Source organism: Pleurodeles waltl, chromosome 7, assembly GCF_031143425.1.
Source record: "Pleurodeles waltl isolate 20211129_DDA chromosome 7, aPleWal1.hap1.20221129, whole genome shotgun sequence".
In the NCBI taxonomy this organism is placed as follows: domain Eukaryota; kingdom Metazoa; phylum Chordata; class Amphibia; order Caudata; family Salamandridae; genus Pleurodeles; species Pleurodeles waltl.
Window position 1 is genome coordinate 669956672 of NC_090446.1, and position 72089 is coordinate 670028760.

A 72089-nucleotide genomic window follows, 5' to 3' on the forward strand; every position below is an offset into this window, starting at 1 on the left:
CCCTAAGGTAGGCCCTAGGTAGCCCCAAGGGCAGGATGCAGTGTATGGTTAAGGTAGGACATATAGTAATGTGTTTTATATGTCTTAACATTGAAATATTACTAAATTCGTTTTTCACTGTTGTAAGGCCTGGCCCTCTCATAGGTTAACATGGGGGCTACCTTTAAATATGATTAAAGTGTAGATTCCCTTTGGGAGTGGATGAACATGTGGAGTTTAGGGTCTCCGAGCTCACAATTTAAAAATACATCTTTTAGTAAAGTTGATTTTGAGATTGTGTGTTTGAAAATGCCACTTTTAGAAAGTGAGCATTTTCTTGCCGATAGCATTTCTGTGACTCTACCTGTTTGTGGATTCCCTCTCTGGGTCAGTTTGACATTTGGGCTGGTTGCACCTCACACTAGACAGTTACACAAAGGGAGCTGGGGTGTAGTCTGCATTTCCTGATGAGCCATCTGTGCTAGGAGGGAGGTGAGGAGTGTTCACTTACACCTGAAAGGACTGTGCCTGTCCTCACACAATGCAGTCTCCAAACCCCTGGTGAGTGTCTGGGGCCTGCCTGGGCAAGGCAGAATCTCACATTCAAGAGAGACTTTGCTTTGAAGTAGGCCTACTTCAAAAGAGAAATTGGGTATAAGAAGGGCACCCAAAACCACAGACTTTAGCACACTTCTGGAACCCAAGAGGAATCCCTGCCTGGAGAAGAGCTGAAGAAGAAGAGCTGCCCTGCCTGTGACTGTGCTTTGTGGAGCTGTCCTGCAATTGCTCCTTCTGCCAGAGTAAGAGGAAAAAGACTGGGTTTGTGTTGCCTTCTTGTGAAGATCTCCAAGGGCTTGATTTTGTTAGCGCGCCTGATCCTTAGTAAGTAAACTTACAAGGGGACGCGTATAGGTTGATGAACCTTTTGAATCGCATGGAGTATCCTAGTCATGCAGTGATACTAATCCAATAATCAACATTAATGAATCAATGTCAATATTCAAATAACCAAGAATGGAAATCCTAATTAACAAAAATAACCATCACTCACTGGAAAAGGTTAATAGTTTTTTATTCCCCATTGATTTCAATTCTAGTCAAAATATTTATTTGCCTTTTTATTAATCAAAGCTTTATTAATCATCACAAAGACATTATTCACCAAAAGAATCACAAGCAATCAAAGCAAATAATAAGTCAGCAATTATCAACATTAATGGAGTAATTCAGCAATGTGAATTTGTCAGTCAATTGTCACCGTCAACGTCTCCCCTGTCAGCCTACCTAACCACGATTGGCATCAGCATGTGGGTCTTCATGCGAAAACAATTTGGATAAAACATTAATTTGGAAAATCTATCTAAGAGACAAAAATCTATTCAGAAACAGCACAGTTGGCACCTAGAAGAAAAGGACCAAAATGTTGTCAGTCACATTTTCATAGCTACCTACCCAGGTTGGATCAGCAACGAGTCAAGCTTCGTCCCCAGGTCATCAATAGTGAGCAACGTATCAGGCTGACAGAGTGCAAGCCCAATTATCAGCACTTCGGACAGCGTCTCCTGACGTCATCGACTTTCTTCTCTCTGCTCTAATTTCACTCTCCTTGTCATGACTTTTTATTAGGGTCTCTCAGTCCGTCCCACTAATTGCTAATTGGTTGATCTTATCAGAAGTTATGACTCTAACCTATAGTTTTTGTTTACCGAATCTAAATTTCTGCTTAGGATTCAAGTTCCATTAATTTGATTGGTCCTTCTGGTGATGAGAACATCATCCGGCTCTTCAGGTAACAAAATTGTTGGATACAAGTATTTAGTCAATGCTTCTATTGTTCAAGTCCTGGGAAAGTACATTTAGCCTACACTACACATACTTGTATCAAATTGTCTTCATCATCTCCTGTCCGCTGGTACACTTGCAGAATGTTCTAGCAGAGCCATCTGAACTCTGCACAGTTCAAGTTCCTTTACTCCGGTTACCAGTCCTCGCAAGCCTCGTTGAGTCTTCACGTTATAAGCAGGCAAGGCCCAGTGAAACCAGGCCTTTGGTTTAGCTAAGTTAAGAATGCGAATTAACACAAAACATAGGTTATTCATCCAGTTATGATATATTAATACATTTTACAAGAATGTTCTCATTATTTAGCATCTTGTTAATACACATGGTGACCACTCCCCCTGGGCACATTTTGCTTACACACGTTGTTTACTAATATCAGTTTCTCTATGAAATTTCTCATTAATAAACACTCATTAGTCATTAGAAATTTCTCAAATTAACATATCTGCTCCATCAATTTAGAGCTTGCCTCCTGTTGTTTGAAGTCTCAGGGACAGCAAAGACTTCTCTCTGCCAGCACCTGGAGTCTCTTTACACTTTACACCTAGCACCCTGACGTTAAGCCAACTGCTCATGCCAAGCTACCAAGGGGGTAAGCAGGGGTTAGCTGAGGCTGATTCTCTTTTACCCTGACTAGAGTGAGGGTCCTTGCTTAGACAGGGGGTAACCTGACTGCCAACCAAAGACCCAGTTTCTAACAGTGAGTCAGTAGTTTGTGTGTGTGTGTGTGTGTGTGTGTGTAGACTGGCTAGTTGAGGTAGAGGGAGCTGGAGTGGGTGGTGTGGTTGTGCAGTGCCAGTATGTGTCATGTGAGAATGATGATGTATATGTTGTGTTGCCCTGTGACACATTCAGGTGAATGCTGTTGTAGTATGTCGGACATTGTCATGATGTGTGTAGTTGTGCTTGTGTGTGAGTGGGTTTGTGTAGCAGAGTTGTGTTGGTTGTTGTGGTTGTGTCCTGTGTGTCTTGTGTGGGTGCAGTGTCAATGGTGTGTGTGTGTGTTGTGTCATGGATGTATGTCAATGTGTGTTTTCAGCATGTACGAGTTGTGTTGTGATTATAATGGATGATGGTGTGAATGTAGTGCATTGTGTAGTGTGCAGCGCAGGTGGGCACATATGGCTAAGGTACAGTGTGTGTGTGTCACTTACCTCTATTCCATAGCTGCTTCCATTGTACAAAGTCCATTGGGTCCCGCCGCCGTGCCCTTCTGTCAGCAATCCGTCGCCAGCCCTTTCCTTGCACAGCTGTAACATCGAATACCCGTATGTGGGCAGAATACCGTCAACTTAACGGTCTTTTCGAGTCCGCCACTTACACATCGTGGCAGTAACACCACCAAGATCTAAACCAGGCCCTTATTTCGACGGTCAAGGGCTTGAATCTTGATGTTTCAAAGAATATGTGTCTGGTCACTTAAAATGAGTTCCAATATTTATCTAAGATAGAGAAAGTTGATTTGTTTCTTACTGATGAGCAAATATTTTTACTTTTCACTTTGTCTGAAAACGCTCCTTTTTAAGACTATCATGCGCTAAAGCCAAAAAAAGTCACCCACTCTCTCTCCTTCCATCCCATTCTGAAAATAAGGAAGCCATTAGTGTACATTCATCAATTACGCCACATTATCTTGTGTTCTTGGATCGAATGTCACAGTTTTGTTTTGAACCAACATAGTAAGAAGGCATCTATGGACTACTGTTTAAGGTTTTAAGCTCTCAATCTAAAGGTTAAGAGTTAGAGTCCTGGTGTGTCAATTGTCATGTGTCTGGTCATTTGCAAAGAGTTCAAATGTTACCAAATACAGGGGTGGAGTGTTTGTTCTGTTCTGATTAGCAAATATTTTTACTTTTTGTGTTGCCTGATACTCTTTCTTTTTAAGAATATGATGCGCCAAATTTTAAAACAACGTCCTTCTCTCTCTCCCTCTCCTTCCAACAAATTCTGTACTCATTGAAGCTGTCAGTGAACATTAAACTATTGCACCTGATTATCTTGGATTAAATGTCACAGTTATGTTTTGACCAACCATAGTAAAGACTCACTTGTGGCCTAATTCTTAAGGTCTTAAATTACACACTTGAGGTTATGTGCTGCAGTCATGGTGTATCAATGCTCATATGGGTGGTGTGTTGCAAAAAATTCCAATGGTTATCAAAAATAGGGAAACATTATTTATTTTCTTACAAATCGAGAAAATAAATTAATTTCCACTTTGGCTGAAAATCGTTCTTTTTAAACAAATGTTGCCACAAAGCTAAATACAATTTCTCATCTCTCATCCTTTCTGTCTACAGCTTCGGGGGACAATTCTTCGACAATTCTTGGAGCAGCTATATCTATTCTTCGGCATGCAGGCACCAGGTGACAGGCGAGTGTGACGACTATGCTCAGCCACTGCTAAGGGTGTGCCCCTGTGTAAAGAAATGGCTCCCTGTTGCAGTTACCCCCCCACTTTTTGCCTGATACTGATGCTGACTTGACTGAGAAGTGTGCTGGGACCCTGCTAACCAGGCCCCAGCACCAGTGTTCTTTCACCTAAAATGTACCATTGTCTCCACAATTGGCACAACCCTGGCACCCAGGTAAGTCCCTTGTAACTGGTACCCCTGGTACCAAGGGCCCTGATGCCAGGGAAGGTCTCTAAGGGCTGCAGCATGACTTATGCCACCCTAGGGACCCCTCACTCAGCACAGACACTGCTTGCCAGCTTGTGGGGAGAAAATGACTAAGTCGACATGGCACTCCCCTCAGGGTGCCATGCCAACCTCACACTGCCTGTGGCGTAGGTAAGTCATCCCTCTAGCAGGCTTTACAGCCCTAAAGCAGGGTGCACTAAACCACAGGTGAGGGCATATGTGCATGAGCACTATGTCCCTACAGTGTCTAAGCAAAACCTTAGACATTGTAAGTGCAGGGTAGCCATAAGAGTATATGGTCTGGGAGTCTGTCCAAAAACGAACTCCACAGCTCCATAATGGCTACACTGAATACTGGGAAGTTTAGTATCAAACTTCTCAGAATAATAAACCCACACTGATGCCAGTGTTGGATTTATTAAAAAATGCACACAGAGGGCATCTTAGAGATGCCCCCTGTATTTTACCCAATTGTTCAGTGCAGGACTGACTGGTCTCTGCCAGCCTGCTGCTGAGAGACGAGTTTCTGACCCCATGCGGTGAGAGCCTTTGTGCTCTCTGAGGACAGAAACAAAGCCTGCTCTGGGTGGAGGTGCTTCACACCTCCCCCCTGCAGGAACTGTAACACCTAGCAGTGAGCTTCAAAGGCTCAAGCTTCGTGTTACAATGCCCCAGGGCACTCCAGCTAGTGGAGATGCCCGCCCCCTGGACACAGCCCCCACTTTTGGCGGCAAGTCCAGGAGAGATAATGAGAAAAACAAGGAGGAGTCACTGGCCAGTCAGGACAGCCCCTAAGGTGTCCTGAGCTGAGGTGACTCTGACTTTTAGAAATCCTGCATCTTGCAGATGGAGGACTCCTCCAATAGGATTAGGGATGTGCCCCCCTCCCCTCAGGGAGGAGGCACAAAGAGGGTGTACCCACCCTCAGGGCTAGTAGCCATTGGCTACTAACCCCCCAGACCTAAACACGCCCTTAAATTTAGTATTTAAGGGCTTCCCTGACCCTAAGAATTCAGATTCCTGCAACTTACGAAGAAGAGGACTGCTGAGCTGAAAAACCCCTGCAGAGAAGAAGAGGACACCAACTGCTTTGGCCCCAGCCCTACCGGCCTGTCTCCCTCCTTCTGAAGAAAACTGCTCCAGCAACGCTTTCCCAAGGACCAGCGACCTCTGAATCTTCAGAGCACTGCCCTGCTTCCAAAAGACCCAGAAACTCCCGAGGACAGCGGCCCTGTTCAACAAAGACTGCAACTTTGTTTCCAGAGGAGCAGATTTAAAGACCCCTGCAATCCCCGCAAGAAGCGTGAGACTTGCAACACTGCACCCGTCGACCCCGACTCGACTGGTGGAGAAACAACGCTACAGGGAGGACCCCCAGGCGACTCCAAGACTGTGAGTAACCAAAGTTGTCCCCCCTGAGCCCCCACAGCGACGCCTGCAGAGGGAATCCCGAGGCTCCCCCTGACCGCGACTGCCTGACTCTAAAATCCCGACGGCTGGAAAAGACCCTGCACCCGCAGCCCCCAGCACCTGAAGGATCGGAACTTCAGTGCAGGAGTGACCCTCAGGAGGCCCTCTCCCTTGCCCAGGTGGTGGCTACCCCGAGGAGCCCCCCCCTTGCCTGCCTGCACCGCTGAAGAGACCCCTTGGCTCCCATTGATTTACATTGCGAACCCGACGCTTGTTTGCACACTGCACCCGGCCGTCCCCGAGCTGCTGAGGGTGTACTTTTTCTGTGGACTTGTGTCCCCCCCGGTGCCCTACAAAACCCCCCTGGTCTGCCCTCCGAAGACGCGGGTACTTACCTGCTGGCAGACTGGAACCGGGACACCCCCTTCTCTCCCTTGAAGCCTATGCGTTTTGGGCACCACTTTGAACTCTGCACCTGACTGGCCCTGAGCTGCTGGTGTGGTGACTTTGGGGTTGCTCTGAACCCCCAACGGTGGGCTACATTGGACCCCAATTTGAACTCTGTAGGTGGTTTACTTACCTGCAAGAACTAACAATACTTTACCTCCCCCAGGAACTGTTGAAAATTGCAGTGTGTCCATTTTTAAAATAGCTATATGTGTTTTATGTAAAAAGTATATATGCTATTCTGATTATTCCAAGTTCCTAAAGTGCTTACCTGCAATACCTTTCAAATGAGATATTACATGTAGAATTTGAACCTGTGGTTCTTAAAAATAAACTAAGAAAAGATATTTTTCTATAACAAAACCTATTGGCCTGGATTTGTCTCTGAGTGTGTGTTCCTCATTTATTGCCTGTGTGTATGTACAACAAATGCTTAACACTACTCCTTTGATAAGCCTACTGCTCGACCACACTGCCACAAAATAGAGCATTAGTATTATCTCTTTTTGCCACTATCTTACCTCTAAGGGGAACCCTTGGACTCTGTGCATACTGTTCCTTACTTTGAAATAGTGCATACAGAGCCAACTTCCTACATTGGTGGATCAGCGGTGGGGTACAAGACTTTGCATTTGCTGGACTACTCAGCCAATACCTGATCACACGACAAATTCCAAAAATTGTCATTAGAAATTGATTTTTGCAATTTTAACTATTTTTCTAAATTCTTAAAAGACCTGCTAGGGCCTTGTGTTAGATCCTGTTTAGCATTTCTTTTAGAGTTTAAAAGTTTTGTGAAAGTTTGAATTAGAACCTAGAACTAGTTTTAGATTCTTAAAAAGTATTCCAACTTTTAGAAGCATAATGTCTAGTGCAGAGATGAATGTGGAGGAACTCGACCTCACACCTTACCTCCACCTTAAGATGAGGGAGCTAAGGTCACTCTGCAAAATAAAGAAAATTACAATGGGCTCCAGACCTTCCAAACTACAGCTCCAGGAGCTTTTGGCAGAGTTTGAAAGAGCCAACCCCTCTGAGGATGGCAACACAGAGGATGAAGATAGTGACTTGGAGGAAAATTCCCACCTACCAGTCCTAACTAGGGAGAACAGGGCCACTCAAGCCCTGTCTCCAAATAAAATAGTCAGAGATGCTGCTTCCCTCACAGGAGGGACCAACATCTCTGAAATCACTGAGGATAACCTCAGTGAAGAGGACATCCAGTTAGCCAGGATGGCCAAAAGATTGGCTTTGGAAAGACAGCTCCTAGCCATAGAAAGGGAAAGACAAGAGATGGGCCTAGGACCCATCAATGGTGGCAGCAACATAAATAGGGTCAGAGATTCTCCTGACATGTTGAAAATCCCTAAAGGGATTGTAACTAAATATGAAGATGGTGATGACATCACCAAATGGTTCACAGCTTTTGAGAAGGCTTGTGCAACCAGAAAAGTAAACAGATCTCACTGGGGTGCTCTCCTTCGGGAAATGTTTACTGGAAAGTGTAGGGATAGACTCCTCACACTCTCTGGAAAAGATGCAGAATCTTATGACCTCATGAAGGGTACCCTGATTGACGGCTTTGGATTCTCCACTGAGGAGTACAGGATTAGGTTCAGGGGGGCTCAAAAATCCTCGAGCCAGACCTAGGTTGATTTTGTAGACTACTCAGTGAAAACACTGGATGGTTGGGTAACTGGAAATGAAGTGTATGACTATGTTGGGCTTTATAATTTGTTTATGAAAGAACACATTTTAAGTAACTGCTTCAATGAAAAGTTGCATCAGTATCTGGTAGACCTAGGTCCAATTTCTCCCCAAGAATTGGGAAAGAAGGCAGACCACTGGGTCAAGACTAGGGTAACCAAAACTTCCACTGGGGGTGACCAAAAGAAAGGGGTTACAAAGCCTCTCCATGAGAAAGTGGGTGACACTAGAAATAAAGAAAAAGAGTCCTCTGTAGGGCCCCAAAAACCAGACCAGGTGGGTGGGCCCCGAGACACAACCCAAAACAAAGGTGGGTACCAGGGTAAGAACTGGGATGCCACTAAGGCATGGTGCCAAAACTGTAGACAGACAGGGCACCACACCAAGGACACTTCTTGTCCCAAAAACAAAACCCCTAGCAAAATCCCAGGGGTGACCAGTGTAGCCATTGGGGATGACTCCTCAGATGAGGAGGTCTTCATAGCCTTCAACTGGAAAAAGGGCTCAACAGGTGAGTTGGTGATTCCAGAGGGAAGTAGACACTTCCACCACCTACTGGTTAATGGAATCCCAGCCACTGCCCTGAGAGACACTTGTGCCAGTCACACTATTGTGCATGACAGGATGGTGTTCTCAAACCAGTACATCCCAGGTGAGATGGCCAGAGTAAGAGTTAGCCCAGACAGGGTCACTGATAGGCCTGTGGCTTTTGTGCCCATAGAAGTGGGTGGGACTTTTAGCTGGAGAAGGGTGGTAGTCAGTACAGACCTCCCCCTTGATTGTCTCCTTGGAAATGACTACCCAGAGGTTAGTTAGAGCCCAAGAGAGGAACTGGTCCAGTGCCAGTCCTCTCCCAAGGATTCTGAAGGTGCTACCCCTGCAGTAACTGCAAGTAGGCCCCAGAAGAAAAAGAAAAGAAAACAGAGTAGGAAAGGTGGACAACCTTTAGCCAAGGTTCCAGCAAGCCAAGGAGATTCTGCTCCAGTAGGGGAGAACTCCACCAGTGGCACTGATAAAGTCCAACCTGACCCTCAAGAAGTCCTGGCTAGTCAGGCAACTGTTAAGCCTGAGTGGGTGGCTCCTCAGCTAAAAGAAGAAAGAGTGGAAGAAGGGTGTTTACTACAAGATGTGGTAACCCCCACTCTAATACAGCAGACAGGCACCCTGAACCCAAAGAAGCCTGTAACTTAGCCCATTCCCTTGTAGGTGAAGAGCTAAAGGTGTGGTTCTGGGCACTGACAGCTGTCAGTGGCCTCTGCTGGGGGTTAGCCTTTATGGCTGCACTATCCTTGGCATGGTGGTCAGACCCCATGCCAAATAGCAAGTTAGGCCCCCTGACCCTGTTGGTCATGGTGGGGTTACTCCAGCTCTGGGTAACCTCTTTGGGTAAGCTAGGGGTGACCCTGGCTAAAATAAGATTAGCAGAGGTGGATACCTCTAACCCCAAAATAGAGAGAATAGGTGAAGACATTAAAAGCACAGACAAGCGGCAGTTCAGATTAGGTCCTATCACTGTGGAAGTGGGTCCGTTCCCCAGAGGGAATGACCTGAACAGGAGGATGTAAGGCAGAGTAGGCCCTGCAACAAACCAGCCTATTTCCTCTACTCTTCCTCGCCTGACAGACTAGGAAGACTCTCCCAGCTTTGGCTGAGTCTCCTGGCCTGTGGGCTGGGGGGGGCTTGTGTAAAGAAATGGCTCCCTGTTGCAGTTACCCCCCCCCCACTTTTTGCCTGATACTGATGCTGACTTGACTGAGAAGTGTGCTGGGACCCTGCTAACCAGGCCCCAGCACCAGTGTTCTTTCACCTAAAATGTACCATTGTCTCCACAATTGGCACAACCCTGGCACCCAGGTAAGTCCCTTGTAACTGGTACCCCTGGTACCAAGGGCCATGATGCCAGGGAAGGTCTCTAAGGGCTGCAGCATGACTTATGCCACCCTAGGGACCCCTCACTCAGCACAGACACTGCTTGCCAGCTTGTGTGTGCTGGTGGGGAGAAAATGACTAAGTCGACATGGCACTCCCCTCAGGGTGCCATGCCAACCTCACACTGCCTGTGGCATAGGTAAGTCACCCCTCTAGCAGGCTTTACAGCCCTAAGACAGGGTGCACTAAACCACAGGTGAGGGCATATGTGCATGAGCACTATGCCCCTACAGTGTCTAAGCAAAACCTTAGACTTTGTAAGTGCAGGGTAGCCATAAGAGTATATGGTCTGGGAGTCTGTCCAAAAACGAACTCTACAGCTACATAATGGCTACACTGAATACTGGGAAGTTTAGTATCAAACTTCTCAGAATAATAAACCCACACTGATGCCAGTGTTGGATTTATTAAATAATGCACACAGAGGGCATCTTAGAGATGCCCCCTGTATTTTACCCAATTGTTCAGTGCAGGACTGACTTGTCTCTGCCAGCCTGCTGCTGAGAGACGAGTTTCTGACCCCATGCGGTGAGAGCCTTTGTGCTCTCTGAGGACAGAAACAAAGCCTGCTCTGGGTGGAGGTGCTTTACACCTCCCCCTGCAGGAACTGTAACACCTAGTAGTGAGCTTCAAAGGCTCAAGCTTCGTGTTACAATGCCCCAGGGCACTCCAGCTAGTGGAGATGCCCGCCCCCTGGACACAGCCCCCACTTTTGGCGGCAAGTCCAGGAGAGATAATGAGAAAAACAAGGAGGAGTCACTGGCCAGTCAGGACAGCCCCTAAGGTGTCCTGAGCTGAGGTGACTCTGACTTTTAGAAATCCTCCATCTTGCAGATGGAGGACTCCTCCAATATGATTAGGGATGTGCCCCCCTCCCCTCAGGGAGGAGGCACAAAGAGGGTGTACCCACCCTCAGGGCTAGTAGCCATTGGCTACTAACCCCCCAGACCTAAACACGCCCTTAAATTTAGTATTTAAGGGCTTCCCTGAACCTAAGAATTCAGATTCCTGCAACTTACGAAGAAGAGGACTGCTGAGCTGAAAAACACCTGCAGAGAAGAAGAGGACATCAACTGCTTTGGCCCCAGCCCTACCGGCCTGTCTCCCTCCTTCTGAAGAAAACTGCTCCAGCAACGCTTTCCCAAGGACCAGCGACCTCTGAATCCTCAGAAGACTGCCCTGCTTCCAAAAGACCCAGAAACTCCCGAGGACAGCGGCCCTGTTCAACAAAGACTGCAACTTTGTTTCCAGAGGAGCAGATTTAAAGACCCCTGCAATCCCCGCAAGAAGCGTGAGACTTGCAACACTGCACCCAGCGACCCCGACTCGACTGGTGGAGAAACAACGCTACAGGGAGGACCCCCAGGCGACTCCAAGACTGTGAGTAACCAAAGTTGTCCCCCCTGAGCCCCCACAGCGACGCCTGCAGAGGGAATCCCGAGGCTCCCCCTGACCGCGACTGCCTGACTCTAAAATCCTGACGGCTGGAAAAGACCCTGCACCCGCAGCCCCCAGCACCTGAAGGATCGGAACTTCAGTGCAGGAGTGACCCCCAGGAGGCCCTCTCCCTTGCCCAGGTGGTGGCTACCCCGAGGAGACCCCCCTTGCCTGCCTGCACCGCTGAAGAGACCCCTTGGTCTCCCATTGATTTACATTGCGAACCCAACGCTTGTTTGCACACTGCACCCGGCCGCCCCCGAGCTGCTGAGGTTGTACTTTTTGTGTGGACTTGTGTCCCCCCTGGTGCCCTACAAAACCCCCCTGGTCTGCCCTCCGAAGACGCGGGTACTTACCTGCTGGCAGACTGGAACCGGGCACCCCCTTCTCTCCATTGAAGCCTATGCGTTTTGGGCACCACTTTGAACTCTGCACCTGACCGGCCCTGAGCTGCTGGTGTGGTGACTTTGGGGTTGCTCTGAACCCCCAACGGTGGGCAACCTTGGACCCCAATTTGAACTCCGTAGGTGGTTTACTTACCTGCAAGAACTAACAATACTTTACCTCCCCCAGGAACTGTTGAAAATTGCACTGTGTCCATTTTTAAAATAGCTATATGTGTTTTATGTAAAAAGTATATATGCTATTCTGATTATTCAAAGTTCCTAAAGTACTTACCTGCAATACCTTTCAAATGAGATATTACATGTAGAATTTGAACCTGTGGTTCTTAAAAATAAACTAAGAAAAGATATTTTTCTATAACAAAACCTATTGGCCTGGATTTGTCTCTGAGTGTGTGTTCCTCATTTATTGCCTGTGTGTATGTACAACAAATGCTTAACACTACTCCTTTGATAAGCCTACTGCTCGACCACACTACCACAAAATAGAGCATTAGTATTATCTCTTTTTGCCACTATCTTACCTCTAAGGGGAACCCTTGGACTCTGTGCATACTATTCCTTACTTTGAAATAGTGCATACAGAGCCAACTTCCTACACCCAGCATCTGAAGAAGTGGCCCTCCTACGGTGGGTGCGGCTTTCCGACGGCCGGCGAGCCCCTCTTGCCAAGCCAGCAGCATTGGTGTCACCAGTATAGGTCCTACAGATATTCTTCAATCTGCACCTGACTGTCCCAGCGGAACCCCGTGTCCTTACGAGCGACAATTTCAACAGTCGATCGTCAACTCCTTTGCGCTACCACTTCCACTATCTCCCTCACCTCATCAGCAGAAGCCCACAGGGACCGTAGGAGGCAAATAAAGGAAGGAAGAGAAAGAAGGGGAACACATAACCATGCGGTCAGGCAAAACAAGAAAGACACTCCCTCACAAAACCGCAATAGCAAAAAGGAGGAGGAGACCTCAGGCTCTGGATAGCCATCATGCGGCACAGAATGTCTTACCTCTTATCGAGGCTGAGTCAGAGCCATACCAGGAAGGGGAAGGGGAGCAACCCATCACCAGACTTCATGCTGGTCACACTCTGGAACTCAAAAGCAGCCCAGAACAATCTAAAAAAGCATCGCAACACTAACTGCCAACTGAAAATTTATACCAAGTTCTCCTTTCTAAAAAACGGCAAGCTCACCCTCCTCTCAAATAGCATTGAAACACAGGGGTACAGCCACCATTAATTCCATAAGTCCTTACAAACACAGTAGATAGCTCTCCGTTATGACTTAACTCTGCTGCAACGGGGTTACATCAAGCCTAAGCCCTGCTCAGCCTTCCGTAACCAGCACAATCTTGTGGCACCAGAACTTGTGACATTTATCAGGGCAGAGGTGCATGAGGAGCCCAGGCAGGCTCCAGTAAACCCATGGTGGGATTCCCCTCAACAGAGTGCAACCCACCAAATCAATCTAGTACTCCATGGACTGAAAGCGGCGCAGTCCGTCTTCATCAAAAAGGAGGGCCAGCTGCTCACAGACGCCCTGCCCACACCCTTGTCTCCAGATGCTGCTTGCCAGGGAACCATTATAAATGAAGGATCTCAGCCCCTCTCCCCAACATCTCTCCCAGCATATACGAAAACAGAGGGCCTTAGCACAGGCGGATGAAGAAACGTTATCCTACCTAAACACACAAGAGTAGGAAGATATGCTTGTCGCATGCTCCCAAGATTCCCCCTCTGCTAGTCGATTTACCTTATATCCCAGCCAGCAGTCTCCTGATGACGAAGCAAGGACCAATGTGACCATTCCACCTTTCAGTCACCAGTCTCCCAATGACTTTCTAAGGCTTTGGACCATGGACTTCATCCAATACATCAGCACTTTTGACATTATACTAATACAGGAAACTTGGCTGGATGAACCATTCCACTTGCAGGGCTTTATGTGCCTCATCACCTCAGCAACCAGGAAGGCAAAGTATGGTCACCCGCAAGGTGGCCTGGCCATTTACGTCTCTTCAGCACTATCGGTCAGTCACCCCTTTGCTCTCCACCTGCTCCTCTACCAATATCGTGACAATTGCTGCCATGGCGAGTGTGGCTACAGCAGAGATAGTTGTCGTAAACACTTACATCCACCCCAAACTAAAATCTAGTGATGCCAATAATCTAGTGGCTCTATTCAAGAGTTATATATGCAGTGGTGGTATAGCCGATACGGCCGATATCACCGTCTCAGGGGACTTCAATCTGCATCTACTAGGATTCTCTACAGATGAAACCTCAAATGCCCTTTCCAGCGCTTGGGACCTTCCTACACAGGGGGCCAACAAACACGGCCATCCCACAAAGATCAGCAGGTCTTTGCTCAAAGGCTTAGAATTGTTACAGCTAAGAGCCCTGAACTGTATATTTATTGAGGACTCGCCTCCAGCAGCAACATCGTTTTCCACTACAGCCTCTACCACAATTGACTACACGTTTGTCACCCTACCACTATTCAAAGAAGTACCCTCTTACCATCTAGGCAACAGGAGTGAGAGCGACCACTGCCCACAGGAAATATCCATCAACCTGGAGATAACCAGAATGGAGGAAACGAGTACTGCACATATAACAACTTTCACCACAAACTGCAAACGGGTCAAGTGTGGGCAATCAAACATGGATCTTGTCACCAAAGCAGCAATGGATCTTGCACTTGAACTAGGAGTAAACAATGATAGTGAAGTACAGAAATGGGAACAACTCACAACCAGGCTTAGTGGAACTTTTGCGGAGCCAATCACTAACAGGCAACTGGCACCTCCTTCAGCCTCAGCACACCTGGCATATGCCCACAGGACAGCACTATGAGACGCAAAGAGAAAAATTAACTCCAGTAAAAGGCGTCTCCGTGGCAGCCCTGACAATCCAGGTCTTCTGCAACCTTAAGGCATCATGAACAGTCACTGAACAAGCTAAAATGGGCAATCAATAGGAAATGCAGTGAAGACTTGTGGGACAAGCTACACTCGGACGCAAGGAGCAACAACAGCGCGTGCTTTTGGCATACAATATGTAACCTTACACGCCCATATCACTGCGACATTACATCACATATACAAGAAGCTTTCTGGGTCCAACATCTAGGAGTCCATTTCAATGGCCAGACATCACTCAGCATGGCCACACAAAGACCGACTTTGCCAGGAACTCTTCTCCCACATAGGCCCTCTTTGGAGACCACGTTTATACTACTCACTGGCTCAGTTACTATAAAAAATCAGATAGCCAAGGGCAGGAGAGAGGGCGCCCCACGGGCCTGAACTGACTTCCGCCTGCAGTCTTCAAGCATAACAGCCCCTTCTGGGAAAAGATTTTTGAACCTCTCTACCTGGAAATAGGTGTGACCTGAATGATCCCACAGTCATGGAAGGGGTTCATAACCTCCCCATTTTTAAAACCGGCGACAGGTCGCTCTCCAATAGCTATCGCCTGCCTGCCTTAATTGACAATGACGCAAAGTACTTTGCAGGTCTGTTACTGGACCATATGCGTGCATGGACTACTGAAAAAGGAATAATCCCCATGATTCAAACAGGATTTATTTTCCAAACTGACTGGCACCATAACAAACATTATGGCCATTGCCCTCTTAATCGACAAAGCTATAACACTGAAACGTCATCTCCTTCTATGCTTTGTTGCCTTAAAGTCCTCATTCGACCACGTGGACAGGAATCTGCTGTGGAGGAAGCTTGAATCCTGGGGGCTTCCACATCCATTCTTACGCCTGATAATTGCCCTCCACTCAGACACATAGGTCCAGATAAAATTGGGTAAAGGGACTCATCTGTCAAGGTGGATCCCTGCTACCAAAGGTTTAAAACAGGGTTGTGTTTTGGGCTACATACTGTTCAATCTCCATTTAGCAGACATGGTGGGCTCATTCACCCTCACAAACTTGCATCCCCCAAAAATCGGGGACTTGGAACTACAGTGCCTTATGTACGCTGACGACCTTGTACTGATCAGTCACACGGAAATAGGCCTTCAGACACTATTAAACGCTATCCAACACTATTCAGCCACCAATGCCTTGACAGCGAACTTTGGTAAAACACAAACATTGTCCATCAGATTTAAGGACCTACGAGAGCATGGTTTTGGGGTAAGACACGACTTGTTCAAACAGACAAGTATAAATATCTTGAAGTCGTTATTGACAAATCAGGGAACTTTGTGCATCAAAGAAAAAGCCTAATGGGAAAAAGTCTGGCCATAGCACTATCCTTAAAAAGACTAAAAACGTATCTAAATGGGCCTTCATACACCCCCCTCCTACCGGTGCTAAAAGCCAAGCTCCTGCCTACAGTAACATATGGGATCGAAGTACAAAGAGGCAGGGATCTAGACATCTTAAACCACGCTGTGAGCAAAGTCTACCAGATGATATTCAACATCCCCAGATTCACCTCCCCCGCCCAACTGAGACTGGAGTTAGGCCTACTGAACCAATCCCTGGCACGACGTTGTGCATATATAAACTTCTGGAACAAAGACCGTGGTGCCACCCCGGACACTCTCAATTACTATATGTGGCAAGAGCTCAAACGTAAGAACACCTCCCCGTTCAGAATCCACTTAGACGATTCGCTTAAGAAGACCGGGCTTACTGACCATTGGAGGATCCCAATCCTGCACAGCACCTTTAAGAAAGCAGTTGGGAAATCACTTAGGCTTCAGTCACTACTGGAGGACAAAGCAGCCTTCTCACAGAGGTCTCATGCATGGATGACTTTGCACACCAACACGTCTCTGGCACCACAGTCATACCTAGGCCAGGCCAGGGTTTCTCGAGACGAATAAAGGAGCAATTCTTAAAGTATTGTCTTGGTCTAATACCACCTGCTTCAAATACAGCCCCTTGCCTGAGGGACGTAACCAATTCAATCTGACGTCTGTGTGGCGAGGACACGTAAGATCTCCTGCATGTCCTCTGCTCATGCAACCATCTTGCACTGGAACGAAAAGCCCTACTAAAGAACAAATTCAATGAAAAAGGCATACGGAGACAAGCAGTGATGGCAAGCTTCACACCTGGGGACTTGCAGCTGAACTGTGCCTTAGTGAAGTTTCTATCACTGTGGATGCAAAAGCCACATTTAACAAAATAGCACTATCCTCCCTGTGACTCGCGAGCTCATTCAGAGCACATATTGAAATGACTGGAGAATGCACATAACCCCTTGATGATGATTAGCAATGCATTTTAAAAGTATCTGCTTCTTTCATCTTTTTTACTCTTGTTATAGTTTTAAGTAACTAAACAATACATTTACTACTACTACTACTACTCTCCTCCTTCTTCCATCCCATTCTGTAAATGATGATGCAGTCAATGTACACTTATTGATGGCAACACCTTAACTTGTGATTTTGGGTTGAATGTCATAGTTATATGTCAACCAAACATAGTAGAGACTAGCTAGTGGAGAAATGATAAAGGTCTTACACTCTCACACAGAAGGGCAAGAGTCTGAAGGCTGGTGTTTCAATGATCACGTGTCTGGTCAGTTACAAAAAATTTCAGTCCTTAACAATTTTCTACCAAGATTATTTCTTTCTTTGTGATTAGCTATTTTTTTTACTTTTCGCGTCCTCTCAAAAAGCCTCTTTTTAAGAATATATTTCCAAAAAGCTAAAAAAAATCATTTCTCCCACTCTATAAATGATGAAGCTGTCAATGCACACTATGGTAACACATGTCATAATTATATTTTGACACACTTGTGTTACTTGTGGCTTAATGCTAAGGGTCCTAGAATGTGGAAGTTAAGGGGTCAATTTGTGGTGATTCAAAGATCATGTGTATGTTGCAAAGTGTCTCACTGTTTATCAACATATAAAGAGAAAGCTGATTTCTTTCCTAATGATTGGCAAACATTTTTATTTTCGCTTTGTCCGAAAATATCAATTATTTTCCACTTGTTATCTTTTCATTTTTAACTTTGTTGTGGCCAACAGCTTAAAAATAATCAATCTCTCTCTTTCTCTCTCTCTCTCTCGCTCCCGTCGCTCTCTCTCCCTCTCTCTATGGTCATGTGTATGGTCAGTTGAGAAGAGTTCCAATTTCCAATGTTTACCAAATATAGGGAAAGGTAATTTATTTTTGTTAAATATTTTGCCTTTTCGCCTCAGCTGAAAATATCTCTTTTAAAGTAAATCATGCCCAAAGTGCAAACAACTTCTATCTCTCACCTCCTCTTCTTCCACCCTATTCTATAAATGATGAAGCTGTCAATGTACACTCACCTACGGCAACACATTGACTTGAGATCTTGGGTTGAATGTTATAGTTATGCTTTGATGCAAGATACTAAAGAGTCACTAGTGTGTTAATGGTAAAGGTCTCAGAGTCTCACTTTAAATGTAGAGGGGATAAATCTTGGTGTTCTAATGGTCATGTGTCTGGAGGATCAAAATGTTCATCAAATAATCTTACAGATTTTCAAATATGTTTCCTTTTCACGTTGGTTGAAAATACTTCCATTTAGAAGGGGTGTGGCCACACTGGCAACCAAGATGGCTGCACAGCTGAAAAGCTCTGATGCTTTCAACCCTCATCCCATGTCAGGGCAGGGCCACTCTTGCAACATTGGCCATTCAGACAAGGCGGTGAACTGAGGAGCTGCCGCCCGCTGCCTTTGGCCTGTTCTTGCTGGTGTGGGGACCGAAGGGGGCACCAATGCTGCTAACCAGCTGCTAGGCAGCCCAGCTTCACCTCAGAGGCCCTGCGGTGATAGGGACTGCGGATGTGCTTGAGGCCAGGGGCTGCTGAGCAACTGCCATGCTGCCTGTACCTCCCGCCCCACCTCTGCATGCAGTGAGAGTGCTGTTTACCCCTTCTGGAGGCCGCAGGTGCTTAACCATCGTACCCGTGCCTGAGGCAGTGCTCTGTTGGAATAGACGCACGGCCTGCATGGAGCAAGTCCACTGTGGCTGAGGTGTAGTGATATTCCGGGCCACCATGCAGTGAACATCAAATGCAGTGAGCACCTCCTACCTATTATCTTGCAACACGTTCCTTCAGTGGGACTCAGGAGGCCCCATTATGTGCATCGGCTGTTGGGTCATAATAAAAGGGAGGGAGGGACGGGGAGAATTAGAGGTCCAGTGCACGGTCTTCCTAGGTATACAATAGACAAAAAAGGGGTACACTGTTCCTAAAAGGAAATAGAGGGAAACCTGTTTGTTTAGGAGCAAGAGCCCTCACACATCGGCTGTTGGGATCTACAATTACCTGTGACTGCACTATTGGATGCCTGATTGTCATTAATCTGCTGTCACTCTGGGGTCCTGGAGCAATGCCCACTCCTACAAACATACACCGCCCCAAGCTAACAACCTATTATCACTGCCTGCTGTTAACACAGGGAAGACTTCTCGCCTCCTCACCTTTGGGAGCCTGTTTGAGTGCACTGCTGTTGCATCCTCGTCCACCACCTCTTCTATTCACACTGCACTCCCCCTGCCAAACAGTGCCATATCTGGACGTGCTTGGTGCTCCATTTGCAGGCCTCTATTTACAGTGTGCTGCCTCTCTCCGCCGCGCAATCTCTACTGTGCAGTGGTCATTGCTGACTTCCTGTGAGCTTCTGACCGCACACTAACTTGCTCCACTACTGCGACATCTCTAACCAGCCCTTTTGCAGGACCATGGGGCACAGGGCATCACAAGCAGCGCAAACTGCAGTTTGAGTGCATTAGAGACTCGGATCGCCAGGAGTTCACGGAGAGCGCAGGGGAAGGGATGATTGATTCCTGGAAACGGGGCTCTTCCTCAAACATGGCTACTATCATTGCAGAACTCTGCACAGGTTTTCATGCCACCGATGCGAGGTTCGACATCCTCACGTCCTACCTTGATTGAATGGATGAACAGCTGGAATGCCAAAATCTGCACCTGGATGGTGCAGAGGAGTGCATCTCGTTCCTGGAAGGCAATTTTAACTCCGTGAACAAGTAAATAGAAAAGGTTGAGGTAATCCTAAAAACTGTAGCTATCAAGAACAAAGCTCTTGAAGCCTGGTACTTCGGCAACAATATACATATCCTGCGGATTGCTGAATCCACAGACACTGGCTGAACGGATCTTTTGTTGAACGCCTTTTAACAGACCTATTTGGGCACCCCAATTTCTTGTCCACTTTTGCGGTGGAGCATGCTAATCATTCACTGGACCCTAGACCGGCTCATGGTGCACCCCATGGCCCATCTTAGCGTGACTACTCAATTTTCGTAACCGTGGAATGCCCTGAGTTTGTCACATGAGGCAGGCCAGGTTCAATATCGTGGCACGCACATCTCCTTTTATCCTGACTTCACAGTAGCTGTCAAGGGCGCCCGTCGCAAGAACACACTGTGCAAACTGGGTCTGTCCTACAGCATGCTGTACTCAGCTAGATTGCGGGTTCACATACACAGCAACGCCGGCTTCTTTGGCACTTCGGGGCATTTTCTGACCCTATGTAAACAATAAAAACAATAAAAAAAGACAAATCCCCAAGTCCCGGTGCTGCGGTCACATCATTTCCTTTGGCCCTGCCCACGTCACAGGAGTCCAAACTGTTCCCACAGACTGACAGTAACCCCCACTATCTCAGCATCGTAGTATTGCACCAAAGCATCCAAGACGCGACTCCGCATACCTTCTCCTCTGGGCCCCTTGGCTATATGAACATCCTGCTCCGGCTTGATTGATATGCTTTGCCCTATATTTAACTACGGCGGGGTGGGGGAATCTATGGATATCTTGTTGCTTCTTGTTTAAGCTACGTCTTTTGTTCTTTGAGCATGACCGACCACAGTATGCCGCAGGTATACAATTTTGCATCCTCCTTTGCTACACCAGATGTTGGTGACTAGAGATCATAACCCCATGATCATACTTTGGTTCATGACATGGAATGTCAGGGGCAACAACAACCCACACAAGGGCAAACTGGTTCAACAGTACCTTATGCCTCATGGAGTAAACATTGCATTCATTCAAGAGACTCACCTCCCCCCAATTTTCCTCCCACTACGCTGCCAAATGGGGTCCCCACTGGTACTTCTCTAGCTATAGTACATACTACAGGGGAATGTGAATTTTGATTCACAAATCCCTTCCATTCCACCCCTCGGCCCATTTTACCACTACTAATGGTCGGCATGTGGCTGTTCTTGGGACACTGCCAGAGCAGAAACTTCTTCTTCTAAACGTGTATGCTTCAAAAACTGACAACCCTGATTTCTTTCACACTCTTGTGTCTCTTCTGGCCCATGTAGGTGCCACTCACATCATTTTGGGGGGAGATTTCAATCTGCTCCTAGATTTATGACTAGAATCAACATCCCTGTCTTCTATTAGCAAACCACATTCCTTACAAGTTCTTCGCTCCCTCAGCAACACCTATGCCTTGAGAGACACCTGGTGTCTCCTACATGCAGACACCCCAGGGGTATGCCTATCACTCAGCACCACATGACACTTGGTCCCGCATCAACTATTGGCTGCTCTTAAGCACCGTCACCCCATGGCTGCGGGACATTGACCACCTACCACGCACACTTTCTGACCACTCCCTAGTTTGAATGGTACTCCAAATTCCTCACATTGAATGACGGGAATGCTATTGGCACTTTCTGTGCAATGCCTTATTGGACAATAAATTTTGCACCAAACTTCACTCTTCCATTACTGACTACTTAGAATTAAATAAGGGTTCGGTGTTGACACACATGATACTCTGGGAGGCCTTTAAGTCATACATCAGAGGGATTTCTATCTCCAAGCACTCTGGTGTCCTACATGATATCAGGAACACACTTGCTCATATAGATGCCACGCTCAAAGACATAGATGGCCCAAGCTCCCAGATGCACAACGGCTTGCAATTAGTCCATAATGTTACACTTTTAGATGAGTTTAAAGAATCTGCGAAGCACGAAGTTCTTTTTATCGGCAAGTACTCAAGAGCTTACCGATATGGGGAAGGTGAGCGACCTGACCTTACCCTGCCCCATCTGCTGTGTCCCCTTGTGGTAATTCATATATCCCAGAACGTCTGCAGAAAAATGGAACCAGGATCACCGACAATAGGGAGATCATGGAGGAGCTACTCCATTCTTACTCCACACTCTATAGTACGCGGTGCATGTGGGATGCTGCACCAGTATTTTAATTCATGACAGCCCTGCTGAGGTGTGAACGCATAGAGAGGCTTCTCATACTTACGCAGACTCTATGAATAATTGGGAATCTAGGGCCAGATGTAGCAAGGCTTTTCCGCCTCGAAAATCGCTGTTTGCGAGTCGCAAAAGCCACATTGCAATGGTTACCAACTCGCAAAATGGGAAAGCGAGTGGCAAATAGGAAGGGGTGTTCCCCTTCCTATTTGTAAGTCGCATTGCGATGCAGAATTGCTTTGTGACCGCGGTTGCAAAGCAATTCGCAGTTACCACCAGTGTCACACTGGTGGTAACCCATTCGCAAAAGGGAAGGGGTCTCCATGGGATCCCTTCCCCTTTGTGAATGGCCCTGAAAAAAATTTTTCAGAGCAGGCAGTGGTCCTATGGACAAAAATTAAACTGGAACGTTTCATTTTTTCATTTGTAATGCATCTCGTTTTCCTTTCAGGAAAACGGGCTGCATTACAAAAAAAAAACTGCTTTATTTAAAAGCAGTCACAGACATGGTGGTCTGCTGTCTCCAGCAGGCCCCCATCCCCGTAAGTGCTGCGAGTCGCAAGGGGGTCGCAAATAGCGACCCACCTCATTAATATTAATGAGGTGGGCCTTTGCGACACCCTTGCGACTCGCAGATGGTGTCAGGGACACCATACTGCATCCGGCTTTGCGACTCGCAATTTGCGAGTCACAAAGCCAGAATTTCCTACATCTGGCCCCAAGTCTCTTTCTTTATTTGCTGTCTCATGTGGGTCTTTGGGTCACCTGAGAGGATTTTTCTGACACGACCTGTTAATTTCCCAAGATGCGTTGTGTTAACTTGTTTTAATTTTATGTGTATACATATGGTTTGTTCGTCATGTACTTCCTTGTTCCGTCGTCCTGTAGAGGTCTGAATCCTTAAAGGGCCAAAACGCATCGACACTACTTATGGAGGGGTTGCTGAAATAATAAAAGGCCATTTAATTAAGTTGGGGAACCACATTTTCAAGATAATAAACAGACGGAATTGTCCTTTCAATGTGCTCTCTATTCAGACTACCTTTTTGGTGGACTGATTACATAAATGAAGGACTCCAGCCACTTTAAATTAAATAAATCGTAAAATGGGAGTTAGATTGTACTAAACTGATTTACTATTTTTGTTTATTTTCCGTATTTGTATGATTTGTTTTAGCGACTTGCTTATGTATGTCATACATGTTTTATTTTAAGTATTCAAAATGTTTTCAGTTCTCAGGTGCTTGAAGTACCGAACAGGATATTTTGTGATGATTTACAATAAATAGACTGATATATGAGTTGCTCGCAATACCAGTGAATAATTAATGCACTCACTATTGTAATATTATAGGTATTTGTCCCTACTATAATCTTTCTTTTATGTATGTGACTCGTGTCCCTAACAGCAGTTCATTAGTGAACCTATATCTACTGACGAGATTGTGCAGGCAATTGATGCTCTAGGAGGTTCAAAGGCACCTGGCTTGGATGGTCTCACGGGCTCCGTCTATAAACTTACAAATAGCTTCTTACCCACAGCTCCTTGATGTATTTGCAGAATCACCTGAAACCGGCATCCTCCTCCCCTTATCCCCCCAGTTCCCTGCGCTAAACTGTTCTCACGCTAATCCTCAAGCTGGGTAAAGATCTCCAACACTACACGTCCTATAGGCCTTTAACTCTGATAAACTTTGATACCAGAATTCAGGCTAAAATATTACCTACTCGCCTGTCCCTATTACTTGATCAAATCACTTCTCCCTTGCAATGGTCTTTATCCTGGGGCGCTCCACCTCTCATAATCTTCGCACAGTGTTCACAATGCTCCACAGGATTTTTCCGGAGGTGCCCGCAAACATCGCCCTTCTTAATGCAGAGAAGGCTTTCGACTCCCTTGAATGACCCTTCTCGCTCACAACGCTACGCAAACTAGGACTCACTTGTAGTTTCATATCACTGGTTTGGTTGCTTTACACGGATCCTCAGGTCCGTATTAGCGCTAATGGCGCTCTCACCAAGCCCTTTGAGACCACAAGGGGGACTAGGCAGAGTTGCCCTTTGTCACCTCTCCTCTTCTTCATAGCCATTGACCCTCATACATGTTACCTGCAGGACAGACATCTCCACCATGGTTTGCAATTTTGCCCAGGTCCCCTTCCATTCATCCACTATCCAGCTGACAATATGGCGTCTCTTATAAAAGAGATCACTGGGTTTAGAGAATTCTCTGGATTCAGTATCAATTAGAGAAAAAAAAGATTTTCCCTCTCACAGACACCACAATGCCATTTACTTGTACCTACCCCCTGAAATCATTTACAGGTCCCATCCGTTGCTTGGGTATCTGGCTAAACAGGAATAAAGAACAGATTATCAGTTTGAACTACGGCCCAGCGATAGACCAGCTCACAACACAGATTAAGGGGTGGTGTCAACTCACATTATCCATGGCTAGTCGTATAGCCATTATCAAAATGGTTGCTCTTCCACAGTTCCTGTGTTTTTTGCATAACATCCCGATCACCCTTACCAATGCCTTTTTACCTACACTTAAAACATTGCTCATCCATTTGGTCTGGGTGAGTCGCAGGCCATGGGTGGGCAGGAACACTCTAGTGCTACACTACAATAAGGGTGGTTTCGGCATCCGACATTTCCAACTATACTATTTTGCTGCTCAATGTCATTATGCATACCATCGGTTTCATCCCGCTACCCGTCTTCTCTGTGCTATCCTGGAGGTTGATCAGGAACCAGTAGCTTCCATACTCCTGCAGGGCATCCAGTTGGACCCTATCGCTATACAACCCCTCTCCAGCACCAGCTGGTCATGGAAGAGGCTCCTTAGGCTGCTTGGGGATGAACTTCTTTACTCCCCTGCTTTACCGCTCTCTAATAACCAATGGTTACCTCCCATGCAAGACAAATCAGTCCAACCATTTCTGACACTCCATGAAAAAGGTTTGGTGACCTTTTCCCCAGTGGTTATGCCTTGTCTCACTGGGCTAACAACTGGTTTGGAAACGCATCCCTACTCGACCATTTTGCCTTGGGAGCATTCACAGTGCCCTAAGAGCCCAGATCCCCTTACCCCTTGCCCCCTGATTAATTATGCCCCTTAACAACATTGATTACAGACTCTGAGGGTAGGTGTTTAATGTCCAAACTGTATCACACTTTGGTAGCATTACTGCCCTCTCAAGATGCCAAGCTCAGGGAGATATTGGGACGTGAGTTAGGGCGACAACTGTCGGACAAAACATGGCTCTTTTGCTGTACTCTTAACTAAACATGTATCTCCCAATCATGGACATAAATTGATACACTACAAATTTCTACGTCTCGCCTACTCTTCACCTAGCGCATTGGCCAAATTTGATCAATCCAGGTCTTCCAACTGCTCCAAATGCAAAACACCTAATGCTGATTTCTCTCATATGACTTAGAACTATAGCCTTATTGGCACTTAATGGCGGTCAATATTCACACAGCTTAACACGATGATTGGGAGAAATTTAGCTCTTGACCCATTACCTGTCCTTCTGGGATACGTTGCCGACGTTCCTCAAGGGGTATGCAGATTTACTGCTATGACTCTTCTGTTAGCTAAGCACAAAAATCTACGCTTCACTCCAATCTGCCTCCTCCCAACACAGTGACATATGGCAACCTCTTAGAGACTATCTACCACTTCAAGAAAATTCTGATGCTGAATAGTTGGGACATTGAAATATAAAATACTTATTGCTGATGTTCTCCAGCCCTGTTCTCAAGCTGCATGTTATATATTGTCACACCTGTGAGCCTCTATTGCTGCTGTTCCTTGTGTCCTTATGCAGAGAAATGATGTTCACATCCTCACCATTGCAAACAATATCACTAGGGTACCTGACGTACATAGTTACTTGACCTACTGATTGCTCAAATGTTAGTATCTCCACCTGTGCCTCAAATCGTAATTGTATGTACTGTAAGTGCTCTATGTTGAAATAAAACCATAAAGAAAGTTAAAAAAAAAAGAAAGACAATACCTCCTTTTAAGTAAATCATGCCCCAAAGCTACAAAATGTACACTCACCGATGGAACCATATGGATTTGTGTTTTGGGGTTGAATGTCACAGTTATTGTAAGAAAAGTGGAATATTCGTTTAGGTGGCTGGGATGCTCACAAAGTAAGAATGTCACTATAATGCAACAGGTCTAACCAGGTTTCTTTAAATCAAACCCTAGCTCAGTCCTGTGTAGATTTGTTACAGAGCAGTCAGGCTTAATTAAAAGGAAAACAAGAGTAAATAATGTGTTAGTAACAACAACATTAAATCAGTAAGAAACAATGAAAAAAATCAGATGAAGAGTACCGCAGTTATAATTTTTGAAAGATTTTCATAATTCCCTGATTTTCACTCTAGAAAGTTTTACAAAATTCAAAATGTTTTGCAAGTCACTGCTTTTCACTCATATTGAGCCTCAACACAAGGGTCCGGGGCAAAGTCAAAGTTTCATGCTAGCCACAATGGAAATCTAGGTCGTTGGACGCAAACACCAGGTTGATCCCAGACAAAATATTACCTTTGCACCTAAAATGTTTTTTTTGGTTATTTTTCTTGTGGACAGTGAGGTTGCCGGGTTCCTTTGCAACATGAGGTTCATGTTGGGCTTGATGTAGATGGATATGTGAAGTCCCGTGGTCCAATGAAGTCCTGGTTCTCAACAACATTCAAGGCTACCCCTGAACCGGCAAGTAACTGTGGAGTAACTGTAGTCCATGAAGCTTGTACCCACAAAACAGTTGACTTTTACTTTTGGATTGCAGTTATAGTTCTGGGGGCGAAGCGGGGCATTCTGGCACCAGCCAAGGTTCCAGGTAATGGGAAGCACCTCTTGGCAGCTAGAATCACATGGCTACACCAGCATACTCAAGGGCAAGTCCAATGATTAACAGGCAGTTTGCAAGTGCAGATCTCTTAAGCTTTTAGGTCCCTGAAGCTTAAAAGGAGACTCCTAACTAGACATTGGAGTCCACCCACTGATCCCAGCCAGGCATGAAGGACAGCAAGTCCAGCCCTTGGGGTCACTTGCCATAAAGTCGACAGTAAGCCCTTCTCTTTCTGAGTCTAGTCTTGGTTTAGAAGGTGCTGCAGGTGCAGTCTTTCTTTGTGCAGCATTCAGGCAGTGTAGTCCTTATTCTTTCCTTTTTTAGATCACCAGAGTTCTGAAGCTGGAAACCAGGAGTGCCACTTTTATGACAATTTTGAAGTTATGGATAGGCAGGAATCCTTAGACAGTGGGTGGGGCTCCAATACTCACGGAGCAACCATACCGATTCTGACATTTCCTGTGAGGGTGGCACTTAAGATTCCTACACTGCAGCTCTCTGCTCAAATCCAAAATGTCAGGACTCTTCTTCCCTGGGTCAGAGCTATGGGCAGATCCCTGAGGTGTGTCCAGTATAATTAGCCTCCCCATTTGGAAAACTGGTTCTGCAATGAGTTTTCCCCCTGCGAAAGAGATGCCAGCCTGTCTACCTGCACAAAGGAGTGGGCAGACTAAAAAGTGACTTGCATTTGCCTCTCCGAGGCAGTAGCCTCTTTGAAGCTGGGCCATCTGTGACCACCACCTTGTGCCATTCTGTCAGGAGGATATCACACTTCCTCTCTTTGGCAGACCTTTTATTCCTGTCCAGTACATGCTTCACACCTCCAGGCAGGATGGCAGCAAGCTGTTTCAAGTGGCAACTGCTGTAGTTAGTCAGGAATGGCTACCAGAAGTTTGGGGCAAGAAAGTGGTGAATTTCTAAAGTAACCTTTGTATCAAAATTTACTTGATATCCTACTTCAGCTTTAAGGTGGGTTTCATGTACCAATTAATTTCATACCTTGGAGCACTACATTTTGTGGTCCCAAATGGAAGTTAGCACTTACAGCATGGGTTAGTGGAACTCCTTAATAGCCAATGGGACTACCGTCCTTGCTACAGTGAAAACAACAATTTTGATTTTTAAGTGTCAGGACATGTCAAACACAAAAGGAACATAATATTTAGCAAGATTTTTACTTGGCAAAAGGGTTGATTTCTCCATGTCTGGTTTGTAGTTTAAAAGCTGCAGTGTAAAACCTCAAGTCATGTTTTCAACCTTATCACTAAAGTGGTGGCACAATAACCGCAGCAGTTCACTATCCCTGGGTTCCCTTTGAACCGCACACTCGGAACTAATAGGTAAGTTGAATATGCCAATTAGGGATCAGCCAAACGCATATGTACGTTTGAGCCATCAAAGCACATGCACTGGTGCCTGGGCAGCAGGGCCCAGTGAACTTCAGAGTTGAAAACCAGCAGCATCTGTCAAACATTTAGGGGTGGGTGATCATACAAAAAGAGGCACTGTTTTACATTGGAGATGATTCTTGACTTTAGGGTGGTCAACGATGGCTTATGGGGGGACAGGAAACTATGACAAAATGCTAGTTTTGACACACTAGTGCCACATTTTGACATATATGTTACTCATGGCACATGGATGAAGTCAATGACAACATGTTGACACAGGCATATTGTGTGCCATTCTTGCCCTTCTTGGCACTTTGCATATTGGTGGCATCCTTTAGAAAATGCTTGTAATTATTGATTTAAGTGGGCACTCTCTGCCCTTTCAGAGCCTGCATTTTTTTAAGCAAATTTATCTGAAAACTGTTCTTTACAAAACACTGTTTGGTACCAGTTTTTAAAGAATATTTTTGATAGATGTGGAGTAATCCCCTTGAAATCTCTCAGAAGAAGTTGGGCTTACTCACTTTAAGGGCTCTCTTATTGAAATAAAATCACAAGCCATCTACAAAAAACATATTTTCTTGCATGTGGAAGAGGTTCTGCAGTATAATCCTATGTAAAAAACATATTTTACAAAACATTGCATGCCTATTATGCTACTACCAACGGCATCTAAAATCATATAACACCACTTAGCTAAATGGTGATCATGCATCCTTGACTGTCTCAATTCACTAGACTAGTCACAGAGAGGCGTCAGGCCTAGGCAAAACAACGAGATGTCCTAATCTCCTTGCTTGGTAAGCTTTGCTCAGTCCAAGACCAGTATCTCCGTTCATGGCTAATGTTGCTCGATCTGTCTCTTGATGAAGGTAAAACTCTATTTGGCTTGGGCAGCTAAAAGGACGAGGTCTGGCCAGAACTGCACTAAAACAGTCTGAATCTTTTCTGCGGGCTGCAAACAAATATGTTGCTTGCCTCTTTTCAGTCATCGGAACAGCACATCACCCAGAGAGTCATCAAAGGACCTGCAGTCTTCAATAGCTTGATTAATATCTACACGCAACCCCAAGGAGGGTTAATTTTCAGACTCATGTTTAGGTCTTTGTCCTATGCTGACAACAAATACGTTTTGCTAAACTTTGATCCTAAAGTTTAAGACCTTGAGAGTAGATTATGCAGCCTCATAGTGTTCAACTTTGCAAACGTGTGTACTTTTTTTATTGGTCCCACTGTACTTATCCATTGTGTTCCATGGGAAGGATTTGTATTTATCTGTCTGTAACATATTATATATCTAGCTATCAACGTCAGGTGAAAGATCAGCTCCTGTGTTTCAATGCCATATAGCATTTTCAACTTTTCCTAAATCTATACCAAACAGTGTGAGAGCTGAGCTTACCTCAAGTTCTTGTGTAAGCAATTTTGATATCATATTACTTCCTTCGTTCCAGAAGGACCTAAGAGCTGGAAAACGTACTAACATGTACCCATCATCACCATTGCCTGCTACAGTTCTTGCACTGTACCTCTTGTGGCCTTAATAGTTTGGCAAACGTATGAGGAGACCGGTATACCGTATGTAATATAAATGGATGGTTCTTCTTAGGTGCAGCAAGATTGACAATGGAGTATAAAGTGTTAAAGTATACTTGCCATACATTTTTCAGCTCTTAATTTGGCATGCTTATTATAAAGAACATTTTACCCTTCATGCCTATAGAGATATGGGCCACAGTTGGATTTTTCTCGCCTGGCATCCCTTTGACTACCCCAAAAAAAACTGATGGAATTTTTACACATTCATAATATGGCAGTCTGACGGAGCCAAACCTACAAATGTTTGATTACATTTCAGAGGCTCAATAAACCGGACTCAGTTTTGGAGAACTAGGGGGGGGAGAACCAGCCGGCGACGAAGATTGCACTTGCTCAAGCAGCTCTGTGGCCTGATTGCCTAATTCTCTCACCCATCCATGTAAACTCCAGTACTCCCCCTCCAATTCGCTACTGCTAGGGGCGGAGGGGCCCAGGGGGAGACCAATGTCGAAGCCGGAGATCTGTCGGGTCAACATTTACGGCGCAGCCAAGGAGGGCTTGCAGCAGCAGGGAAAGCCGCAGCCTCTCACATGGGCGCCTTGCAGGAGCAGGGTCGTGGCTTGTCGAGGACTGAGGCCAGCTGAGTCCTCTAGGACTGCAATGACGCAGAGACCTGCAGCCTTGATGACGAGAGGTTAAATGCTCATTCTCTACTCACTGCTCCTGAAGTGCAAGTGACCCAACAGGGGAATACATGCAGGCAACGTGGCTCCGAATCAAATCAGTAGCCAGCAGTCATTACAGGTGCTGCACAGCATGTCCCTTCCAGTGTTTTCTACGTTCGAAGTGAGCCCTCTGCAGGGTAGGAGACAAGTGATTCTGGGCTCAAAAGAGCCACACTAGTGGATTGAGGGCCCACACAAGCCCAAGGGGCCCCTAAGCAAGGGCTGAGGTGGATGCCAACAGCCACAGCTGGGCGGTGACTAATGAGGCTTTGAGGAGGCTTGAAGGTTGCAGGAGGAGACTCAGGTGCAGCGAGCAAGAGCCACAGTAAGAACCTCCCTCCAATCGGCTAAGCCGGGGCCCAGAGGGGACATACTACAGAGTGTGTAGAGAGCCCCATATTTTACCGGCTGCAACCCAGTAGACCACTGGCAGATGGGAGGAAACCTGAGAGGCAGCATGGGAGACTCCGCACTTTGGAGCAACCCTGGCAGGCGGTGTTGAGTACTATTGCTTTGCCGAGCTGCCACTCAATATGATGGGAAGAATGGGACCAGGTCCTCCCAGCAGACAAAAATGGACAAATATCCCATCCCGGCTGATGCGGCGACAGACCCACCAGTGAAATACTGGGGGGGGGGGGTGCACAGGAGACTCACATTTCCCCCACAGACAGTGCTGCACTCACCCTTTCAGATAATATAGAGGCCATTCAGGGGATCAGTGGCGCACTGGAGAACAAAATTGACTCTGTGACCATTGAGGTTATGCTTATTCCAAGCGAACTTCCGCATGATGAGGGAATTAATGACAGAGACAGAGAGTACTGTGGCAGCCTAAAGGTGAAGACAAAGACCTTAAAGGATCAAGTTGGCAATCTACAAGCCAGTGCCAAAGTAATGGAAGCGGGACTAGAGGATTTTTAAGGCTAAGCTAGACAAAATCAGGTGGTTGGAGTCCTGGAACGAGCTGAGGGCCCAGCGCAGACCTTTATGTGGAGGACTTAATCCTCTATGAGCTAAAACCTTTTGGCCTATCTACATTTTTCTCCATAGAAAGTACCCACCGGATGCCGGGCAGACCGCAGACACTGGGGGCTCTGCCACAAACTATCATAGGTTGCATTTTCAACCACAAGATAGGGACGAGATCTTATAGGCCACACGCAACAGCCCACCTTTGAAATATGACAAAGTTGCCTTTAGCTTCTTCCCAGATTTTACCTTGCAAATTCAGCATCTCTGCTGCAGCTTTGATGAAGTGAAAGAGCATAACAAAAGCAAGATCTCAAGTATTCAATGCTGCTCCTGGCCAAACTCAGAGTATTGTTGGAGGGGAAAACATGGTACTTCGGTTCCCCAGAAGAAGCATGGAATTGGATAAAGGGTTGAAGGCAAGTGCAGGTAACAAAGCAAAGACACCTCTCCAGCCAACAGGATGCAGAATGTCTGACTTCAAACCGACTGGCTCCCAAAGCAAAGGAGAACCAGAGTTAGCAAATAGTCTTGGGGACCGATCCACCAGAAAACTCTACAGAAACTGCCACGAGAGACTGGTTTGACACCCTGAGCTGAGGCCTGGGCCTGCAGCCAGTGTGCTGCCATTGAACTTCATGGTGGTGACAACAACACCTGAAACCCAAATTAACTGTAAAAATTAGACTGACTCAGCGGAGGAAGTTATCGGTGGCTTGATGGCGAACAGAATGTATAACAGAATGGGGTAAAAGGGAGGGCTGATGAACTGATAGTGTTCACTACCTCCCATTTATGTTCAATTTTAGTTGGGGTATTCAGTTGGGGGGTGGTTAGTTTTAAATTCACCAGCAAGGTTGCGGGGAGGGGAAAGGTGGGGGGAAAGTTTTGGGTTTAGGTGTAGGTTTTTATGGTTTTTGTTTTGTCTACAGACTATGAAAACTCCGGCTACAGTCCAGCGTGGGCCTCTCAAACCTGGAAGCAAGAGGTGAATTGGAATTGCATCACTGAGCCAAGGACAGGTTATGAGAGACATGCATGGGAAAACTTCAGCCAAAGTTATGTCCAGGAACATTAATGGGCTTGGGGAGCTGATCAAGAGGGGAATAGTTCTACAATACATAAAACGTAAGTCACCCAAGGTCACATATGCTGGGCAAATCGTACCGAGCTTTGGACCAGTAGAGATTCATTATGGCTGCCCATACAATTTACTTGTCAAGTTCAAGAGGGGTAGGGATCCTGGTGAAACAAATGTTCCTGTTCATGCCCCAAGAGTCTTGGGTGGCCCTACAATGGTGATAGGCGGCCCTCTCTGGCATCTGGGAGGGGAACACACTAAACATTTGTTCAGTTTATGTCCCACCACTCCCTGACTTAGTTGCTTTGCTGCTCTATTACGAGCCGGCTGAAATGTTGATGTGACCTTTCCGCTGAGCCAGCGGACGGAAACACTGTTACCGTCAGCTGGCCCAGCGGAAAAGTTAAAATAGGGAGCCAGATATACCGCCAGCACTGGTGGTATACTGGCGCCCACAGCTTCAGCGGTCTTTGGCAAAGACTGCCGAAGTTGTAATGAGGGCCAATGTGTTCTAGAGGTCAGAAATCTGTAGGATGAGTTGGTGAGGGAGAGGATTCAAATAGCAGCTGCATTTGCGGACTCCTATGATCAGCTCTGTGTCCCTGCGGTGTTTACTGTGGACGAAGACATCCAGGCCTTGCTGCAGGACATACACCGGCCTCAGCTATTTACAGCAGACCAAGAACTTTTAGAGGGTGATATCACGGAGAAAGACGTAACTGTGGCAATACAGGACCTCAAACCCAGGAAAGCCACAGGCCCTAGTGGGAGCCCAAAATAAATATATAAAATGTTAGGCAACAAACTAGTACTCAATCCGCTTTTGATGTATTGCGAAAGCAGGCAAAATGGTGTTCTTTCATATGACCAATGATTGGCCATGATCGTGGTCATCCACAAGGAAGGGAAGACACAGGAAGAGTGTGCCTCACGCAGGCCAATATTGCTCCTAAGTGCGGAAGTTAAAATCCTGGCAAAAGTCCCAGCAACACACTTAATTAGGATGAATCAAATACTAACTCACCCGAACCAATCAGGCTTCATGCCCCACTAAAGTGCAGTCCTCAATATCCACCGCCTCTATGGAGTGTTAGGGAGATCGACGGACCTAGAGTAGGAAGTGCTGCTGCTGTCACTAGATGTTAAGATGGCATTTGACACAGTCGAGTTGCATTATATTTTTGAAGCTCAGACCAAATTTGGCTTTGGCCCAAATTTTATTGCCTTTGACAGACTACTCCATTCGAGCCAAATGGCACAAGTGAGAGTCACTGGTGGCCAATCCAGAGCGTTCTGACTGCAGGGGTGTTCATGGCAAAGCTGTCCACTTTCGCCATTTGTCTTTGCGTCAGCATTAGAACCTGTGTTGGACTGGATCTATCAGGATCCGCTGGTCAGACGCTTGAACTGGGAGAAGCAATAGTAAGACAGGATATCCTTGTATGTGGAAGACGTGTTACTCTTTGTGACCACCCAGAGCTCACCCTATTCAGACTGATGCAGATTATCAGGACCTTTGATGAGTACTCCGGATACCCCAGAAACTGGCACAAATCCATAGTATTCTCATTTAAAAGGCCAAATACCACGGCTGGCGTGCGACTATACAGCAATGATCTGGACCACAGGCTTCCACTATCTGGGTGTATACATGACACCTGATGCCGGACTTTTCTTTAAGGAAAATACGACCCGCTACTAGACCGGCTATGCCAAGATGTACGGCACTAGAGGTCTTTGCCACTTTCCCTGTTGGGCCATGCGGCACTCTTTAAAATGATGTCCCTGCTCCGCTTCCCATATGCTGTACAAAATTCCTCATATGAAGTCCAAGAGTCCTACTTTAAGGCCATTTAGAGTGAAATTCGTTTGCTGCTGTGGAATGCTGGCCCAGTGAGAATAGCCCTGCCCAAACTAAGGAGGGGCTGGTTCGATGGAGGCATAGCACTGCTGGATATACATAAATATTATTGGGCCACAAAACTGATCACGTTTAACCATTGGTCCTTCCACTGACAGGCTGAACTTGCCATCCGAATGGACCGAGCAGTCCTGGGACCTTGTGGCTACCTGAGAGCCTTCTATGAGGCTCTGCACCAGGGATCTTGCTGGGCCCCAAAAGATCAGTGGTTTGCCTTTGACACAAGTCCACAGCCTTTTTTGGAGTGGAAAGCAAAGCTTACACAGATGACCATCCTTTGGGACATAGCGGTTCTAGGGCCCTGTGGAGGCAACCAGGGTTTCATAAATGGGACCTGATAGAAATATCCAGGGTAGGCGTTCTCTGGGCTAATGGACGTCATCCCCTGGGCTGAACTACAACAAGACCACCAACTCGCCTTCCCTGAGATATACAGGTATCTACAGGTCCAGAACGCTCTCAAAATGGTCAGCCCCAGCGAAGCAGACATTCCAGAGTCCTTGCCTCGCGAGGATAGCCTATTAAATCAGTTCATACCACACAATGCCACATCTTTGACTTTAAAAAAAAAATATTCACACTCCAAACACCTTAGTATGAGTGCGAGAGAAATTGGTAAGAGACATGGGAGAGCTAGACGATGGAGAATGTGAGGAAGCCTTAGCAGTCCCTAGAGCAACAGGCATTCGATCAGGATTTAGATTAATCCAGCTGAGGTTGCTACATCGCTACTACTACACCTGTACAATGATGGTGTGGATGGGTAGGATAAGCGATACCGGCTGCGCATGGGGTTGCAGGCGAGTGGGAACGTTTTTTCATATATCTGGGATTGCCCTGAGATACAAAGGTATTCGGAAGCAGTAGAGGGCTTCCTTGACATGGTGGGTGGAAAGGGTGTCACTGTGTCTGCAAATCAATGTGTTCTAAATGTGTGTGAAAACACTGCACTGGATAGATCCAGATGGCTGTGGATGACGCCGGGACAGGTGTGACCAAAAGAAATATTGCGAGATTATGGGGTGCCAACCAAGCCCTGGATCTGGAGGAACGGAAAGGCAAGATGGATTGGTGCATGATGGCAGAGCAGGTGGTGAATGAGGGTAGAGGCTGCCCCCATAAGTAGGGCAAAGTCTCGAACAGCTGGAATGCATATTGAAGTGACATATATGGATCTCTGAATTGATCTGAGGGACGGCCAGCAAGTACTATGTAAACAGAGTGAGGGATGAGGAGGAAATGACATTGAGGAGTTCGAGGGACTCACAATGTTGTATAATTGATGACAATGTCAATTTTGTAGACCATCGTTCTACTTTAATTGTCAATAAAAAGACTGATAAAAAAATCTGATCACTAAACTGGCTACCTATCAAGGAAAGACTCCAGCACCATATGCTTATTCACTGGGAGGTCTTTTGGAATGTCCCTACATTTTTTTCCAGATCAGATTAATTGATAAATGCCAGCCAATGTGCTAAGATTTAGGTCTCATTTTTTGTGAAAATTCCTCACTCCAGGAAGGCTCAGAGTGGGAGGATGTCATGTACACTAATAGAAACCCCAACTCCCCAAAGCTTTCATCCAGCACGTTTGTGCCGTGACTGAATATGATGTTTTTTGTAAACTCTCCTTTTTTGTTAATGTGCTTTCTGTCTTTGACTCTTATATCTTTTAATTCTTAGTATTGTTCAACCTTTTTTAATTGTATTTATTTTATTTATTGTTAAAGCACACAATCACCAAAGGAACTATGGTACTAAAATACTGGAACAACAACCACTGACAGGATGGGCTGTCATTTTTGGATGTCCTAGCATTGGTTGGCTTTGATGACCATGTGCTTTACAAATAAGCAAATAAAAATAAAATACATTTTAAAAAAACAGTGGAAGTGGGCTACGATTTAGGAAGATTAACATTATTTGGCCTATTAATTCCACATGTTCTTCAGTTCTTTGCACTTGAAGCATACGCCAGAGGGAAAGGAATGACAGGTATAATGTAGATTTCACAGAGGCGAGTATTATGCATTCTTAACTTGCTTTCTTAAAATAGCAGCAGTCAAGACACTACAAATCCCAATGGCTTAGCAACAAGCTAGCCAATGGGGAGAAAAACCATAGAAACAGTAAGTAAAAATAGGATACCAGCTAGTGGTATAGAGTACACCCTTGACTGCAAGCAGCCCTCTTTTCTTATGCGAGAAAGTCAACTAGTATCATAAAATAGAGGTAATAAAGATCCCATAATAGCGATTGCCAGGATGGATGACAAAAGTTATTGGCAGCAGGAGATAAACCATTGAAGGCGTGGAGAAACTTGGCAGGTTTGATGGCGAGAAAACTTGGAGTTCCGAAGGTGGCAGGTAGGTAATTGTCAGAAGTCATCATGAAGAGGCAGGTGGTAATGCTGGAATCGCTGATAGGGAGGGAAAAGATAGACATGTTTAATGGTAGTTGTGGTGGGATAATACTCACCTCCGTATCTTTAATAAAATTAAGACTTTCCTTCATAAATTACTCGGAAAATCTACATTTTATGTCAAGACCGGAGGCTCCTAATATGCTAATTTAAAGCATATCAACTACTAATGAAGCTGCTGCTTGAATAGGTTTACAATAAAATATTCTGAAAACATTGTCATTGGACTAGTCAGCTAACCTCAGAATGTCCTCAAAGGAAGAGCCTATAGAGAAGGCTTTAGATGCCATGGCACCCCTGGAGGAATGGGCTCAAAATATGGAAGTGTCAATTCCCCTTAGTGACATTGCCCATTTGACCCAACGAGCAAGAGTGGGAGAGGAAACTGGTTTGTGGGACTTGCGGAAAGAAATGAGTAGTTGGTGATTGGAGGACATTCTGAGGTTAAGTATACGCTTTTCATATTTTTTTAAACAGAGGCTCACACAAAGTTTAGGCTGAGTAGGTAAGAAAGGGTAAAACACAGTGTGTAGATTAGTTTTATTACATTTGTGGACATGAAATAGCACTCCTGTATCAGTAAACTGGCGAGAGTAAACATCTAAAGATTTAACATCAGACACACGTTTAATAGAAATAAGACATAAAAGCATAGTTAACTTTGCTGAAAGTATTTTTAAGGAAAGGTCTGCGTTGTCAGGCCATGAAAGAAAAAAGTTGAGCACTATGGATACATCCCATAAATGAGTATATTTGGAAGCAGGGGGTTTGAAAAGTTTGACTCCCTTCAAGAGACGGCAGACTAAAGGGTGTTCGCCAATGGGTTTGCCGTTGATATAGTGATGGTGCATAGAAATAGCTGATCTATAGAGATTGACTGTCCTGTAAGACTTACTGGAACTGGGTTCTGAGGCTGTAGGAGGCTGGCCTGGCTTGTAGTGGGTACCAGAGGTACTTACACCTTGTGCCAGGTCCAGTTATCCCTTATTAGTGTAGGAGAGGTGTTTCTAGCAGCTAAGGCTGATAGAAGGTAGCTATGGCAAAGCAGCTTAGGCTGAACTAGGAGACATGTAAAGCTCCTACTATACCACTGGTGTCATATGCACAATATCATAAGAAAACACAATACACAGATATACTAAAAATAAAGGTACTTTATTTTTATGACAATATGCCAAAAGTATCTCAGTGGGTACCCTCAGTATGAGGATGAGAAATATACACAAGATATATGTACACAAACCAAAATTATGCAAATAATAGCAAAAGGAAGTAATGCAAGCAATGTAAAGTTACAGTGGATTGCAATAGGAGCACATAGGTATAGGGGCAACACAAACCATATACTCCAAAAGGGGAATGCGAACCACGAATGGACCCCAACCCTATGTGAGCTTGTAGAGGGTCGCTGGGACTGTAAAAAACAGTGAGGGTTAGAAAAATAGCCCACCCCAAGACACTGTAAGGTAGGTGTAAAGTGCACCTACAACCCCCAGAGAGCACAGAAGTCGTGATAGGGGGATTCTGCAAGGAAAACCAACACCAGCAATGCAACAACAGTGGATTTCCGGACCTGAGTACCTGTAAGACAAGGGGACCAAGTCCAAGAGTCGCGACTGTGTCGAGAGTGGGCAGGAGCCCAGGAAATGCCAGCTGAGGGTGCAAGGAAGCTGCCACTGGATGGAAGAAGCTTGGTGTTTTGCAAGAAAGAAGAGGACTAGGAACTTCCCCTTTGGAGGATGGATGTCCCACATCGTGAAGAAGCTTGCAGAGGTGTTCCCACGCCGAAAGACCACAAACAAGCCTTGCTAGCTGCAAGGGTCGCGGTTAGGGTTTTTGGATGCTGCTGTGGCCCAGGAAGGACCAGGATGTCGCCACTTTGATGAGGAGACAGAGGTGGCACCCAGCAAGACAGGGGAGCCCTCACAGAAGCAGGCAGCACCCGCAGAAGTACCTGAACAGGCACTCAGAAGAAGAGTGAACCAGTGTCGACGCAAAGTCACAAAAGGGAGTCCCACGACGCCAGTGGACAACTCAGAAGGTTGTGCACTGCAGGTTAGAGTGTCGGGGACCCAGGCTTGGCTGTGCACGAAGGAAATCCTGGAAGAGTGCACAGGAGCCAGAGCAGCTGCAAATCACGCGGTACCCAGCAATACAGACTAGCGTGGGGAGGCAAGGACTTACCTCCACCAAACTTGAACTGAAGAGTCTCTGGACTGGGGGAGCCACTTGGACAGAGTTGCTGAGTTCCAGGGACCACGCTCGTCGTGCTGAGAGGGGACCCAGAGGACCGGTGATGCAGTCTTTTGTTGTCTGCGGTTGCAGGGGGAAGATTCCGTCGACCCACGGGAGATTTCTTCAGAGCTCCTGGTGCAAGAAGGAGGCAGGCTACCCCCAGAGCATGCACCACCTGGAAACAGTCGAGAAAGCCGCCAGGATGAAGCGATATAAGGTTGCTAGTAGTCGACTGGCTACTTTGTTGCGGTTTTGCAGGCGTCCTGAGCCGTCAGCGGTCGATCCTTTGGCAGAAGGTGAAAAGGGAGATGCAGAGGAACTCTGGTGAGCTCTTGCATTCGGTATCTGAAGAATTTCCAAAAGCAGAGACCCTAAATAGCCAGAAAAGGAGGTTTGGCTACCTAGGAAGGAGGATTGGCTACTAAGAGAGGTAAGAGCCTATCAGAAGGAGTCTCTGATGTCACCTTCTGGCACAGGCCTTGCCAGCAACACCTCTGTTTCCAAGATGGCAGAGGTCTGGAGCACACTGGAGGAGCTCTGGGCACCTCCCCTGGGAGGTGCAGGCCAGGGGAGTGGTCACTCCCCTTTCCTTTGTCCAGTTTCGCACCAAAGCAGGGCTGGGGGAATCCCTGAACCGGTGTAGACTGGTTTATGCAGAAATGGGCAGCATCTGTGCCCATCAAAGCATTTCCAGAGGCTGGGGGAGGCTACTCCTCCCCAGCCTTCACACCTATTTCCAAAGGGAGAGGGTGTTACTCTCAGAGGAAATCCTTTGTTCTGCCTTCCTGGGCCAGGCATGGACCCCAGGAGGGCAGAAACCTGTCTGAGGGGTTGGCAGCAGCAGTAGCTGCAGTGGAGACCCCGGAAAGGCAGTTTGGCAGTACCCAGGTTCTGTGCTAGAGACCCGGGGGATCATGGAATTGTCACCCCAATGCCAGAATGGCATTGGGGTGACAATTCCATGATCTTAGACATGTTACATGGCCATGTTCGGAGTTACCATTGTGACGCTATACATAGGTAGTGACCTATGTATAGTGCACGAGTGTAATGGTGTCCCCGCACTCACAAAGTCCGGGGAATTTGCCCTGGACTATGTGGGGGCACCTTGGTTAGTGCCAGGGTGCCCACACACTAAGTAACTTTGCACCCAACCTTCACCAGGTGAAGGTTAGACATATAGGTGACTTATAAGTTACTTAAGTACAGTGGTAAATGGCTGTGAAATAACGTGGACGTTATTTCACTCAGGCTGCACTGGCAGGCCTGTGTAAGGATTGTCAGATCTCCCTATGGGTGGCAAAAGAAACGCTGCAGCCCATAGGGACCTCCTGGAACCCCAATACCCTGGGTACCTCAGTACCGTATACTAGGGAATTATATCGGTGTTCCAGTATGCCAATGTGAATTGGTGAAATTGGTCACTAGCCTGTTAGTGACAATTTGGAAAGCAGAGAGAGCATAACCACTGAGGTTCTGGTTAGCAGAGCCTCAGTGAGACAGTTAGTCATCACACAGGGAACACATACAGGGCACATACTTATGAACACTGGGGCCCTGCCTGGCAGGGTCCCAGTGACACATAGACTAAAACAACATATATACAGTGAAATATGGGGGTAACATGCCAGGCAAGATAGTACTTTCCTACAGAGGCCAAGAAGTTTATGATTAGGTTTATATTTGTTGAAAAGGGATTGATACATGTTGTCACACACCAGCTTGTCCATAGAGACCAGGCTGATTTGTAGGCTTTTCTCGTTCCCGGAGCCCAGGCATTGTTAATGAATTCTGAAGCTTCTGTCGAAATAAGGGGGGTTTGCTGGGGGAGCCTGAGACCTTCCAAGCTGAAAGAGTTAGGGAATTGGATAGAATTAGGTTGTGAGGGGAGCCTGTTGGATCGAGGAGAAGAGAAGGTAAAGAAGGGAGGAGAACCGGAAAATCTGTTGAGAGCTCTAGGAGAGGAGGAAACCAAACCTGAGACTGCCAAAACAGGGTCACTAAAATCAGGGTTGCTTTTTGGCACCTGACCTGGGCTAATATCCTGTTGATTAGGATGAAGGGGGGGAAAGGCATAGTTGATTGCCTGAGACCAATCTTGTAGTAATGCGTCTGTTGCAATGGCCAAAGGATCTGGATGCCTGCTGATGAAACGTGGTAATTGTGAATTGAGATGAGAAGCAAAGAGGTCTGTATGAAATGGACCCCATTTTTTGGAGAGAAGGTGGAAAATGGAAGTATGGAGTTTCCAATCGCCTGAGACTTTGAGATGACCGGAGTGCCAGTCTGCTACAGAATTTTGGGAACATGGGAGGTACTCCCCTTGAAGAGAAAAATTGTGGGATAGACAGAATTCCCATAGGCTTTTCGCTAGCTGAGCCAGAGGTTTTGACCTGGTGCCTCCGAGATGATTTATGTAACGAACTGCAGAAACGTTGTCCATACGGAGAAGAATGGAGCATTGCACTTTGTGTTTTGCGAGGCTTTTGATTGCAAAGGAGCCTGCAAGCATCCCTAAACAATTTATGTGCAATTTGGACTCCTCTGGAGACCATGTACCTCCAGTCGATATTTGAGCACAATGGGCGCCCCAACCTGTTATGCTTGCATCTGATTTGAATACAAGATCGGGCGCTGAGTGGAAGATGGTCGTGGTGTTCCAGGTGTCGAAATGGTGTATCCACCATTGGATTTCTAAGCGAGAGTCTGTGTCTAATTTTATTAGATTGGAGAAGGCTAAGCCTTTGCGGAGATGGAGGATTTTTAGACGTTGGAGAGCTCGGTAGTGAAGAGTACGGGGAAATATGGCTTGGATAGAGGAGGAAAGAAGACCTACTATCATTGCTAATAGTTTGAGAGAGATTTGGTCTCAGAGGAGAATGTGGCAAAGTTCTTTTTTGATGAAAATTACTTTTGAAGGAGGAAAATGGAGGGTAGCAGAGGAAGAATCTATTAGGAAACCTAAGAACTCTATTCGTTGTGAAGGAATCATTAGGGATTTTTCTGAGTTAATGAGGAAACCTAAGTCCGAAAGAAGAGAGCAGGTGAGTTGAAGATGAGAATGAAGAGTTTGAACATTTTGATTCATGAGTAAGATGTCATCCAGAGAGATTATCAATCTGATAACTAGAGACCTGAGATAAGTGACGATTGGTTTCCTGGGTTTCGTAAAACACCAAGGGGCTGAGGAAAGACCGAAAGGAAGGGAAGAAAATTAATAGGTTTTGGATTGCCACTGGAATTGAAGGAATTTCCTGTGAGAAGGATGAATAGGAATGTCTATGTAGGCATCTTGCAAATCTAATCTCATGAGACAATCGTGTTGGAGCAAGATATCTCTGAGACGGATTATAGTTTCCATTTTGAAGTGACGATATATGACAAATTGATTGAAAGAAGTTAGGTTGATTACAGGTCTTAACTTTTTCTTTTTCTTTTGGACGAGGAAGAGAGAGCTCATAAACCCTGAGGGATCAGGTAGAGTGAGTTGGATAGCTTTTTTGTGTAAAAGAACTTGAATTTCTGTAGAAATAAGATTGGACATTTCCCCTGAGAATCTTGGGGGGGGGGGGCAGAAAGAGCATCTTGAAAAGGAGGGGAGTAGAATTCTATGGAGTAACCCTGAACAGTATTGAGAACCCAAGGGTCTGTTGTGATAGAACGCCATTGTGGAAGGAAGAATCAGAGGAGCCCTCGTACGGGAAAGCCAAAATATTGGCTTACATTGTGGATTGTTGGTCCTGGCGTAACGTTGTCCGCGGCCGTGGAAACCTCGAGATCTCTGAGGGTAGAACTGGGGTTTGTAATCTTGGGTGTTGTGGGATGAATTGAAGGAAGATTTGTAGGAGCCTTGTGATCCCTGGTTACAATAGGGACGGCCGGTAAAGCGGCTCCTGCCTCTACCGGCCCGTGCAAAAACCCATTGGTTAAACACTTTCTTTAAATTTTGTTGTGCTTTGTCAATAGACGAAAAGGTGGAAACATAGCGGCTAAGATCCTTGATGAAAGAATCACCGAAAAGTTGCCCTTCTGTTGGTATTGCAGGATCAAGGGTAGCCAGATTTGCGAGCTTGGGGTCTAATTTCAAAAGTAAGCCTTTCTTTCTTTCATGAATGATGGCAGAATTTGCATTGCCCAGGAGACAGAAAGCCCTTTGAACCCAAAGGGAAAGGTCTGTAGGGTTTACTTCAGAATTGTCAAGTCTGGCCGATTCCGCCAGGTCGAATATCCGGGCGAGAGGCCCAACCACATCCAGTAACTTGTCTTGGCAAGTTGTCCAAGCTTTTTCTACCCCTTTGCGGGGATCTCTGCCAAATTTTGACAAGTGATCAAAGATTGATCAATAGAAGGAGTTTTGGTGATGTGAGAAGGTAAAGAAGGTCTGGGGCATTCAGACTTTAGATTTGCCCAAGTTAGTTTGTCAAGGGGAAGATGAAGATGTGAAGAATTATAATCACCGACATGGGCTATTCTGTAGAATTGGGATAGTGGATGAGCGTAGGATCAAACATGGGTATACCATCAGAATCCAGAGTAGAATGAGGATCGGAACTGGATAATTTTATTTTCTTTGAGGGAGGATGGGAGGAAGTGGTGTCTGAGGCGTTGGAATGGATTAATTCATCTACATCATCATCAGAGTCCAATATTTTAGATATTATTATCTTTTTGGGCGCATTATCACTATTTTTTGCTTTGAGTTTACATTTAGAATGTGAAACTCCAGTCTTTGTATTAGTAGAAGTGTTCCCTTCCTTTTGAGGAGGCCTTAGAGGAAGTATGTCCTCAGCCTGTGGTGAGGAAGACTTACCTATCATTTGTGCGCCATTAGAAGATTTCTTTTTTGGTGTAGGAGACATTTTGGGCCTCATTACGACCCTGGCGGTCATAGAAAGCCAGGGCGGAGGCCGGAGGTAGCACCGCCAACAGGCTGGCGGTGCTACATCAGGTATTCCGGCCGCGGCTGTGAAGCCGCGGTCGCCCAGCCGGGTCCGGCGGTTTCCCGACGGATTTCCCCCGGCTGGGGGAATCCTCCATGGCGGCGCTGCATGCACCGCCGCCATGGGGATTCCGACCCCCTTCCCGCCAGCCTGTTCCTGGCGGTTTACACCGCCAGGAAGAGGCTGGCGGGAACAGGTGTCGTGGGGCCCCTGGGGGGCCCTGCACTGCCCATGCCACTGGCATGGGCAGTGCAGGGGCCCCCTAACAGGGCCCCATTAAGATTTTCAGTGTCTGCTTGGCAGACACTGAAAATCGCGACGGGTGCAACTGCACCCGTCGCACCCCAGCAAATCCGCCGGCTCCATTCGGAGCCAGCTTCATCTTTGCTGGGGCTTTCCCGCTGGGCCGGCGGGCGATCTTTTGAAGATCGCCCGCCGGACCAGCGGGAAAGTTAGAATGGTCCCCGCGGTCATTTGACCACGGGGCGGTGTTTGGGCGGTTTCCGCCCGGCGGGCGGCACCCGCCGCCCGCCGGGGTCGGAATGACCCCCTTTATTTTTTCTGCTTTCCTCTGCAGAATGGGACAATAAAGTATTGGACATAATATGTCTGACGGAATTTTCAATGTTTTTAGACATTTTTCTCATGGAAGCTTGTACAGCTTGTCAAACTGAAGACTGAATAAAATCAGTCAAATCCTGGTTAAGAGCTTCCCCATCATCAGAATTAACAGGTGTTGGAGGAGAACTATCAATCTCCATTGAAACAATTTGGCAGAGGTTTAAGAAAAAAAACATCAGATAAAAGGTTAACCCAGCAAAGGGAAATGTGGGTGGGAAAGAAGTAAGTTAGTCACTCCCCTGAGGCGTGAGCAGAGCATCCGGAGTATGCTGAAGGTAGGTTAGACGCACCCCTTTGAGGAGGAATGGGCATGACCCAAGGCGTGTTGCAGGAGAAGACCGGCAGAAATGCAGTTGTCGGCGGAAACCAGGAAGCGGTTCATAAAGCATGCATGACACGTACAGTAAGTGAAAGGCAATGAAAAGGAAAAGACGGGCCTGAGGAAGACAGCGAGCACGACGGTTTATGCCATTAAAACGCACGTGCGAGGGCTGTCTAGAGAGGAAGGGGGAAGAGAGGGATGAGAGGTTCGAGTAGCGGAAGGCTTAGAGAATAGAAATAACGCACGAAGTGCGGAATATATTATGGAATGAAGAACACTCGTATAGTAATGTAAACAATGAAAGTATAAACAATAAGAAAATATTGTAACAGAGACATAAAAGAGTACTTATCTTGACTGAGAGCAGCAAGAAAAGAGGGCTGCTTGCAGTCAAGGGTGTACTCTATACCACTAGCTGGTATCCTATTGGTGCTTACTGTTTCTACGTTTTGTCTCCCCATTGGCAAGCTTGTTGCTAAGCCCATTGGGATTTGTAGTTTCTTGATTGCTGCTATTTTAATAAAGCAAGTTAAGAATGCATAATAGGAGCCTCCGGTCTTGACATAAAATTATTTTGGTCAACTATTCTGTATGTTGACTGTATGTTGACTGCAGGTTGACTTTTTTTTAGTTACTTAAAATGTTGAAAGGAGTTTTGTGTCAGTTGAAACACTGTATGGTTTATGGCTTTTGACTCTAATGTTGTCATGGTGCAGAGAGTCAAGTGAAGTTAGAACCAAACTCTACCTTTTTAAAGAAATGGGAATGGGCATACACTCAAAAGATGCCAATTAAGTTTGATTTTGAAATACACTCTAGAACTGTGGTTCCCAACCTGTGGTCTGGGGACCCCTGGGGGTCCGCGAAGCCTTCTTAGGGGGTCCGCGAGAGCCTAGAAAATTAAAAAATATTAACAAATATTGACAAACTAGGTCCCCAGCTTCCAGTAATGACTCAGGCGGGGGTCCCCGGATCCCCATGATGATTAAGTGGGGGTCCCTGGGTTCCATTAATGTTAAAGTGGGGGTCCACAGAAATCAAAAGGTTGGGAACCACTGCTCTAGAATGTTTTTATAGATATTATTGGACACCGCTGGAAATGTTTGCATGTGAGACTTTAGTAAGTAGTAAGACTGTGGTTTTTGAGTCACATTCTTTGCACTTTTGAAAAGGTGAGTGTGTTTCTTTTGACTGAAGTGCTTTCCAGTATTCTTTCAATAATGAGCATGTCTGCTCCTGGATCAGGGCTTGATTTGACGCTGTGTTTTTCACAATACTATTACTAGAAGTAGTCCTATTCACAATTGGAAACAGCGGGCTTCATTTATACCAGAGATAAACACTATTGTTGACCCGGAAAATCATTGTTTCATTTATCAGGTAAACTGTTAGCAAAAGAAAAGTAATGTTGGAGAAGTGCAGTGGTCACTTGAAAGCTTAGTGACAAATGTGTTGTCAATCCCGAGGCTGCAGATGTGCCATGCCGTGAGTGTTTCATATAACTTAGAATAGCACTTTTGTTTCTAGTATGGGTGGGATGACATAACAGCTTATTAAGAATACACTAATTTCATAATCTTTTGATTGTAACTCTGTCTGATTAATATTGTACATTTCACTGGGGTGCTTTTAGTGTTTTTCAGATTTGTGTATAAATATACGAGCTATCGATCTTGACTAAAATACCAGTACATTTATTTCAAAGGCTTACTGGCACTCACAGAATTCAGAGAAACAGACACTGTTAAAGCATTATATCCTATTACCAATGGCCATATTGGTTGTTAAAAGCCATAAACCAAAGTTACAGGCCTGAACCACTATAACAAAGGAGAGGACCTTTAACAAAATGTTTAGACTAAAGCAATAGGTCAACAAGATTATTAGAATGTTCCACCCACCGAGAGTAGAATGTTCTCGATTAAAAAGGAAAAAAAAACTGAAAGACAAATACTTCATTGTTCGAGAAGAAAGCATACACCAGCCATTATTGGCCCGAAGCCACACATCAGTATTGTAATTCATTTGGAACAATCTTAACATCCTGAACAATACACGATCAAAAGCTTGGCTGGGCACCCATTGTACAGCATCAAAGGAGCGCTGGTCTGTTGGGTAATCCGAAGATTCCCAGAAAGTCTCTGCATCACGAAGGTGGGAAGATTTAATCCAAGGCCAATTAAACAGATTCCAACAGACTAACCCCCATAGCAGATTGGTTGAATGGTCAGGAAATCTCACAACAGCCCAATCTGTCTCTCAAATCCATGAAAATTAATGAATTCAGTGATGACATCTGGAAGCTTAGGAGGGTTAACAGAACTTCAGTTCTTTTGGGGTTGATCATATACCTTGGGTTCCTATAAATTGTATTACTGAACACTAGATTACAAACAGCGAAAACGGAGGCTTTATGAGCTGAACGAAAACGAGTTAGTATTATAATTATTATTCATAAAGGTGGTATCGTTAAATGCCGCCAATCGAAAGAAATAGCTGCCTCCATTCATTGTCAATTATAGGCAAGTCCATTAGGGAACATCTAGCATGGTTTACCATCACAGCAGACTGTACACTGTTTGAACACATTTTCCATATTAAGTATTGCTGCTTCTGTGCACATATGGGAATTTGTATACAGGGGTTCTCTCCAGCCAATACATCCTTACCAATTGCCATGTGCATATCTATGCATACGTTAAATTCAGTTTTTGATTATAAAGCAAAACATACAATTCCTCTTTTCAACCTTTGTCCCATCTCTCCTGTCTCTGACCCATTCCAACTTTTCTGACTACTTTGAACTCCAAAAACTTTCTTCTCAAAGTTCACCTCCTTACTTACTCATGACAGCCAACTAACAACCACTACTTACCAAAACAACTTACTACTTCCAGTTTCAAAGCCATTCCCATCATTCTACACCTACTCTAAACTATACTAAACAACAAGATTTCAAAAGCACACACCAAACACAACCAATGCTCAACGGAATGAAAACAATTACTAATCTACTAATTATTAAAATCTAACCTTAGGATCTGGAGTAGTGTGGTACTCATCACAAACTCTTGTCAGGGGTAGTAAGCTCCGTATAAATACAATTGCAATTAGGGGAGAGATAAATTCACTGGGCTCAGCCATCAAGTAATTAATAAAGTCTCAAGCCAATGTCTGAAAGAAACTGGTCGATGAAAGTAAATGGTTTTGTGTACAGAACATAAAGCTGACTTTATTATATATATTTAATATGCAGTTTTCCATAGCATGAAAATGCAAAACATTTAAAAGAGTATTGCAGTTTGCTACAAATGGCAATAGATACAAAAAGGACAATGTAAGTATAGTCAGTATGAAGCAATGAAGATTAGCTAGAAATATATATTAACTCAAAAGTCTCTAGGGGAGGAGGGATTTAAGTTCCATTTCAAAGTTAGCAAGACATGGGCTGCACTGAGAGTAGGAGGAAGAACGTTCCTAATCTTAGGCTGAAAAAAAAACTGCTTCGTGTACAGCTGATGCTTAAACTTGGGAAGCTGAAGAAGGAGAGGTTCTGCATTCCTTAACTCGTGAAGGGCACCAGAGGCTTTAAATTAGTCAGCCAGTTAGGCAGGTGCGGAGTTGTGCAGTGCCTAGTGGGTCGTACACACAGTATGATATTGAGCTCATGGCTCAATGGGGAACTACTGAAGAGTTAGAAGAACAGGACAGGTGTGGTCAGATTTTTTGCACCCAGAAAAAAGCAGCCCCAGTGAGTACAGTTCTAAGAGGGGGACAGGTGGACTCTTTGGATTCCAGCTCGAATAGAGATTCCATAATCTAATCTGGTCTATGTACATTGTAAACTTTAGGTCTACTGGCAGATATACTGTCAAAACCGAAGCCTAGAAACTACTGGAAAAAAACTGTTATGCTTAGAAGACATCAAGGTAGTGGGATGACCCCAGAGAATGAAGCTTGCCTACATATGTCTATACATAGTCCCATACGTCTCACCTGCAAATAAAACCTGTTCTATTTGAACTATCTATGGGCTTTGAGCATCATAGTCGACATGAATATGTATTACTTATGATAGTGTTAATCTAGAATTTCATTGTCAGACTTCAATATTGTGCCCTAAATATTGTCTATCCAAATACTGACCAGTTGATGTTAATAACATAAAATTTACACCCAAAAGAAAGGTGTTTTGTAGACAATATTTTGAACATGATATTTATGTCAGCCGATATTTCTGCATACAATATTCTGATATCTACCTCTTCCCGGTACAGAGATGATGCAAGCCACTCACTCTAATTAATGATCAGAATACCGTTTGTTTTGGCATTGTTGTGGCATGTTAACTATACATAAAACTCCTGAAAATGTATACCAGTCTGTAATGAAGAACCAAGTGCAGTGCAGTTGCCGCTATATTAGTGTAAGCAGGCGTGAGGGAGGTTTACTTGAGGGGACCTGTGACGCACTGGATGAGAAGAATGATATTTCACTTCATATAAATCCTGAAAATTCCTTACACCTGTCCTTTCCGGGCCTTATCTCTGAAAACAACGTTCCAGCGAGAAACGCTGATAGCCTTTTCTTGTTCAATCCGGGGTACATTTACTCCACAGTCTTGAATTAACGTAAAAGAACCGCCCAGTCCCTGTGCTGATTATGTATTCGCCATCAGACTAAGAGAAACGGCATCGTTGATTTAACGCAGTCAGCGAAATCCGTTCACATCCCGCTGCCTCTCTGAGCAATTTACTACCTTGTCTGTTGATAAAAACGTGCAGTTTGCCGTCACGGTTCTATCCCGGACGTGCCCGAAAAGACAATTAGGCGGGGCGGTGGGAACTCAACAACTACTAATGTGGAGACGGCGAGGCGGATCATTGAAGTACGTGTGTGTGTACTTGCACGTGTCATACCGCACTTAAACAAGATCCACGTGGATAATATCATCGACTGTTAAAGCCAAGTTTTTGGTTTAATCTAAATTGGGATTGAACATTCGTAGGAGTAAATTGATATTGATGGAGATGTCACAGGGAGTGAACATAAGGCCAGCACTAGACTGCACTGATATGAAATAGATGTGAAACTATTGCAAGTGTTAAATAACAATTCATAACTTGAGCTTTTGGCTTAAGGTAAAACTGACTTTCAAATGTGAACTGATGAAAGACATCTTATCGGTCTGGGATTAGGAGATCAATATTCCTTGGGCGAAAGAACGTGAAAGCACGCTCTAGAAGAGGCAATAATATATTTCTGGATATACTGAAAGGACTCCCTCTCCTCTCTTTCAGGTGAAAATCAAAGCTCATACTTTCACACCTTACCAAAGAAAATAGTTTTGTCATTAGAATAGCAAAAAAAACTTTTAATCGCATTGTAAGGTCATAGTGATAGATAGCATCTACTCACGGTTTGAGGTATAGCGGTTTGAACTTAGAGATGACCTTCTCCTGTGGGAAAGTTGACTGTATTGAAGCAATCCTCATAGACTTAGGCCACAGACAAAAGGGCTAGTCCTCAGTGTACACAAGTGTTATAGGCTCTGATAGGACTGTTTATTCGACATTTTATACAGATCATCAAGACTTACGTCAGACAGCGAATTTTGCAGCATCTCTCCATTTGAAATAGTAAGATCTGTTACTAAATACTAAAGGTGCAGAAGGGAATCAATAGACTGTTGACTAGATGGCTTGGTAAAGCAGAAATTTGTAAGACTTCTGCATGCCAGCGTCAAAGGATCTATTACGACAGACCGTTTTTAATCCTCATGTTTTATCAGTAAAGAAGCCCATCAGAACTATTTATACTCATCTCTTGTATCAGTCTATTTAATTATATATTTTACAGACTACAATCCTAATAACAGTTTCAGGACTTTTAAACTTAAATGGCCACATATTCCTCTTCTTTTGTCCTTGGAGTTCAGGAATATGTTCTGGCTGCAGCTTAAATCTGTGTGGCCGCAGTATTTTCAATCCACTGCCCTGCTACTTTATAGATCTTGGGGCCCGTCAAACACTTTCTCCCCTTCAGCTTCCTTACACGATTCTGTAGAGAGCAGATTTGTAATGCTCTGGTCGACCTTGGGCAACTTGTACTGCCTCCTATCCCTACAAGGGACCTACCCAGACCTCTGGAAGCACGCGGAAATCACCGCGCTCCTAAAAAAAACCAAAGCCAACCCGGAGATCCTCTCCAACTATCGCCCCATCTCCCTCCTCCCTTTTCCTGCCAAGGTTGCCGAGAAACTAGTCAAGGCCCGCCTATCCCACTTCCTCGAAGAAAACAACACTCTTGACCCCTCACAATCCAGGTTCTGCAAGAACCACAGCACGGAATCCGCCCTCATCGCATGCACTGACGACATCAGGACCAAAGTCGACAAAGGCGAGACCGTTGCACTCATCCTCCTAGACCTCTCCGCAGCCTTTGACACTGTCTGCCACCACACACTCCGCACACACACCTCCACAACATAGGAATTCGCCACAAAGTCTTAGACTGGCTCACCTCCTTCCTCACCGACCGGACCCAGAGAGTCCGCCTTCCACCTTTCCACTCCACTGCTACCAAGATCATCTGCGGAGTCCCCCAAGGGTCCTCCCTCAACCCCACACTCTTCAACATTTACATGATCCCCCTAGCCAACATCCTCTGACCACACGGAATCACTATCCTCTCCTACGCAGATGAGACCCAACTCATCCTCTCTCTCACCAGCAACCCCACCACTGCCAAAACCAACCTACACGCTGCTCTCCTTGACACCGCCAACTGGATGACAACTAACCACCTCAAGCTTAACTCCAACAAAACCGAGATCATCATCTTCGGCCCCAACAAAACCATATGGGATGACTCCTTGTGGCCCACCGCCCTAGGCCCCGCACCCACCCCGCTAACCACGCATGCAACCTCGGCAAAATCCTGGACCCCTCCCTCTCCATGACACAGCAAATCAATGCACTAACCTCCTCCTGCTTCCACACACTCTGCACTCTAAAAAAATCATTCAAATGGATTCCCCTAGAGACCAGGAAGACAGTCACCCATACACTCATCAGCAGCAGACTAGACTACGGTAACGCCTTCTATGCCGGCACCACACTCAAACTCAAACGCAAACTCCAGAGAATCCAGAACAGAGCCGCACGCCTCGTCCTTGGCCTCCCCCGGCACGAACGAATCTCACCACACCTCAAATCCCTTCACTGGCTCCCCATAGACAAGAGAATCACTTTCAAGATCCTCATCCACGCACACATATCCCTCCACAACACGGGCCGACCTACCTCAACGAAAGAGTGAACTTCCACATCCCACCCGCAACCTCCGATCAGCCGACCTCGCACTAGCTACAGTCCCCCACATCCAACGAACCACCACAGGAGGCAGGGACTTCTCCTACCTCACCCCCACAACCTGGAACTCCCTCCCCACCAACCTCCGCAAAACCAAAGACCTCCTACTCTTCAGAAAAAACCTCAAGACATGGCTGTTCGAACAGTAACCCCCCTTCACAGACCCCCCCCCCCCCCCACAAGCGCCTTAAGACCCTCACGGGTGAGTAGAGCGCTCTATAAAGTTTTTGATTGATTGATTGATTGATATAAGGTGAGGGGGGAACCAGGGTGGGGGGGAGGTGGGGAAGACCCCTATAAGTGACAGGGAAGAAATTCCCTGTCATTGATAGTGCCTACCGCCATGGTTTTCGTGGCAGTAAGGAAGCTCGAAAACCATGGCCGTAGGCGCGGTCATAATCCCGCGGGTGGGACATTGACAGCCGCCTGGCTTGAGACTGATGTCTCCAGCCCGGGGCTGTTACCGATGTGCCAGACGGAGTGGCTTGAGCCAAACCCCCAATGTCATATTATGGGGAAAAGTACCGCCAGCCTGTTTGCAATACTTTTCTCCATTTTACTGCCGTCCCCATTGAGGGCCATTGTGTTCTAAAGATGTTCTATGCTGTTCTGTGATGTTCTACGATATTATATGCTATCCCTTCCTACCTGCAGTGCTTTGTTTTTCTCTTGCCTTGCCCCTGGCTTGTGCAGCTGTGAATCAGGCCCCCTTCTCAGCACCCGCCTTTTGGCAGTGGGGTGATCCCCCATCCCCTCTGGGAGGACATGGCTTGGCCTGCTCAGCTTTCCGGTTACCTGGAATCGGCCCCTCCCCGGACTACTGTCATCCTGACTTTTCCTTGACAAATTCCTTCCCTGCCCTTCCCCTTAGGGCTTACAGTGTGCTGGCGCCTCAAGGCTAGACCTGTGGTTCACAGTCTCCAGATCTTACCAGGGTGCACCCTTGGCTCAGCGCTGGAATACTTCCTCTCACTCACCTCCCTTTTCTCCCCTCTCCCTCCATTGAGTCGGTCACACCCCAAGTCGGTCACACCACCCCTTCTTTGCCCCTATGGGATCTCTTTGTTCGCCCAATTCTCCCTTCCCAATTCACTCTATTTCTTCATTTTCACCCACTCCTCCCTCACCCCCTGTGGACCTTGTTACCCTTCATCAGATGATAACTTATGCCCATACTGATGACATTTCCCAACCTTGGACTTTCCTCCTTTCTGCATGCTGTCTCCCGGATCATCCATGGTCTGACGCACTACATCAAGAGTCAGAAGGTGCTCTCCTATTCACATACAAAGCAGGTGGATACAACCCTGCTACAGGAGACCCACCTCTCTCATCTGGAGTGCGGGAAACTGAGCTGAGACTGGGTGGGGGGCACTCCATAGCAGCTGCCTACCATCAGATGTGGCGGCTCACGGCCCCACAAGGAAATGTGGAGTAGCAATCCTTATTCAGAGGCCCCTCCCTGCAACCATCCTTAAGACCTGGTCAGACCCGTCAGGTTGCTATGTTTTTGCCAAACTGAAGATTGGAGAACAGACGATCCGTGTGGGCTTGGTGTATGCCCCCCACAGGTATTAAGTGCCCTTTTTAGCTCCAGCTCAACAGTCTTCTCACAGAGACTGGGGCCTTGCACTTCTTTCTGGAGATGCTCAACCGGCCCCCTACACTTAGGCAATAATGCGGAAAGGGCCATTCTGGCAGACATACTTGCTGACCATGGTCTGGTGGACCAGTTCGGAAGCAGCAGGACCTGAATGTGTCCCGCTATTGCATGTCCCAGGGTAAATCTTGGGTCGCACATCTCGCACTCAGAAGGTCAGGAATACCCCTTTTTATCCATAGTGCATGGCAGTCAGTCCAGCTTCCTGATTTCCCACTAGACAGAGGCTCTCACCCAAGGCTCCCAGATACTGGAAGCGGTGCTATCTGGCCACTTCCCCATTCTGCTTTCCTTGGACCTAGGCCTTGTTTCACCAGAACGAAAGCTGCGGCACCTGAATGTGTCCTGCTACTGCATGCCCCGCGGTAAATCTTGGTACCTACCTGGAGGAAAACAAGGGGTTGGTGTCTTCTCACAGAGTCCTGTGGGTGGCCGCGAAGGCAACTGTCAAGGGTTGTATGACAGAACCACGCATGGCAGAACCACGCATGGCTTAACAACGCAGTCGGACCCACTACCACGTCTTAACCACTCATGCCTTACCACGCATGCCTTTAGAACAAATTTAATTGTAAAAGCATGCTCAGTAAAGGTATATTTGGTAACACCATGTGTGGTTATGTGATACAACCGCCCTCGTCCCCACTCTAAATCCTAAAACCTACAGTGTCCTAAACACTACCTCACCCTGTCCTAAAAACTACTCGGAACCCCTGCCCCACCCTAAACCCTGAAATCTACCCAGTCCTGTCCTAAAAACTACCCCAGCCCCCCTACCCCACCTTAAAAGCTACCATACCTTGTTCTAAAACCTACCCCGGCCTGTCCTAAAAACTAACCTAACCCCCACCCCAGCCCTAAACCCTGCCCTGACTTAAAAACTACCCCAGCCCCACCCGGCCCCTCCCTAAACCCTAAAATCTACCATGCCCTCTCCTAAAACCTACCCCCGTCCTAAAAACTACCCGACCCCCTCCCTAAACGTACTCTGTCCTAAAAACTACCCCACCCCGGCCTAAAAAATACCCTGACCCACCCTAAACCCTAAAATCTACCCTGCCCTGTCCTAAAACCTATCTCACCCTGTCCTAAAAACTACCCCCACCCCTATCCCAAACCTAAAGTCTACCCTGTCCTAAAAACGACCTGACTTCCCATCCCTGCCCTAAACCTTAAAACCTAGTTTGCCCTGCCCTAAAAAGTATTCCACCACCACCCTAAAAGCTACCCTGCCCTGTCCTAAAACCTTCCCAAATTTGTCCTAAAAACGACCCCAACCCCCACCCTAAATCCTACCCTGTTCTAAAAACTACCCCTCCCTGTCCTAAAAACAACCCGACCCTACACCTTGAACCCTAAACCCTATCCCACCTTGTCCTAAAAACAACCCTGATCCCACCCTACACTATACCTTAAAACCTACCCTGACCTAAAATCTCCCCCAGTCTGTCCAAAAACCTACCCATCCACCACCCCACCATGAATCCTAAAATCTACCCCGACCTGCCATAAACCTTGAAAGCTACCCTGCCCTGTCCCAAAACCTACCCAACCCTGACTTTAAAACTACCCCGACCCTTCACACTGCCTAAACCCTAAAACCCACCATGTCCTAAAAACTACCCACCCTCTCTTAAAAACTCCCCAACTCCCCAATCCCACCCTAAACCTTAAAATCTACTCTTCCCTGTCCAAAAAACTACCCCATTGCTTCCCAAACCTTAAAAGCTGCCCTGCCCTGTCCTAAAACCTACTCTGCCCTAACCTAAAAACTACCCCAACCCCCCCACCCCTGCCCTTAAACCTACCCTGTCCTAAAACCGACCCCACCCTGTTTTAAAAACGAACCCAACCCCCTGCCCTGAACTCTAAAACTTACCCTGCTCTGTCCTAAAAACTACCCCCACCCCGCCCTAAAACCTATCCTGTCCTAAAAAATCCCCCACCCTGTCCTAAAAACTACCCTGACCCCTCTGCATCACCCTAAACCCTAAAACCTACTCTGTCCTAAAAATTACCCGACCCCACACCTTTGCCCTAAACCTTAAGACCTACCCTGTCCCAAAAACTCCCCCACCCTGTCCTAAAAACTACCCTGACCCCCCATCCTAAGCCCTAAACCCTACCCCTGTCCTTAAAACTACCCTGACACCCTAAATCCTAAAACCTACTGTCCTAAAACTACCCACACCCGCCCTAAAACCTACCCTGCCCTGCAACCAAAAACTACCCTGACGCCCACCTTAAACCCTACCCCACCCTGTCCTTAAAATGATCCCGCCCTCTCCTAAAACTACCCTGACTCCCCGCCCCCACCCTCAACACTAAAACCTACCCCACCCTGTCCTAAAAACTACCCGAACACCCACCCCTACCCTGAACTCTAAATCCTACCTCAACCTTTCCTTAAAAATGCCCCTACCCACCCCAGCCCCACTTACCCGGCCACCGCATTCCTCTTCCGGCTGTTCCTCCTGTGTGCCTGAACCACGCAAGTGCATGGTGCCTTAACCACACATTTGCGTGGTTCAGGCATATGCGTGGTTCAGGGCAAGCGTAACGCTTGCGTGTTTACGGCCGGTGTGGCTCTGGCTGCATTGTAAAGGCCGTTTCTCATCAAGGGTAAGCTCAGAGGGTGGTGCCACAGAGACCTGGAGAGTGAGATTGTGACCCTCAACCTTTACAATGTGCAACCCTCACTTCCCACTTGCTGCCGTCTGGCAAAGGCCCGAATGGACCTCAATGCCTTTTCAGTCTAAAGCCGATTATATGCCCTTCAAAGGCTCAAAGGCCGCCACTACGAACGAGCTGAGAAGACAGGATGTCTTCTTGTAGCCCAGCTCCGCCAGCAGGAGGCAGCACGTGCCATTCCCGCTATACAATCCTCAGAGGGCACGGTTCTTATCCACCCGCAAGATATCATTAATTAATTTTGCGGGTTTCTACCAGACACACTATACTCCAGAATGGGCAGTTGACCCGAAAGCTTGGAAAACTTCTTTGCCGGTGTCCATCTCCCTAGCTTCAGCGAGTCTGGTAGTGAACTGCTGCCTGGAGTGATCAGAAAGACTGGGATCGCGCAGGCCACCTCTGACCCCCCCTACCATAATGCCCCCGGGGAGGATGGCTTTCCCGTGGAATTTTACAAGTGAGCGGGCCGAGATGTTGTTGATTCCCTCTATGACACCTTCCATGAAGTGGATCAGATGGACTCCCTGGTTGCTATCTGCAATAGAGCGGTGACAGCGATCCTTCCCAAACCAGGGAGAGACCACTTACTCTGCAGGAGCTACAGGCCCATCTTCCTCCTCAATGGGGAAATCAAGATACTTGCGAATGTCCCAGTGGCCCACCTCCGCAAGGTGATCCCATCCCTGACCCACCATACGCCAGTGGGATTTGTCCCTGGTTGCTTCTCCAGAAACCATCCCCACACCTTTGCTCATGCCTTATGAGCAGCCAAAGGCCAACAGGCCAAAGCCCTCACCCTGGATGCAGAGAAGGGGATCGATCCGATTGACTGGGAGTACCTTTTCATAACCCTGTGTTGGTTTGGTTTGGCGACAGCTTCATAGCTTTACAGCTTCATTGCTGTAGTTTGCTTGCTTTATCACTCCACTACCATGCAGGTAAACTGTGGTGGCTTCCTATTAGACCCGTTCCCAATTTGCAGGGGGGCCAAGCAGGGCTGTCCGCTGTCACCCCTGCTGTTCCTCCTGGCTATGGAGCCCCTTATGGCCTCCCTGTGCCAATCCCTACTACTCTCTGGGTTCACTGTCCCTGGAGGTGAGTCCACAGTGTACCTCTATGGGGACGATATACTTCTCACCATCATGGATCTTCCTGCTCTCTCCCGACCTTGATGGGCATCACTGACGACTTTGCAGCACTGTCGGGCTACTGAGTAAACGGGGCCAAAAGCGAGACATTGCCCATTTCATGCATATCCACCGTTGTGGCAATATCTGGGCACCCATTTCTCTGGAAGCCTTCATACCTCAAATACTTGGGGATTCTTGTTAATCGGGCCTGGACCGAATGGTGGCAGACAATTTTGACTTCCTGATCGTCCGCATGAAACTCGACTTTGGCCCTCTAACTCTCCCAACTGGCTGGACCCACCGCAATGGACTGTAACAGAATGTACGCTGCTGTCCTCCTAGCAGGGCCTATCTACACTATACAAGGGCGACGTGCCCACATTACACTCTGATAATCCGGTCCTGCAGGCTATGATGAAATCCTGGAGGCAAATCCATTGTCTCCTTGGAGTGGATCCTCTCCTTCATGTACATGCACCCCTGTGGGGTAACGCCAATCTGAATATAGGAGGGAAGGTTCTCTATTGGACACAATGGCACTCGGTAGGCATTGTCAGTCTGAGCTAAGTCAAGAGGGAGGGTGACCTCAAACCCTTTGCGCAGCTATGCGTGGAGTTTGACCTCCCACCACAGCAGTCATGGAGCCATCTTCAATTGCAGCGTTGCCCCAACCGCCATCTAAGATCACGTCCCTGGACCCTACAATCCTCACCAGTAGTAGACTATCTCAGGAAGTGGGGCGATGTCCGTGGGATGATGTCTGGTTTCTATAAACTTTTGATCTGCTACGTTTTCTCCTCCCCTCTCCACAGCAGCCTCCACGCCAAATGGCAGGCTCAGCTACAAGCAGACTACGATGCAGAGGATTGGGCTGAACTCTTGGAGTCATTTGACCGTGGGGCGAGAGAGGCGTAATTGAAATTCTGCCTTTTCAGGACACTGTACGATTGGCATGGGACACCGGCGAAACTGCATGCGGCGTGCCTTCTGCCCCAAGCAAACTGCTGGTGTTGCCCTGTGCCCAGGTGCAACGTATACCACAACCTTTGCGACTGTCCCTCAATACGGCCCTTCTAGAATGCAGGGGGGTCAAAGCTCATGGAGACCCTTCCTCTCCCTTGTACCCTTATTTTCTTGCATGATCCTGGGGAACTCACAGACGTTTCACGCTCCCATCGCTGCCCCTTACATACGGCCCTTGCCACAGCAACAATATGCATACTTTGCCTCTGGCTTTCCCTAACGCACCCTAAGAAGAGTGGTTATTGGCAATGTTCCTAGCCACTTTGCATGAACGTGTCATTCATAATGTTCAGGAAGGTACTGAGGTCTTCCTTCAGACATGTACGCCCTTTCTACAAGACTCTGCGGGATCAGCGGATACTGCTCCCCCTCTCCACCACCCTGATACGTATCCTTATCCCTTCCTTTCTCACCTCCCCTATTTTTCATCTTCTATTCCCTCCCTATCTCTATTCCTGCCTTGCCCCCCTCTTCTCCACTCTCCCCACCCCACAGGGCACATCCAACCCCGCCGCTCCTCGAAGCAACCTCTCTCCTACAGCTACATTTACTGCTTAGGGGTTCAAGTAGGTGGGTTCAGAATTTATTACACTACTCAGGTCTCTTATTGGACATATGCAAAGCAGCCTCCTCCTACTGTTCGTGCCTAAAGATTCAAATGTAATTTTGTCTTTGCTCTGTTGTGCTCCCTTTTTGTCCTTGCCCCCCCACTGTACCCCCCAGGTCCGTTTGAAATTTCAATAAAGAAATGTGAAACAACAATTAGAACTCTGGTTCCCTTTACTCCCCTTGACGCCACAGAGGAGTCAGAAAGGTCCTTCTTGAACCTGCATAGAGTGGACAGAATAAAATAAAGTGACAAGTGCTTTGTTTAGTGAACAAAATAACAAGGGGGGTAAGTCTCGCAGCCAAAATCATTGTGACGGGAAAGCTACTTTAAAATGGATCAGATTGAGTCTGAAATATGTTAAAAGAAGCCGATGATCTGGATTCTCTATCCATTTCAAATATATTTCCAGGGCTTTAACCGTAACAATCTGCGAATAACGGTCCACCGATTTTATGTCCAGAACACCTCTTAGTCTCTACTCCCCACAGGGGATTGCATACCTAGCCGTCACAATCAACTTGCCATTCCTTGGAAGACATGTGGGGAAGTTAAGCCAATCAATGAAACCTAAGTTCTGAAGGACTGATTTTACATACATCAACCACAGTATCTTGTTCATATTATCTAGAGCTAGACAATCTAGCATACAGGCTATGACTAATTCTGCTTCTGGGTTTTGCCAGCACTTAATCTACAATAATAGTGGCAAGACTTTTATTTGATCAGTTATATAAGGGAGGCCCACCTCCTTGTAGCATATAAAATATGCTGTATTTTTTGGGACTGCAAGCAACCTACGGGTAAAGGCATTCTTTATATATTAGAGATGATCTGATTTATGGTAACCCCAACCCCCTGCCCTATAAACAGCTGCAGCAATGCATTCAGCTTTATACAGGGTGATCATCTCTGCCAGAGGTTTGTGACCTAATAACCTAGCAAATCGAAAAATGCCCTCCGCATATCTTTCCAATTGTTGTTCTTTCGCAAAGATGTGTGATTTCCACCCTAGGGAAGAGCTAAAAACAATACCTAACTAACTAAAATCCTTTGTATGTTTTAAAATGTTGCGCCGCATTCTAATATGCGTCATTTTCGTGAGTAATGGCTCTCCCGACATGGTATATGATTTTTGAATGGTTTACTTTTAAGTCCAGGCCTTCTATATATTCAGTGAAGAGATCTAATAGCTTCTGTAGTGCAATAGGTGTGCGAGCAATCAGAACCACATCATCCACATACAAAGGCATTGGCACGGAATGACCCCCACCGTTAGGACGTCCACAACTGCCCGGTATAAATGATCTGTAATACCATTAATATAAATTAAGAACAGGAAAGGTGCTAAAATACAACCCATCTGACACCTCTCATGGATTTTATTGGAGACGATAGTTCCCATTGTGGGCCATATATGACTGATACTTTGAGATAATGGTTCAAGCATCTCAATAAAATAAGCAAGTCTGAATCCACCCCCATTGTCTGCCTGATCTTCCATAATTTATCCCTATTAACCAAGTCAAAGGCACTTGACAGATCAATAAATGCCATATGGATGGCACCACCATTGGCCTTTACATATTTACTAGTAATCAAATGCAGATTTAGTATTTGCTCCACACTTTCTATACCCGGCCTGAAACCAACTCAGTTTTTCTGTTTTAAGCAAGTACATCTTCCCCATCTACATCACGATGTGTGGTAAAAACATGCCTTTCATATTACGACCTTAACATTACTCTTTGCTTTTTGGGCTATTGCTTTACAATGATCGTGACATGGTTTGGGAATAACACAAAAGCAATAAAACAAAAATAAGAAAAATAATCACCCTAACACCACCAAGTATATGGCAACTGATAAAAATCACTTTTTAATTTGATTTGTAAACAATAAACAAGCGTATAGAGAGAAACCTATGAACAGACACATACTTAGGATCTATGCCTGTCTCTCTATCAGTTGGAAAGGCCGCAGCTTCTGGGAAAGGCTACTGAGGGATTTCTTATTAAAAAAAAAGATTTTGTCCTTATTTGGAAGAAATGACTCATCTCATTTTTTTATGGCTGTGCTTAGAATCTTGTTGCATTGCTTGCATCCAAACATTTTACAAAACTACAATCTAACAAACATTAAAATCCCTCCAGGCAAGTCAATAAAAATCCATCTTTGCCTGACAAGCGAACAACCTAAGCACTTTCATTACATCTCTCCCTCAAGTCGCTCATACAAATGATTGATGATTCGGCACCGTGGCGCCCAGGGAGGCACACACTACCTTATAGCTGCAGCTCCCGGCTATATCCAGCGTGGAAATTAAGTACAGGAATCCCTGTGCTGGCACGTGCACAAAGGATCCAAAGGAACAACTGAAAACGTGTCTTCCGATCCGCATTGAACTGGGTTCAAAATAGGACAGATGGAGAACCTCCCCTCTTTGGAGGGGTTCCACTTGTTTTGTTGTCTTTTAGTGTTTGGGGCCTCAAAACAAAAGACACTTTTTAAGGCAGACAGGCAACTCAAAAGGTCTTACAGAAAGTGCCACTAAACCATCCCTGAGAAAGGACTTCCATGTATACCCACATGACGTACGAGGGCATTCGGTGGTGCAGCGAGCAATTTTACAACAGGCGCTGTGGCTGCTAATAAACGCCAAATTAGTATTGAGTATTTATTTTTATATTTATTTGAAATTTGCAACATTACCTGGTGGGGGTCAGCGTGCTTAGCGTAAGAATAGTTACATTTGCTTGCTAGCAGTTAACATAATAACATATTCAAAGTTAAAAAAGAAGATTGACATCGCCCTAGTTACATTTTAGGATGAAGATTAATGCCAACTAACAATAAAGTACAAATAAAGTTACTCTGTAGAAAATATAGGGAATTTATAGCTGTTCTCTTTACCAAGTCCATAGAGTGTGCCATTCTCCAGTTGAAGGCATGCTAGGCAGGTAGACTCAGATTGCATAGAGTTAGTGATGATCAGGAAGCAGTATGGTTATGTATTGGTTCTTTGGCTCCCGTGTCAGACATGAGGTACTCCAGGGTATCCACATTGATAGATGAAGGACATGATTCAAGATGGTGGCATCTTCTTTGATCTTGTGGGGAACCCCTGAGCAAGATTGCTCATTACCTGCCCCTGGAAAAAGGACTCAACAATCAGTAGACAGCCCAATGACAAGCTGCAGCCCCTCGCCTCAGCTCCATCCCCTTCGTCATCTGGCTGTTGGCTTAGACACAGCAACTCTTCCGTTCGGCCGGTTTGGGGTCTTCCTTTTACCACCCATCTGAATGAAATTGAGGACATTGAAGACATCCAGCCACCAGCCAATAATTACTCTGTTGCCATCTACCATCAAGAGAGCTCTGTCCAAGCACCTGAGGGATGCCCTGGCTTTGTTGGTGCAAAGTAGTGCAAGCCTGAGAGAGATTTGTTTTACCAACTAATACATCCAGCAGGTATCTCCATGGAGATTGGCGATTTCATATACATAGACAGCCTTTATTCTCAGTGTGTTGGTGCTTCAAAATACAGGCCCTCATTCCGACCCTGGCGGTTCAAACCGCCAGGGTGGAGGGCAGAGGAAGCACCGCCAACAGGCTGGCGGTGCTTCCCAGGCCATTCTGACCGCGGTGGCAGCGCCGCCATGGGGATTCCGACCCCCTTCCCGCCAGCCTGTTCCTGGCGGTTTACACCGCCAGGAAGAGGCTGGCGGGAACGGGTGTCGTGGGGCCCCTGGGGGCCCCTGCACTGCCCATGCCACTGGCATGGGCAGTGCAGGGGCCCCCTAACAGGGCCCCACAAAGATTTTCACGGTCTGCTTAGCAGACAGTGAAAATCGCGACGGGTGCCACTGCACCCGTCGCACCCCTGCAAATCCGCCGGCTCCATTCGGAGCCGGCTTCCTCTTTGAAGGGGCTTTCCCGCTGGGCCGGCGGGCGATCTTTTGGAGATCGCCCGCCGGCCCAGCGGTAAAGATGAAATGACCCCCACGGTCATTTGACCGCGGTGCGGTCTTTGGGTGGTTTCGCCGCCCGCCGGGGTCGGAATGACCCCCACAGTGATCATTCCCTGAATTTTCTCTTGTATCAAGCGAGTGTCTGATTGTCCACAGTGGTGTGTCATGATCATTGCAGTGGGTGAGGGAGATGTGGAGACGTGGAACAGCTACATCTTTATAGCACTTCGGAACTGGAGGTGTATTGTGACTTTTTGTATTTTGGTTAAGAAAGTAAAATGAGATTTCAATAACTCAATGGCCATTCCAAAAAAGTATCAGTCTGTTGCAACAAACTTTTCCATCATTTACAGAAAGTCCACATTAGTCAACAATAACTGATGGACAAAAAGCAAAGGGAAAAAGCATATGATTATTTGCGGATCATCAGCTTGAGAGTTATTCTTATAATATTTATAATGTTCAAAGTATCTCCACAACTGTACACATTTGCAAACAAACTTTCACCACCCATACATGCATTTATATTTTCTAGAAGTGAGGAAGGATATAAAAATGGAGAACTGAATATATGGAGGTAAGTGAAATCTGGATGAGGAAAGTGAATACTGATGGATGTGAAAGTAGAGACTGCAAATATAGGTGTCGATGACGAGGAATAGGGAAGCATCTTGATGTGACAAAACATGAGCATGGAATATAGAGAAAATGGATACAAATTACTGTTGATGTAGAGGTAACTGGATGTGACATGATGAGGTCTGATAGTCTGCATCTTGAACAGAAAATGAGTGGATGCTATACAAAGGTATTCCGTTCTATGGTGAGGATGTCTGCTTTCGCAGATAGACACAGAAATCGGCTGAAGACTGAATATTGCACTCCGACCATTTTGTAGCTTTTGTGCATTTTAGTCTTGAAGCATAATGCCCATCTAGAACCACTTCTAGTGTGGAGAAAAAATTGTGGCAAACTAAGGCATCCTTATGGGTTTGCTCAAGACAAAGCCTCAAAGATCTTGCTGAACTAAGCAAATTAAAATCAAGAAGTTTCCAAATAAGCACACCATATCCCACCCCGAGTTGCCTGACAGCAGCCTACTGTTCAGGTCTCGCCAGCGACAGTGCATGTGCCAGCGCACGTGCTGCCACTTGCAAAGGATATTGTTTTCCCCCAGGACAATGGAGCTGGCTCACTGCTTACCATTTGTGGGCTTCATTGACACTCTTATTTTCTGCCTCCCTATCGAGCAGTGCACACCAGCTTTACTTCCTCTTTTTTCATCTAAAGCATGGACAAAGTACTGACTGCTTCATCTTGATTAAGCTTCTTCTGCTACTGGTGCTGTGACTGAGGTACTACTTTTCATGTTATCTCCTTCCCGTTGTGTTTCTTCTTCACTTTTTTTTTTATTTCTTCTTTCAATCTGTAGTGATGAAGATGCACAAGTTGCTGCTTGAAAATGTAGGTTTATTCTATAAGTAATGCTGCCTACGATGTTGAATGACCACCAACAAAGACAAGTTGCAGTTGTCATTCACTAGTGCGAGAATCCTCTGCTGAACCGAAGGTACACGTTTACTGTGCAACAATAAATACTGACCACCCAAGCTTGATCTTATGCACAGTAAAACACACCTTCTCCCTTACACAAACCAAAAAATGAAAATAACAATGTAAAATAATACTAACAATTAACACAATTTAAAAACACTACATAAGTGCTAAGTTGAAACAAAAACACCAATCTTTCAATATATATTGGAATTGCATTTAGACAAACCTAATCACTTCAAGATATAATCATTAAATTTAGTAGGTTGGCTCAGACAACATGCATTGCACAAAATCATATTTCCTTTTCCATTGTTGTCAGACGCTAATGCCCTTAACCCTTGAGCCGGCTGTATATTGGAATTTGTCTGACAATACTGAATATTATTATCAAAATTCACTGAACTAGAACCTTCACTTTCTGGATGAGTGATGTCACTTTGCAACCATACCCACCAATAAGATTCTCTAACATGTCTTTCAGTTGTATGTTCTTTAATCAAAGCAACTGGTTCCTGAGTGACTCGCACCAAACTGCATTTGTTCCACCTTCTTTTGCCCAGTGATGCTTCACCTTTACCAACTTTTTCCACTATGAATGGCTGGGTAAACCCGAACTCCTCTTTCTTGACACTTCCAGGATTCTTTATTAGTACCCAATCATTGGCTTTTAAAACTGGATCAGTATCACCTACATAACTGTTATCAAATCCTTGTTTCATCTCCTTCTGTTTTTGTAAAACCTTGTTACACATGTTTTCATAGCTATTGGTTGTTACACACCTGTCCTTGAACCAAGCAGGATACAGATGAGTATGAGCATGCCTGCCTCGCATCAAGGTAAGAGGTGCAATTCCTGTAATGGTATGATGTGACATGTTAGCTCCATAACTTTTTATGAATTACCCCTTTGACATTCTGACCAGATGCTATTGCCGACTGAATCTCTTATTTTGCAAATATATTGTCTCTTTCTGTTAGACCATTAGCATTGGGTGAGAACGGGGCAACTTTAACATGTTTACCATCATGCATTTTAAGAAACTTGCACGTCAGTATATATGAAATGACTACCATTATCTGTAACAATCTCTTTTGGAGCACCTTCTATGGAAAAAACATTACCCAAAAACTGGATGGCGGCCTCAGCATTGGAAGCTTTGACAAAAGAAAGAATATTAAATTCACTTGGAGTGGTAATCAATTAACATGACAAAGTATTTCATGGCATTTGGAAGGAGAGAAAAAGGTCAAACAAAATCCATTGCAACTTTGTCCCGTGGGGCATTAGTAAATGGTACTGGCTGCAAAGGTATACTTATCGTTTTCCAGTGTTTATCAGACAATAAACACTCTGGACACTTGCCAATCATAGATCTCACCTGAGCATCCATATAGGCCACGAATAGTGTTGTTTGAGACACTTGATAGTTCTACTTACCCCTTGATGGCCTTGATGAGCAATCATGACTAATGACTTCAGCAATTTCTCTGGTGGTACAAGAAAGTCATGTTGCATCACCATGTCATCCACTAAAGATAATTAATTGGACACCTGGTCAAAAACCTTTAAAAACCCAGTCAAATTCCTGGTTTTTGGCCATCATTCTAGAATAAATCTCTTTATTTTAGCTAAATTCTCATCCCTTGCTTCTTCTTCATTCCATTCATCCTCTGTAAATGGAGTCATATCTGAAACCATAGCATCCCCAATAACAGCTTCACAGTCCATGTCAGATTCCAGGTCACTTTTATCATTTACAGTCAGTGATATTCTGGAAAGACAATCTGCCCTGAATTTTTTGTTGTTCCACCGGGTATATGCTTCACATCAAATGCATATTATTTAAGTTTTGTTAGCAATCTCACTAAATGGACCGACAACTTGTGTGGACTACTACTCTGGAGTAAGTGTACCAATGGTTTGTGGTCTGTTATAAGATCAAATTTTGAACCCCAACTGTACATTCTGAATTTTTTTCACCGTTGAAATGCATGCTCAGGCTTCAAGTTCTCTGGTACTATAGTGGCATTCTGCTTGGCTTAACATTCTTGAAGCAAATCCTACAGTAAGTTCTACGCCTTAACCATTTGAGTCAACACCGCTTCCAATCCTACAAGACTGGCACCTACAATTATGGAACATTTGTGTCCCACTCTAAAAGCATCTAGTGACGGTGCTTTCACAATCATATTTTTTACTGCAGTGAATGCTTCATCTAGATTAGCTGACCATTAAAATGTTGCTCCTTTCCTTAATAAGGCTCTCAGAGGTTCAACAATTAGGGCAAACCCATGTATGAACCTGGCATAGTATTCAGCCAAACCTAAAAGGGAACGGAGGGCATCCTTATTTTTAGATGTTTCAGCGTTTTCTATTGCCTTAATTAAAGAGAATTTAGGTTTAATTTCTTCACTTGATATAGTATGCCCAAGATACTCTAGCTCGCTAGTATCAAATTTGCATTTATCATGCCTCCCTGTCATACCAACATCAGCCAGTATGGTCGACACCTTTTTCAATATGAACCTGTGTTTGAACCAGCAAACACTAAGTTGTCATCTTGATAGGTTTGGACGTCTCAAATTCCCTCAAACAGATGTTCCATAACCCTTTAAAAAAACACCAGCCGCTGATGCTAGGCCAAACACCAATCTGGCACATTTGTATACTCCAAAAGGTTTGATGAACACAGGTAACTCTTGTTATTCTTCTTCTAAGAGCACCTGATGGTAGGCTGAGCATAAATCAATAATGGAAAACAATCTAGCTCCACCTATATTTGCTTACAAACCATGTATCCTGGGTAAGGGATGTCTGTCGATGATAATATTTTTATTGAGAGAGCCTAAATCGGCACATAATCTAATTTCACCAGATTTCTTGCGTGCCACTACGACTCGGTAGACCCATTGTGATGACTCACACGGCATAATTATACCATCCTCACACAACTTCTTTAGAGTTGCTTTGAACTCCTCTCTAACACTCATGGGTGTGGGATGTACTTTGTGTGCATTGGGTTTTGTGTCAATCAAATGTTCATATCGTTTGGTCAAACCTACCTTTTCTGAGAAAATGTCTTTGCATTCCTCTAAAATGGATACAATGTCACTCGTTTTGGGTTCATGCTCTATCTTCGTTCTGGGTTCACACTCCATCTGGGCAATTGGTATCTCATCTAACGTCACTGGATTTTCCACTCCAGGTATTAGGTACAACCTCATTTTGGCTAAATCTCTCCATTCTATTATGTTTTTGCCTTGATCGCAACATACACCTTAGCATTTTTAGTTCTACCAAGACCCTCAACTTGTGATGCAAAACATCCTAACATATCAATATCTTTATCCCCCAAATCTTTAGGGTTAATGTCTCAAATTAATACTGTTTCTCCAACATTTTCCAATGTTCATGTAAATCTGTATCCCTTAAAATGGTGATGGGCGGCCTTGATTCAGCCATCATTTGAAGAGTGGCACTATCTACTTTCGCTACACACAATGGCCCCTTAATCTCTTTGCGTGACTGTAGCAAGCCGGTGAAAAGAGTCGACAGTTATTTTAAAATCAATATTGCTAGCACACTTCACAACAAGCTTCAAAACAATTAATAAATGTTATTGAATCAAAGACAGGGCAGGCAACTTATAAACAGGCTTAGTGCAACCGCAAAATACAGTTTTTTCCCAGTTTCATACCGGCGTCAATTTTAATTAGGTTCATGCTGCAGTGTACAGCCCCAAACATTAAAAGTTGGAGCTGAGGCTTTGAAGCTCTAAGGCTTTGAATTTGAAGCTTGCGATCATAATCTGGCACACACCGAAGATGAAGCACTTCACGGGCATACGAAAATCTCCAATGTAATGTAAGCGTCTTGCAGCATAAGTTTCCAGCCAAATATGGAGTCAGTAAATCCTTAATTAATCGGTGGGTGGTGGCAAAGTAGCAAGGGTGAAGGTGGCATGGAAAGGGTTCACACTCGTCGCCAATATGTAATGATGAAGATATATAAGTTGCTGCTTGAAAATTTAGGTTTATTCTGTAAGTAATGCCACTCACAATCTTGAATGGACCGCCAGCGAAGAGGACGTGCCTCAACTGACAAGTTGTAGTTGTCATTCACTAGCGCTCCATAATCCTGAGCTGAACCAAAAGTACACATGTTTACCTCACGACAATAAATACTGATCACGCAAACTTGACCTTATGCACAATACAACACCATTGTGTTGCTTTTTCCTTCCCACCCCCCTAGTTTGTATTGCTTTTTCCACCCCACCCCACACCCTCATTGTCCTGTTATCCATTACTTTTTATCTTCCACTCCTCATCTTCCTGTGGACTGTATTGGTTCTTACCTCCCATCTCCCACTCTCCCTCTCAACCCCTATTGTCAGTGTTTCCTCTTTCCTCCCTGTCTGTTGGCTCTCTCCCAGCCCTCACCCTCCCATTGCCCATGCTGTCTCTTCCCTCCTTCCTCCACCCTCCAGAGGTCTGCTGTTCCCTCATCCACCCACAATAAGAAACAAGCATTTGCAATGCAATGGATCTCACAATTGCTCCAGTTAGCGCTATTAGCCTAATCGGACTGTTCTTGCCACATAAATTGAAAATGAAAATTAACACACTTTTACGTAAGCAAGCTGATTTAAAGCACCACACCATGAGCATGATTGTGAAGGAGCACACAAAAGTAAACAGAAGTTCATTCGCAGTCAAACGTATTGGCAAAAGTGCAGTTATCCATGTAACAGGGTCGATGTCATGCAAAGCGCTTACTACTGCCGAGTGTGATCTCGCTGCATAAGAAATGAAAAGAAAAAGTAGTCCAGAAGCCATACAGAAAACATGTAGGCTCATATGTTTTTAGTAGTTTACCGGTGCTCTTGAGGAGGGCTAAACACCGTAAAAGGCATGACGTATGCATGCCTTTCTCAAATCAAATCAAGTGAATTTTAAAAGGCAAGTCCACAAACCAACGAAAGTGATGCCCGTTGTAGTCTTGCCGGGGGCGTGGGCCAGCCCACTCCCCTGTGGACTCAAGGGGGTTTGCAGGTTTCCCCCTATGACACTGCGCGAGTTGGAGTGCGCTGGGGATGACACAGGGGTAGCTATAAGTAGATGTTGGGTCGCAGGAATGGGGTCTTTGGGTGGGAAGCAATCGATACAATAAAGTTGGAGAGCTGCACTCACCATGTCGAGTCAGTGTTGTTTTTCTAAATCGCTTGCACGACACGGCACCCTTTTGGCGATGAGGTGGACCTACCTTCCTAGGTAGTGCCTGCACTCCGGCACGCTGCACTGCTCTGACTGCGTGCCGCACCGCTTCCCTACTGAGCCCGACGTGTGCAGAGCCACGCCCAACCCAACCACGGCCCGGCCACACCACGGAGGGATACACACCTGGTGCTGCATAGAGGTGGCACAGAAGCAGACTACACCCATCCATTTCAGGTGGTGAGAAAGACAGTGACCCCAGGCGTCACTCGCACAACGCACCGCCAAACTTCCGCCACCCTTCGCCATGGCCAGCATACCTCCTTTGGAACCATTCACCGTCACAGGAGCCCCCCCACCAATGCCGCGAGGTGGAAAGTATGGGTGGAGCGCCTCGAAACCTATTTCGAGGCTCTGGATGTCCAGGCAGAGCGACGGAGACCCCTCCTCCTCCACCTCGGAGGGGCAGACACCCACAAAGTGTTCAGGTCTGTGACAGAGGCAAGGCCACACACATACGACACCTTGAAAGGAGCGATCACGTATGCAAATCCAGACCACGAGCGGTTCCTACTACGCCAAGCCCGCCAAACGCCGGAAGAGTTGGTTGACGTCTTCTACGCAAGACTAAAAGAGCTAGCCAGCACCTGCACACTGCCCGATGAGGAAGACGAAATCTGGGTGCAGTCCGTCCAGGGGTGCTCGTATTCGAAGCTCAGGGAACACATCCTGCAACAACCGAACATGCTAATGAGGGACATCCTCACCCTCGGATGATCCCAAGAACTGTCACGAGCAAGTGCTGCGCACACAGAACAAGCGCCACCAGCCCAAGTCAAAACGGAGCCAGTCAATGCAGTTGCCACAAACGCACCGCGAGCAAAAGTCGACGGCTCCAGAGGAAGACAGAAAGGTAGACCCTGCAAGTGGTGCGGCGGCCCGGCACCACACCCAGGCACCTGCCCAGCTTGGGGAAAGTGTGCAGCGCATGGGGAAAGGCCAACCACTTTGCAAAAGTCTGCCGGTCAACGCTTAAGGCGGCTGCCCACACGACAAAGAGGTCAGTCACGGCAATTGAGACCACCCCTGGCCCAGACTCGGACAGCGACATGGATGGTGACCACCAGGTAGTTCACGTGGTATCACCATCGGAAACCGGCGGCTACCCACTTGCCAAGTTCTCGTTCAAGGGCTTCCTGTATCGCACTAGTTGACACCGGCACATCCATAAACCTGATGGTCATGGAGGAATACCAGAAGCTATCCAAACCACTGCCGCCCCTCAGGCCAACAGGAGTGCAAGTCTTCGCATTCGGCAACCCCAACATCTAGAGATATCCCGAGTATTCACCACGGAAGTGGCCCACGACAACACCAGCAGGACCACAAAGATCTATGTATCCAAAGAAGGCACAGGATTTCTGCTTGGATGCCAGACCGCCCAAGATCTCGACCTAGTGCATTTCACATTTGCCATCCATGCTAAGGCGCTCCAGGACCTAGTAGATGAGTTCAGCTCCCTGTTCGAAGGCATCGGCTGCCTGAGAGGACCACCACTCCGGCTTCACATAGACGAGTCAGGCACCCCCGTAGCTCATAGACATCGGAGATTGGCGTTCCACTTGCACCCAAAAGTGGAGCGTGAGTTACAACTCCTTGAACGGGCGGGCATAATCGAAAGAGTCTCAGGCCCTACCCCATGGGTGTCTCCGATTCTTGTGGCACGGAAATCTAAACAACCAGAAGCCGCCCGCATCTACGTGGACATGCATGTACCGAACCAGGCAATGAAGAGGGAAA